This window comes from Mytilus galloprovincialis, chromosome 11, assembly GCF_965363235.1.
Source record: "Mytilus galloprovincialis chromosome 11, xbMytGall1.hap1.1, whole genome shotgun sequence".
Lineage (NCBI taxonomy): Eukaryota > Metazoa > Mollusca > Bivalvia > Mytilida > Mytilidae > Mytilus > Mytilus galloprovincialis.
The window spans coordinates 60,665,320-60,737,408 of NC_134848.1; the positions used below are offsets into that span (position 1 = coordinate 60,665,320).

Consider the following 72,089-nt stretch of genomic DNA (forward strand, 5'->3'; position numbering starts at 1 on the left):
ACTTAGGGCTATCAACATAATAGTAATGATGAGTAAAGTAGGCGAGACATTTCAGTGTGTGCACTCTTGTTTAAATGTGCTTATTTATCCGAGTCCTGGACTGCATTCCAGTGGCTTTCATTCGTTTACTTTTGTGTAAATTTTATACAGATCAGTATTTTTTCAAATGTTTTACCAATATTTTAGCTGCATGTAACATCTTGAACACTCAGAACAGCAAAACAAACTTTGGATTTCAGAAATAAATAGCCTTTAGTCATCGACGAATAGCCGATGATTTCAAGAGTTGTTTCCGTTAAAGGATGATTCCTTTTTTTTGTGCAATACTTGCTCTTTCAGAGGCTCGAGGGTAATTTCAGCAAAAATTTTATCATTTTTGTTTTCATTACAAATTTTATTTATTACACTATTAGTTATAACTTTATGAATTGGCTCAAAAATCAACCCAAAAAATCGAATGATTTTGGCCTCAGATTTATTTTTCAAATGTTTATATCACTGTAAAAGCTCCAAATTGTCTCCCTTTAGTGCAATAATGACATTTTGTTTTGGAATTAGAATTAAAATGTCTTTTTCAACTCATCGGTGACCTATAGATATTTTTCAAATATGCTTTACGTAAACTAAACAGTTGTAAAATTAAATCGATTTCTGTAATTTAGTTCTTTTTTTTATTTCGATATATATATCTCTCTATTTCTCCCATTAGTTCAACTTAAAAAAAGTACCTTAACAAAAATGGTTGCTTCTTTCGAGGGCAGATTGTGAGCTTAAGTGAACGATAACCCCATGTTTTTATTTGATTTTTCTATTTAGTATATGATAAAAGTTCATCTATAGAAAAACAAGCAAAATCCTACATGTATATTTAAAAAATAATGGATTAATACCCTCCAGTCCTCTTAACGACAAAAAAAAAAATAAATAGAACATTACGTTTAAGTATCACCTACAGTATTTTACAACCTCCATTGGTGATACATTATATGTATTTCTGCTGTTGTTTTATATAAGTTATTGTCCTGAATAAACATCTTTATGCGTTTTTGCGTTTTTGCGTTTCAGTTTTTATTGTGAAATTTCTTCAATCAGCCAAGACAAACTTTAAATTTCGCCTTAACGATGTTTTCGCGAGAAATCCATGTATTATTATCGAATTACTACATTTAATCATTGTCTAGTGCCCTAAAATGAGATTTTCCGAGACGCTGGGTTTGAAATGGGACACCCTATTTAATTTAAACAATATTTGCAATCTTTTCAAAAAGATGCAGATGGGAATTTTCGTTCCTTATGAAAGTGTTCGCAAGGAGTTAAATTATAAACTCCTTATAGGATTATCAAAAAGCAACTATTAAGGACCCCCTTGGAATAAAGATCTTCCAAGACAACGTGTTCGAGAGTTTGAGTTTAATACATGACTTTTTAAAACTTAATGGACGGAGCAGGATTATCTTACTCTTCCAGTTAACCATACATCATCACAGTTGCATTGGTTCTTGTTGCTCAGATCTTAAATTTCAATGATTTCGTCCGAGACCACAATTGTCGTCCCTTGATTTTCGTTATTAGTCCCTAGTGATAACAGTGGGTTACTTGCCAATAATTTTTATACCCCTTCCAAATTTATTTCTCCTTGTTTAATGCCTCACATTGTAAGTAGGGGGGGGGGGGTGAAATTACACTGTAAAAAAATTTGGGTCCAGAATTTTACAGGAAAGTAGTGATTTGGTCCAGCTGAAAAAGGTTAAAAATTAGCACTTCGGAAGCTGTCAAAAGATTTCAAGACACCCTAAACACAAAATTGTCCATATTTTGAGTTAGACCGATGAAGTTTTCTATAATTTTAATATAATTTGTCCCAAAATTAGTACAACACACTGTAAAAGTTTCATTGAGAAAGCGCAGGTGGGATTTTTTTAATTTTCATTTATGTTCTAAAAGAAATGCACTACGAATTAATTGTGTTCTCGGACCATTTGTTTTGTGGACTGTTGTGTGTCTTGTTGTTTTTCATTCAGCTGCGGCTTTGTTGGTTTGTTTCAACCCTTTTTAGCGTGATTATCCTTTGGTACACTTTGCCTCTCTCTTATATATGATATCGCAATAATTATATATATGTAAGCGTTCATATACATTTATATGGATACAATATTGAATTAAAATAGATATAATAATTAGATGAGTGAAAAAAAGAAAATGAAGTAATAATTGTACGTGTGAGGAGTTGGCATTCTTATAAAAAAGAAGATGTGGTATTATTGCAAATGAGACAACTATCCACAAAAGACCAAAATGACACAGACATTAACAGCATTAGGTCACCGTACGGCCTTCAACAATGAGGAAAGCCCATACAGCATAGTCAGCTATAAAAGGCCCCGATAAGACAATGTAAAACAATTCAAACGAGAAAACTAACGGCCTTATTTATGTCAAAAAAATAAATGAAAAAACAAATATGTAACACATAAACAAACGACAACCACTGAATATACAGGCTCCTGACTTGGTACAGGCACATACATAAATAATGTGGCGAGGTTAAAGTCTTTTACACTAGAAATATTTTAGATCTTGTTATATAGACTAATTCTTATTCATTCTGGTCGTAAGTTAGTCTGTCATCCTCAAACGTGTGAGCAATGGTGTACGTACACCAATTTGTAGAATACATGGGATATTTAAAGACTTAAACGAACGTTAAGTCTCAGAGGCATGACTTTTTATTAGTTGTTAGTGGCTTTGAAATAGCTGTCAGATAACTGCGAGTACTCTCAGATCTGTTCATTGTGACTTTTTGTGTCGGGATGTATAAGTGTCCGGCCACGTCCACTTGTATTTGTGTCTATCTGATGAGTTAAGCCTTTTTTCAACTGATTTTTATAGTTCGTTCTTATGCTGTACTGTTATACCACTGTCCCAGGTTAGGGGGAGGGTTGGAATCCCGCTAATATGTTTAACTCCGGCACATTATTTAAATCTGTGCCTGTCCCAAGTCAGGAGCCTGTAATTCAGTGGTTGTCGTTTGTTTATGTGTTACATATTTGTTTTTCGTTCATTTTTTTACTTAAATAAGGCCGTTAGTTTTCTCGTTTGAATTGTTTTACATTGTCTTATCGGGGCCTTTATAGCTGACTATGCGGTATGGGCTTTGCTCATTGTTGAAGGTCGTACGGTGACCTATAGTTGTTAATGTTTGTGTCATTTTGGTCTTTTGTGGATAGTTGTCTCATTGGCAATCATACCACATCTTCTTTTTTATATGCTCGAAACTTTAGAATAGTTTAGAAATTTATCAAATCAAATAATCCTTGAGTGATGGTTTCGTTATTGAAATTCTAAATTGATGTTTAACCGCGCTAAATATTATATATGATAATCATACGAATAAGTCAGGAACGGAGTTTCAATCTGTAATTCAATAGTTGTTGTTTGTTTCTGTATTTGTTTGTCGTATAGTGTTTTGTAAATCAATGGTTTTCTCGTTTGAATAGTTTTATCATTATGTTAAATGGTGTCGGCGTTTGCTACATGTGGAAGTGCACACATTTACGACATGTTATTGCTTTAACGCACAGTTTCTTCTTCCCGCTAATAATATATAGTCACCATTTGCACTTATATGCGAATGGCCGATTGACAGTCGCTCCAAAATATTTTGCAACATTTCAGTTAAAAAAAAACTTTTTTAAGTCTGGTAATATTTTTGTCATATTTCCAACAACTTTATTTTTCTTAAACATTACAAATATTACAAATATAACAAACAAACAAACTTCATTTTTGGAACACTATCACAAAGTTCACGTAATACATGTGTAGCTATTTATTTAGATAAACTGTATTAATCCATACATTTCGGAATTATTTAGCAACTATATCCAAATGACGAGGAAGTTCGAGGTTATTCAAGTAATAAGATTAAGGAAACTTTGGTTAACACAACAGCATTTTCAACAAAGTAGTTTATTTTTGTTTGACAAACTCGAAAAGAGGGGGAAAAGTAATAAAATGGTTACTTAAGCATTTACTTAATTTCTATCACGAAATAAATGCGTTTAATATTTTAGATACAGATACAATATAGTGCATTCGTAAATGTAAAACACTTTTTAATAGAAAATTTAAAAGAGATACATCAACAGTGTTTATTTTAGAATTGCTCAAGTCTGTAGGGCTTATTCCCGATTGTCCCACTTTTTTTTAAATTAAGAGCTCATATTGACCCACATGAAAAGTTCTGACTGGTCCACATTATTTTATGAGGCGAAATGTTCTTATCCCTTGTTAGATTATCTCTATGGTTTTGTTTCAGATATATAAGCCAAAATCTACATTTTATGCGATGCTCTTCTTTTAGACATTGCGGCCATCTTAATTATTGGGCGGGGTCATCGGATACTTTTTTGAAACTAAATACCCTAAGGATGATTTTGGCCATGTTTGCTTTAATTTTGCCAGTAGTTTCAGAAGAGAAGATTTTTGTAAAAATTAATGACGACGACGAATAATGAGAAAATGAGAAAAGCTCACTTAGTCCTATGGTCCAGGTGAGCTAAAAAGCAAAACGGACAAAAAGCAAAAGTGTCGGACAATAAGCAAAATTATCGGACAAAAAGCAAAACGGACAAAAAGCAACGGACAAAAAGCAAAAGTATCGGACAAAAAGCAAAATTATCGGACAAAAAGCAAAAGTATCGGACAAAAAGCAAAATAATCGGACAAAAAGCAAAAGCGGACAAAAAGCAAATCGCGGACAAAAAGCACCGTATCAACCGTGAACTCTCATATATACAAGTATTATAAAATATAACAGACTATCCTCCTAATGGGACTGTCACTCTAAGACAATGTGGCTGGTACAGCTTGTCCTCCGAATGGGACAGTCTGTCACTACAAGACTGTGCGGACTGGTACAACTTGTCCTCCGAGTGGGACAGTCTGTCAATACCAGACAGTGCGGGCTGGTACAGCCTGTCCTCCGAGTTGGACAGTCCGCCTTGTCACTCCGATCAACCTGTTCATTCACTTTGTACTGAATACAAAGTGTCCTCTGAATATTAAAGCTATTCTAGCACTTAATATAATCGACATACGCTCTGTTAACTTATGACAGCTCATCGACAGCCTCGAGTGCCGTTTCTCATTCTCGTATATACCCGTGGACGAATACATTATTCCCTGGGTAGGGATGTTCTTTAAATGTTACCGATACCGAACACAAGAATCCCTCTCAACCACTTCCCATACCCTTGGACTCAACCACTGACTTTCCCGCCAAACGTCTTAATCGACTGAACGCATCCTTATGTGTGAATAATGTATTGCTGCAACAAGATTCTTCTTGTTTGTAACCATAACGACCCAGAAACATTACAACAGTTTATCTCTATCTATTATAATATTCAAGATAATAATCAAGAACTGTAAAATTTCAATAAAATTTCTAATTCTGAGACAGCAACCCAACAACGGGTTGATTGATGCGTCGAAAAATGTCAGGGCAGATAGGCCTGATGGACATATGCATATCGTGTTTTTGGTTGAAATGCTTTGGTTTCAGAGATATAAGCCGACAACTGCATTTTACATGTTTGTTTTATGTTTATCCATGGCAGCCATCTTAGTTGATGGAAGGGGTCTTCGGATACATTTTTTAAACTAGATACCATAAGAATGAATAAGGCCAAGTTTGGTTTTATTTGGCCCAATAGTTTTTGAGGAAAAGATTTTTGTAAAAACTTACAAAAAATTACGAAAATATGTGAAAACTTCTCTTGAAAGGGCATTTACTCTTTTTTGATTCAAATGACTATTTTGGTCATGTTTGACTAATTTGTAGATCTTAAATTGCTGAACAAATTTGCTTTTTACAGTTTATCTCTATCTAATTAAATATTAAAGATAATAACCAAAAACTGTAAAATTTCCTTAGAATTACCAATTTAGGAGCAGCAACCCTGAATATTTCAGGGCAGATATATCTTGTTACCTAATGAACATGTTTACCCAATGTCTGATTTGCTCTAAATGCTTACGTTTCAGAACTATAGGCCAAAAAAAAAAAAAAATCATTTAACCTCTATGTTCTATTTTAGCCATGGTGGCCATCATGGTTGAATGGCGGTGTCATCGGATACAATTTTAAAACTTCATATCATTAAGATGATTTAGGCCAAGTTTGGTTTAATTTTGCCAAGTTGTCTCAGAGGAGAAGATTTTTCTAAAAGTTAACGACGACGACGATGCCCGACGACGGACGCCAAGTGGTGAGAAAAGCTCACTTGGCCCTTTGGGCCAAGTGAGCTTAAAATCAATTGAAAAAAGCTAAACTTATCAGATGGATACAAATAAAAATACATCTAACAAAAACGGACGTGGGAGGGTACTTGTACATGCTAACAACAAAATGAAAATAAGAAGAGATATAAGAATACTCGCAGTTACTGACAGCTTGTTCAAAGAAATTAACAGCTATTAAATAATTCCATGCATCTAAGAATAAACTATTCATCATTAAACATTAAACATCCAATGAATTTAGTGTTCAGACGTCTTAAACATAAAACATGATGGTCTTGTGTTGTATAGGTTATAGGCACCGACTTTGATTATCAATTACATGACGTGTCATAGTGTTCTTTGTGTCTGTCTGTATATTTTTAACCTTTACTGTTTGATCCATTTTTAGGGATATTCTTTCGGCGTGGCTCGGTACTTATGCATCCCACCATTGTGTTATCGTGCTACAGTAATTTTTCTGCTGGTCTGTTTCTTTTTTGCTCATGTTACTTGTATTTATGCCATTTTGTTTTTCTTGGTTGAAAATAGTATTTTGTTTTAAAAGAAAATAAGATTATAAAACAATGTTGACTGCTGTACCCCAAAAACCTTTGTACACACTATTATACTTGTTTGTTTTGTTCACACATTGTTTTCAATTAATATATTATTATGTGACTGGCATACAAGTGAGATGCTAAGCAAGCTATAGAACAAGGTTTAATCTACCATGTTTTACATAAGGACATATCCCTACCAGTCAGGAATATAATTGTATGACAGTTCCTAGCAATAAGTTTGATTCGCTTGAGATTTTAAATTACATATTGCCATTTGCTAAAAGACTTTTCGTATTCAATTTTTCCTGATGTTTTCGTTCTTTTACTTATTTTTCGTTATAAGCGATATGCATGTCTTTGTTGAAACCATATGCTTCATCTGAAATAAGCTTAAAAAGTTCCTTTTTCTACCTATATATAGCTAACTAGTAACTAAACATGTTGCTGGCTTGGCTATATAGAAATACAGAATAGATAGCATGACCAATATATTTTCACACAAAACTTGTACAGACTTTCAAGAACAGTTCAGATTCAGATTTATAATGATTTCGAAAACTTAAGACACTAATTTCATTTCAAACGAGGAAAAATGTATAGAAATGAAATCAGTTACGGATATCTATATTTTCAGTTCCTTATATCAACGGCAATTTTTTTTTCAGGTACCCATATCATCGCGTTTTTTTTTCGACGACCGATTTCTCTTTTAAAGGTTGAACTATGAAAAACCCATAGTATTTCTGATTCAAAGTTAGAAAATTAGTCTTTAAAGACACGAAATACCGAAGAATAGTACTTAGTTATTACATAATGGAAAAAAAAAAACATATTGACCAGAAACGTCGTCCGCCATCTTTGGATATACGTAACTGCAGTTACGGAGATCACATTTACACAAGTGTCTAAACTAAATACTGGAAAAACAATAGAGAGAATAACAGATATATATATATATATATATATATATATATATATATATATATATATATATATATATATATATATATATATATATATCTGTTATCTGTATCTGTTATCTGTTGTAGGGTTGTCACTGACTCAGACGTACTTATAATATAATTATTTTCTGTGACTGTATCTTACATTAATTTGTAGGATCCTTTACTATAGATAATTTAGCTGGTCTGTAACAATAACATCTTCATGCCTTATATATCATGTACTGCAGTACGCCGCTAGATTAAAACTGACGTGGAAAGGTAACACACGGCCAGCGAAAGCTCTTTTTTTAAGAGCCCAGGTGGTCGTGTGGTCTAGTGGGACGGCTGCAGTGCAGGCGATTTGGTGTCACGATATCACAGTAGCATGGGTTCGAATCCCGGCGAGGGAAGAACCAAAAATTTGCGAAAGCAAATTTACAGATCTAACATTGTTGGGTTGATGTTTAGACGAGTTGTATATATATATATATATATATATATATATATATATATATATATATATTTACATGATTTATAACGTCTTTATCACATATTAGTTACGAATACGTCGGGTTTTGCATATGCAATAACCTCAAAATTGCAAAAAAGAGTATATTGATATTGTACCCTGATTCTAAATGACGTGACGTCACTGCGTCCTTAACGACACGTTTGTGATAAAATTTTTAAAATTTTACCTTTTATCTTTCATTAAATTGTTATAATTGACCTTTTTTCTCTTTTCTGCAGAACTTAAATATGTGATAAAAAAATTATAACATGTCTTTTCCATATTGGCCCGGGTATCATCCCTCGACCCATATCGGCCTACGGTTAAAGCCTCGAGGCCGATATGGGAGTCTCAGGATGATACCCGGGCCAATATAAAAAAGGGTATGTTATAATCTATACATATTTCTCAAAGTTTTTGAACATAAAAATAATAATGTATACACACTTTGATCACATTGTTTGTTACTTCATGTGTTTACCCTTTCCATCTAGTTTATCCGTAATGTATATGTCAATAAAGTTAATTGATGGAACCTTCATTCCATCACTATTTATTGTGTTAATGTTTTGAAATGTAACATGTGTAATGTCCGATATCTTAAATGTTCAAATGTCTCTTACAGTCAGTTTTCAATTCAGCTTGCACGAAAGTTTTTGGTAAAGCCCCAGTCCCACTAGACTACGATCGCCCCACGCTCACCGCGATCTAAAATAAATTCAGATCGCGGTCAGGTCGCGGTTTGAGCGGCATGAACATGTAAATGTTCGTTCCTTTCACGATGCTACTACATCCTCATTACGCTTCTACAACGAAGCCTCTACGACTATGCCACGTTCTCATCGCGCTTATTCTGCGACCTCACTAATCCTATCAAGATCTTTGAACGCTCATCACGTTCTCATCACGACCATACCACCGATTGCAACACGATCTCACCACGCTTTCAACTGCGATTATACTACGTTCTTACCACGATTATACTACGTTCTCAGCAAGTTGAGCTAGTTGAATATCAAACTGATTTGGAACCAAAGACTACACTGATAAGTCATACCTATTCCACACATTACAACAAGTAATCGACATTTTTTTTTTTAAATTTGTAGAATAGACACTGTGATCAGCATTAAGGTTCATCATAACAAACGGACAAATATGGCTGTATTTACATGCAAAAATAACTCTGAGTACAGACTTACCTGTGAAGTTGGAAAAGTTTTAATGCTTGGCATCCACTAGATATAATAAAGTTACATGCATTTTGTGTTTCAGAAAGATAAAATCTCTTTTGGATTTTGATGGGCATTTTTTTCCTTCATGCAAAAGGTGTGCAAATTAACTAAGTTGTGGTACAACTATGAGATGCTTCCTCAGGTAAAAAACCGGGTTGTATTGTTTTGATTGTCCTTAATAGACATGGACAAAAGTTATCTTCACAACTATAGGTGAGTTAAAGAGTTTATCTGAGTCAGTGAGTGGACAGTATCAAAGTAATTCAGGTGTTTGTTTATTTTTACACCTTCTGCAGAAATGAAAAAAAAAAAAATGCCCATCAAAAACCAAGTAAGATTTTACCTTTCTTAAACACAAAATGCATTCAATTTTTATATATCTAGTGGATGCTAGGCCTTAAAACTTATTAAAAAGCACAGGTAAGTTTGTACACAGAGCATGTTTTGAGGTGAAAATACGGCCAAATTTGTCCATTTGTTATGATGAACCTTAAGGAGGCTCGAGGGTATAAAAATTTCAGAAAAAAACAATTAACATTAGTTTTTCATTACAAATTTTATTTTTTTTACCTTTAGTAGTTGTAAATTTATCATATGGTACACAAATTATTCAAAAAAATTAAATTCGTGTTGGCACCAGATGAAATGTTAATACCACTTAAAAAGCCCAAATTATCTCCTTTTGGTGAAAAAATGTCATTTTTTGGCATTAAAATTGAAATATCTTTTTTAACTGATCGGTGACCTATATTTTTATTATAATTTTCAAATGAGCTGTATTTAAACTAAACTTTTGTAAAATTTGAGCGATTTCTGTAATACAGTTCTTTATTTTATGTCGATATCACCTCTATTTCTCCTATTAGTTCAATAGAAATAGGGTATCTTTTCAAAAATGTATGCTTCTTTCAAGCATTTGTAAGCGTAAATGAACGGTGACCCCATTTTTTTATTTTATTTTTCTATTAGGAATTAGATAAAGTTCGTTTATACAAAAATTTAGCGAAATCCTATATTAAATAAAAAAATGATTTAGACCCGCGAGCCTCCTTAAATGGAGAAGAAACACATTAAGCAATTAATAACTTTATGGATTATTCAAATAAAAAAACAATTTATAGTTAGCATTTAAATTCCTGTATAACATGTATACGTTTGCACTTTTTAAGGAAACATGGAATATCCAGACAAAAGAGAGACAATCAGTATTTTAAATAGTTCGTTAAAAAAACGAATTAGAAAACAGTGTATGTCTAGTCAGTATATATATATCAATGAACAAAAAATATCAATTAAAAAGGATGATATATGATATATATTGATTATGGATTATTGAACAAAATCAGAAATTGTATTTGAGAATGGGATTGTCAGCTTAATTTATCTGTGGTAAGGTGACATCAACAATGTGTTTGATATTGAGAGCAAGAAAGCCTTTTGGAAAACAAAGAACAATTAATAATAGTGTTTTATAAAACTTTTGGAATGGAAGTTCAGTATATTAAAATTTATACTTCTAATTAATCCGAAAGAGGAAGGCTTTTACATGCCTACCATTTAAATAAACGCATATAAAAAAGAAGATGTGGTATAATTGCCAATGAAACACCACAACTCTAAACAAGAGGCCAAATGACACAGAAATTACTAAATATAGGTAAGCAAAAATGAGCAAAGCCCATACCTCATACTCAGCTAAGGAAGGCAAAGGAATGACAAATGTGAAACATTTCAAACGAGAAAACTAACAGCCTAATGTAGGTCCAAAACATGTACGATAAACACATATGTAGCACATCAACAAAAAAACATCCACTGAATTACAGGCTCTTAGCTTGGGACAGGCAGATGCATACATAATGTGGCGGGGATATACATATTAGAGGGATCCAAACCCTCTCCTAACCTGGGACAGTGGTGTAACAGTACAAAAGTCAATCTCTTTGATAACGTACATTATGTTTAATTAGGCAATTGCATATATGTAATAATGCAAAACACAAACTAATGCTTATTGATAGAGTATATGGTTTCTTATTACTGTTTTTAAAAAAAAAAGTGAAAAATTGGTTATTTATACTTTACTGAAACTCTCTTTTGGTTGATACTTTTCAGCATCCAAGGGCAATAACTCTTATTAGTTATCATCAGATCGATTCGGACATTTATTTGTCTTAACAATCTAATTATTAAGCCCAAGTTTATTTTGTCTACATCTAGCTTTCAAAGTTTGAGTGAAAATACACGAATAACCACAGGGTAAAATTTAGAACATGACCTAGACCTCTGATCTTGCCATTATCTATGATTGGGTGAACAATGACCCTAGATCAAGATAAAATAGGCTTTTATCACTTATGGTAAATTTTTGTATCAATTATTCCGAATACAAAAGGGAAAACAACTCTCTTATTTTTCTTAATATTGAAAAAAATGGAGATGCATCGTGGGTATTTGATGAGCAATTTTGAAAGATAGATTGGTTTATTTCTCATACGATTGGGATGACTTATAGATTATAGGAAAAATGGTATAAGGGTGAACATTTTATTGTAAAACGCGTTTTGCCGTTAGTAGAGCGAGCTTCAAACGCGTAATAACTGTTCAATATCACATGCAAACTATCTGGGCTGCATTTGGAGAAACTACGACCTATCCTTCTGGAGAACGTTATTCTTTATATTCCCTTTTTTACTTGGCAGTGTAAAGCTTAAAATAAGTAGGTTTATATCAGATGTAGATACTTCATATTTTTTAAATATGAAATGGATTAATAAAAGAGGGACGAAAGATACCAAAGGGACCGTCAAACTCATAAATCTAAAACAAACTGACAACGCCATTGCTAAAAATGAAAAAGACAAACAAACAACAGCACACACGAAACAACATAGAAAACTAAAGAATAAACAACACGAACCCCAAAAAACCAGGGGTGATCTCAGGTGCTCCGGAAGGGTAAGCAGATCCTGCTCCACATGTGGCACCCGTCGGGTTGCTTATGTGATAACAAATCCGGTAAATAGTTTAATTCGGTAGGTCACATTCATGAAAGGGAATAAATGTCATTCAAAAAAAAATAAAATTAAGATCAATTGAATACACAAAATACAATACAAATTTGATGTTTAACCAGGTAAATTAATCTCTAAAAAAAATAAATCAAATGAATAACGTTTGACACAAGAGATAAATATATCATCGTGTAATTAAATTTACAATAAGACTTCCTTGATATTCGATACTGTATGTTTAGTCACGTTTAAAAAGACATATTCATGTAACCTAGCATATATACAATGAAATACACATTCCAGTCATTGAACAAGGAAGTGACAAAATTCTAAGTTAATTATAAATTCATAAAATATATTACCAATTTACTGGATTTTTAGGAGAATATTTCAGATTTTTACAAGATTTAAGTACAACAACAGTAAAATGATGTATGTATTAGCTTTATTGGCAGTCATCAGCAGTGTATCGGCATTTTATCCACGCCAACCACCTCCAGAAGATTGGAGAACAAAAACGCACTTTGATATAACTTTAATTGGTACATTACAGGCTATTTCAACCTACGTCTTCAAAAACAATATGACAAATGCAAAATCAGAATCATCAGCGTTAGACGAATTCTTTACAAACGGTATGATTATGAAATAATACTAACATTTTATTTTTTTTTTGATAAATTTTAGATTCTAAATTAATATAGTTCATCGCCAGGTTCGTTTAAAAGATTTGAGTTTGCGGCAACTAAACTTACATGATGTTTAGTTTACAGTTTGAAATAGAAGAAATACCGACAAAACTAGATAATATAATTGATTGTATAATTACTAACACAATTTTATAATAATCTTATTGCAATTTTTTTGTTATTAAATACATCAAATATCATTATTACAAACCTTATCTTGATCTATATCCTATTTTAGGAATTTTGTTTTAAATTTACGTGTGACGTCATATTTTTTCGAGGATCTAGTCGGGTGACATACAATGTATGGTCCGGCTTATTGTTTTTATGTGCTGACCTAGGTTGTTTTACGTTTTCGTTTTTTTTCTGTGGTTAGTTACCACTTCGGTGTTGACATATATCAATTATATGGTCATTTTGATAAATTTACTGTTTCCAAAAGTATGAATTATTCTAATAATACGGATTTTCTTATCCTAGGCAGATTACCGTAGCTGTACTTTGCACCTTTTTTTTGTTAGAAATTTTAAGTTATCAATGCTCTTCATCTTTGTTTGTTTTTCTTTACTATTATGAGCTTAGCGTCGCTGATGAGTCTTATGTCGTAATGCTCTAATGTATTGTTAATGTATGTATTTCTCTGTCCTTTAGGTACTTCTATTTATTTGTATTGTATTACTGTCCTGTAATGTTGTCATTTTAGTGTTATATTTAACATTGCAATAAAAGCGACAGGTTTGCCTAGGCACAAAACAGGTTCAACTACCATTTTTTCTTTAAATGTCCTGTACCAAGTCAGGAAAATGACAATTGTTATCTTATAGTTGGTTTCTGTGTGTCTTGCATTGTCGTATGTTTTTGTTGTACTTTAACGTTTCTGTGGTTCCTCTTATATTTGATGTGTTTCCATAATTTTTAGTTTGTAACCCGGATTTGTTTTCTTGCAGTCGATTTATGACTTTCGAACAGCGGTAAAGCTGATGTTGCCTTTATTCTAATAACATTGTTAAACGTATATACACACCGCCTCGGTAATCTAGTGGGAGATTACTTGTCCCAAGTGCGGGAGGTATTTATTTTGATCTCTGAAACAGTAATACCAAGACCGAAAACGAGGTATTTAATGTTCCTTCATTTGACGCTATAGAAAGATGGGAAAAAGGGTACAGACTGGCCGGTTTGAAATCAGTCCATCGCGTCTGGATAAGGATGACATGTTTTCATTACAGTTTTAACTTGGACTTTAGAAACATTTTTTTTTCATTTCAAGCATTTATATTTGCATTCATGATAAAGGTTATTAAGAAACAAACTTCGGATTTTAATTTACGAGTGATTATTTGGTTTGATTGTCAATGCGACAACTCTCCAGCATATACCAAATGACACATAGAAATTAACAAGTAGAGTATACCGTTATCTAAAGGGGCACTAGCTGTCAAATTCAGGGTCACCGATTTTACTCAAATTCTCATATTTGACTTATAACAATGTAAACAGTTATTCAAATTATAAAAAGTCTAAAAGTAACAATATATCGGACATGGGTTCGATAATATGTAACTTCGTTTCGTGTGTATTTCAGTCTACACGCCATGTTACCAACTGTCGAGTTCTTCTCCCCCACCGAAGACCTGCCATTGTCATTAAAGTGATATATGTCTGTTTGATTTCATATCATGGATAAAAATTATATGTTAATAATCGTTTTTATCTGTATGATAATGATTGTTTTTGTGAATCGAATCAGTTAATCAAATTATTTAGCTTTATCGCACTTTCAATGTTGACATTCTTTACTTTTTAATACTTGAACACGCACAATAAAAGCGGTATCCATCTTTGTGGTCAACCTATTTTTGAAAATCCCAACTTTCAGCCACAAACACAGGCTCGAAAATATTTTTATTTTCAATAATAACATGTGCCTACCGTATTAGGGTTGATTGAATGATTTATACGTTGATGCGAATATTAGAACATTTGAATAGCAAATTTACCTTTTTTTAAATGATAAATCCGAAATGTTGATAGTTCGATTTAATCGTAAAAACCAAACCCAAAGCTGAAATATAAAAATGCCCTTAGTTTCTATATCTTAAATATATCTTATTGCAATGAAATTTTATCAACACTTTTAAAATTTTAGAAATAAGTTATTTATTAATAGAAAAATTCACATGCGTTTTCTGCATTACATTTTTACAGCGAATTGTACAACTGTTTAGTCAAATTAGATACAAAAGTTTTCGAGCTTTACCTAAATATATTGACAATGTTAAGAAGGTCTATTATTCCGTGAGACAATTTTTACCTTTTTCAACTGGATAAAAATACTACATAATACTTTATAACTTCAGGCTTCGTGACTAAAATTTATTGTACAGGTTGTATGTAATTTCATCTATACTTACTATCCCATATGCATACAATATAAAAACAAATAGCTTTATAAGATTTATGAAAAAAAATTATGTAAGTTTTAAAATGTTTGCAATGGGGTATTTATTTATTGACTGGATTGTATATGGATTAATTGTCGGATATTTCAATCGACATGTTTAATCAAAAATAATTCCTATCTTATTTCGTCAATACAGAGAATTGTAATAGTATTTTATGTTTAATTTAGTCACTAATTAATGAAAAAGAGTGACTTTGTAAACAATATCAATTGGGTTGGGTGAATTGTGACACACGGAACCTACATGTATATTGATATTTTTCTAATGATAAATTTTATCGTTTAGTATGTCATTAAAATCTACTTTTTGAGGCTGTTCAAAAATATGTTGGTTCTGACAGTTTAATTTATGATTAATTTAAGTCTCTAATAAATTGTATATAATCAGTCTTCTTCTCGACGTTCGACCATTGACTCCTACGTAAAGTTGGCAACACCAAGTGTAGTTACACTTTGCGACTGAATCATTATACCGGAAACATTGACTTGGCAAAACATACTATTTTGAACACTTTTAAATTGATTGCCTATCATATACGTAATCGATTGTTGAAAAATAGTTTATTTCCGATCAGAATTTTAAAAATGTTTTACTTTCTTGTTTACACTTCAGAAATAGTATAGTCACAGTATATCTACGTTTAGCGCAAGCGCATAAATACACAAATTCAAACTAGCTGGTCTGCGTTACGCCCAACTTAAATATACAATAAGGCATTCTCAATTTTTGACATCAAAACCCACAGTAGGCCAGGAATTAGTTAAAATAAAGTAATTTCTATTCTAAAACAAAATAAACAAATCAGTCCATTTCAATATTATTTTCGTGATAAACAATGATAAATATCCCTGAAACGAAAATTCTGCGAAATGTTATCGATCAACGAAGCAAGGTGACGTCACATATGTGTTACCGTAAACAAAAAAATCAGATGTAATCACCGGGCGTTTTATAGCTTTTTTGTTTCGACTCAGAGTTCAATAAAATAACATTTTTTTATTTTTTATTACTGAAAACATAATATTACTAGTATATTTTTTATCGGGATAAAACGGAACTGCCAAAACAGTATTGTGTGTATAGGGCTTTAACGGTTAACAAAATTACCGAATATGTCCTATTAATTTAATTTTGGATGTAACGCGTCTTCTGATTGGCTGACGTTATTTTGTTATGAGCCCATAGACATAATTTAGTCATGTGACCGTGACGTCATCAACGTTTTTTCATGGTTTTCTACAGTTTAAAATGGAATTTAGAATTAAATTATAAGAAATGACTGTAATATTTTTTCTGTCTATTCGAAATAACATAAAAAATGTGGTGCACACTGTTAAGTAACCCCCTACGCGCGTTATTCAGTGTGCACCAAATTTTTTATGTTATTTCTTCATAGACAAAAGAAATATTACAGTCATTCCTTAATTAGAATCGAAATAATTTATGGCAGCCGTAGATTTGATTTATTTATATTTCTTAATCAAAAACATTAAAATTACTCAATTAGTTAGGTATTACAAAGAAGACGTATGCAGAAGCAAGTTGCCAACATGTGTAATAATCATTCGTGTACAAAATCATTGTCATAGTTGTTAGGAAATATACGATATATGTTGCCACTGAGAAAGAAATAATATCACCACACATTTGAATATATTTCATTCCTAATCACCTATTATTTTTAATAATTTTTTTCCTGTTACATAATCCTTAAATTGTACAGAGAAATAACTTAATGCTTCCATCATTGTCATAGAATGTCATTTGTCGTTAATACACTAATGAGACATAAAACTAACACCTTTAATATATGTAGTTGTAATAGGATATCTATTTAAATTCGCACCACACCATAAGGTGTATAATTATTTGAATAAAGATTTAATTTTATCTGTACAAGTGGATTTACATTTTGTCTGGGTATAGCTACCTGTATATTTAAAAAATTCGATCTTAATATCAATACCTTTCGATCCTTTGTTATGGTTAATACACTTATATTCCGGTCGAAAAAAAAATCCCTTGTGCTTCTTAAAAGTCATTCGATTTGTATACCTGTTATACAACATGTACAAGGATATCACTAAGGAGTGTTAAATACAATGTACATGATTAATATATAAAATTGACTCGGTCATATTATATATATACAGTCCGCCAAAATTAAGCACCACCTATATATGATATCTTCAAATTTTTATAAAAGTATTGCTAAATCGTAGTGTTTGTTTTATAATGATAACAATAAGCATACACAGTATTGTGGATAAATTTGGTGCTATAATAAGTTCATTTAAACCTGTAAAAAGGTTTTTAATTAACCCAATCGTGGTCAGTGTGGAAAACAGGTTTGGGTACATCCAAACTTTCCACTTTAAGTTACCTGCAAAGGTAAAATTAACACTTTTTAGCAAGTTTATCTGTGATGCAAAGACGTACGTTATCTGAAGCTGAAAGATGGCAAGCTCTTGGCATGTCAACTGGAGATATGAGCACAAGAACCATTAGTAACAATTTTAACTTCAATCATACAGTCATCGTTCCACTTTTACGACGTCAGAGAGTCACAGGAAGTGTAAATGACAGACCTCGAAAACCGTCAATTCGTAGTGACAGATTGTTGATTAGCACCGCTAGGGCTCATCTATTTATACCTGCAACTCAGTTGCGACAGGAATGGCCACCAGGAGAATGAATGAGTGTTCGACGTGTTATACGTAGGTTCCATAACGGGAGCAAGTAGAGTTATACGACGTCCACATCTGTTATTAAGTCATCGACAAATTATTATGCAGTGGGCTTATGAACATCTTCTTTGGAACATCCGAAATTGGCGGAAAATTCACTGGTCTGGCGCAAGTCGATTTCTTTTACGACTCATAGACTGGCGTATGCGCGTGGGGCGAGAGCGCAATACACCCCATAACGAAAGGAACATTTTCCAACTCATGCATTTGGTTCAGGTCGTGTTACGGTGTTTTTCGTTGAATTTAAACTTGATATGCATATCTTACAAGGGAATATGAATGGTCAAATTTACAGAGACTAAGTGCTACGTGACACTTTTGTTCCACATTTCGATGGCCATCCACTTGCTGATCGTCCCCTGTAAATGGACGATAATGCAAGACCTCATAGAGCAGGAATTGTGACAGCTTACAAGCAGTAAGAGTCAATTGACAGTAACTTTTGGCCGGCCATGTCTCCGGATATGAAGCCAATTGAGCATTTGTGGGATGCTTAACCGCCGGAACCCAGCTTGTCAGAACCTCCAAGAGTTACGAGCAGCAATAGTTATGGAATGGCAGAGATTTCCACTAGCAATCTGAGACGCCTTGTCCACAGTATGAGACGCCGTGTTAGAGAAATTTACCGGAAGCCGGCCGGATACACATCATATTGATGCAACATTTTATGTAGACATTACCAGGTCCTTTGACTTTATGCTGTTTTAGTTGAGCGCATATTAAATGTTGTTAAACTATAAAATTTGGTTGTCAAAATGAAACTTTTTGGTTGCTCTATCACGTTGCAATTTTGACAGTATTTTAAACATAAATCAAGAGTGCAAAAAGTTTAGAAACTGTTTTAAAACCTGACCTAAATTTTGTTTACGATTCATAATTTAATAAACGTAAAGCACTTGTTTGATCACTTTTGATTTTTTTTTTAGATTAAAAGGTGTTGCAAGATATCATAGATGTTAAATATAGGGTGGTGCTTAAATTTTGGCGGACTCAATAGTAGTTCCTGTTTTATTTCACTGACTTGTAAACAACTAAACCAGACGATCTGTAGCATAAATGTATCGACCCTTGTTGTGACTGATATAGCTGCGCATGCTACATGCCATACGGCAAAGGCCAATACAAATATAAATTTTAATAGATTTCATGACACTACAGATTTTTAGGGATTGAAAATAAAACCTTTTTTTTTCTTCTAAAACAACCCATAAAAAGTATACATACAACATTTGTACAATGTGTTAACATTTCATGTTCATTGCATATATTCTTATTTTGTTTTGGTTGACTGTTTACCTCGAGATACCACACTATCTCCAAATAAATAGTTTAATTAATTGAATTTTAAAACATTTTTTGCAATAATGTCAGTATCTTTACAATATGTCTCATAAAATTGAGAATGGAAATGGGTAAAGGGACAACAACCCGACCATAGAGCAGACAACAGCCGAAGGCCACCAATGTGTCGTCAAAGCATCAAGAAAATCCCGTAACCGGAGTAAGTCCTCAGCTGGCCCCTGAATACAATTGAGTACTAGTTCAGTCACACTTAAATCCAAAACATATAAAAAAAACTAAAATTAAAAAAACATACAAAGATAACAAACGCCAGAGGCTTCTGACTTAGGACAGTCGCAATAATGCAGCTGGGTCAAACATATTATGTGAAATATCAAACCTCCCCTCTACTTCTAGCCAATGTATAAACAAATATTCACATAGTAATACACACAGTAAAACTCTTATTGGTAATCATCATATTCTTATTATCTATTTAGTGTTTATTGAAATTTCTCCTGCGACTTTATCGCGTTGTCTTTGTTGTATATTTGTTTGTATTTTAGATTACAACGGATGGACTGCAATGCTAACAACAATCAATACAGTTCGCGAAAGTGTGGCCGATACCCAGGAAAAGAAAAGAGGCATACCTTACGTACACTGTCATGCAGACCTGATCAAGTTAGGCAAGTTTTCAAAAAAATTCAAAATAGGATAATCATTAAACTAGCGGATAAATACATGTTCTTTATTTCAAATGAACATTCAGTCACATAGTCTGCTTATAACATATTCATACATTAACCAATAAACACTATTTTTATCGGTACTTTGAAAGCTAAACACTTAAGGTGGTACAATATGCCCAAGGGAGATTACTCTTTAAAAATCATATGAACATTTGAATCACATACTATTCGAATACAGAATTCAAGTAGATAAATGATTAACATTAGTATTTGTCAAACTGTTATATATACCTGAAATTAAATCTTTAAGTTGTGTGGTTCAAACTTTTCAACAGGTCTATTCAAATCAAAGTTTTATGAAAATTAGAAAAAAAAAAGTTATTGTGTTCAAGGTGATGTGTTACCAACTTTAATCGAAAATAATAAAACATGCAAATTTGATTATCATCTTAGACTTCGAAATCGATTCAAAACTAGAGGGTATCAGTGAAATATCTTCTTGATGCTTTTTATCTTCCTACTTGTCTACTTGAAGTGAATTTAATACATGTTGATCTGAGCGTGACTGTGAGTCTATGATAGACGAACAACAGCATTATGGGTCTTGAATTTTGAAGAGTTGTGTATACATTATCAAACAGATCAATTTGATTAACTGAATTTAGCTAATAATATTAGAGTTTATTAATCTCAGCATTAAGGACACTCACGTTGGAAAGATATTGACAATAGAAAGCGCCGTCATTGTTATCGTTTACATAGTATACATAAATCTCCAGTTGAAACTGTCTAAGAAATGCATGATATGTATAAATATACATTTTTCAGTTTGGTTCTCAGTTGAAATATTTTTATTTTATGTTTATTCTAACATGGCGATAACTTTTCAAAACTAGGCGTGGTTAATTACGTTATGCTTAACTTTTTCGTTTTAGCACATACCCATGTGATTGCTTGCAGGGACAGGTTATTATCACGAAAAGATGATATTAATGAATTACAGAAGCTTATTGGTGAATGTATCTATACAATACAGTCTTTCTACAGCAATACAAACTGGGTTGAAATGTTTGGTAAAATCCCATATCTAGATTTTGGTAAGTCAATACACATGATACATGTAAACCTGTATTTAAAAAAAGTGATTTTACATGAGACACCTTATGTTTTTGTTGTTGTTATTTTTTGTTGTTTCTTTTATTTTAATATCGTAACTGCATGCATTAAGTAAATCGAATGTAAATATTTGAAAAAAAGTTTTTAAGTCATTTACTAATTTTAAATCTGTTTGACATTTCTACATGATGCAAGAATGAGCCGATTTTAGATGACATTGATCTCCAATAGGATTAACAACGGTTTTATAATCATTGTTTTTTATATTACAGGAATTAAAGGAACACAGTTAATGCGTGTAGCCAGATCTGATGAGGACACATGTCTTGATATGAAGGACTCACTGTAAATCCTAAAAAATATAATGTGTACAAAGTTAATGTCCATAGTCAAATTTGCTTTCTGCAACATCTGTTTTCTAATGTCATGTCACTTTTGCGAAAATCATAATTTCAGGAGGGGGCGATGACTACATAACAAAGTATGCAAATTAAATAGAAAACCTCCATAAAGAAAAACACGTTGTTTTGTTAATTTAGATTTTTTAGAGTAAATTGTATTGCGTAAGTTAGCAAATTGAAAATAAAAATACTGAGGAAGATTAACTTATCTAGAAAGAAAAGATATAAAATATTGTGAAACGTACTATCACAATATAAAAACGAACGCCGATGAAAATTAAAAAAAAGGAAAGTCCCTTATCAAAAACAGGAAAAGAAAAACTCAAAAACATCAAAAAATGGATAACATCTGTTATAATCCTGACTTGTGAGGAATTTTCTTATTTGAAAATTGTAGATTAAACCCGGTTTTAAAGTTAGCTAAACTTCTCTCTATTATCACTGTAGCATACAATTTCATCATATTGACAACGATGTGTGAACATAAAACCCCGGACATGCAATGCAATAGGTAAAATGGTGAAAATGGGGAACAACAGTGAATAATCAGCATTGAATTTTTTTCAGTGTTTCCTGTAAAGATAATTTGTTTGTAACAAATATGTTGACAAGTGGTTTTCATCATGGCAGAGCTAATCGGAAGCCAGCAAGTATGTTTATAACTTATATATTGTCCTACTGTATATTCCTTATTATTAGTTGAATACCAATTCTCATTGATTTAATGGTTACAGGTCAAACGAAGTACACATTTTCTATATGTATGCAGACCGTAGTAAAACCACGCATTAAAAATCCACGGCAATTAGTATCCATGAATATTAATGGATCAACACTATGTTATTTGAGTTTTTTATGATATGGCATCTGGATTTATACATTATGTTTCTCTTACGTTATCTTACGTTATGAAGACGTGCCCTTACTCTTAGATCGATTATGAATGATAAGAATTCATGACATACAATGAATCTGACATACCAATAGCAAGAATTTCTGACGCGAAAATTTTGATTGGCATTTATCCGTTTCAGATCCGTTCAGCATCCGTTTTATCCGTTATCCGTCCAGAAGAAGTCCGTTTCACATACGTTCAACATCCGTTTAACATCCGTATACGTCCGCTGGAAGTCTGTTTCACAACCGTTCAACATCCGTTTTATCCGTTAAACGTCCAGTTGGTCTGTTAAACCTCGGTCACACCTTAACGGTTAGCTCGAAGAAATGACGAACGGATAACTTTTTTTCAAACCGTTCATATCGTTAGACGTGTGTTCTTATCCATTAGACGTCCGTCCATATCCGTTTCATTTCCGTTTAGCGTACGTTTTATCCGTCGACGTTCGTTCTGTCCGTTGAAAAAATTGAGCATGTTTAAAACTTTGAACGGACGTCCAACGGATTAAGTGTCCGTTGAACGTCCGATATGCGTCCGTTTTGTACGGTACTCGTCCGTTTTGTTTCCGTTTTGTATCCGTTATTAGTCCGTTATATATCCGTTGGAGGTCTGGTAGACAAACTCACCAACGGACTACTACCGAACTTTTAAGGGATAAAACGGATGCTGAACGAATGTTAAGCGGACATCTAGCGAACGTATAAAATGGGTGATGAACGGATATGAAACGGACAAATGCCAATTGAATTTCGCGTCATAAATGCAAATTATTGGTATGTCATATTTCTTATTATAAATAATAATCAATCTCAGAGTAAGGGCACGTCTTCACTATCAAGCAGCTCTTATTCGAACCAGACACTACCCTTTAGCGGCATTTTGAAGAACAAAACTAAATCAGTTTCACAGAAACTTTTTGAATATTAATTCCATTCACATATCACATATATTATTATTGTCGCCTTTATTTTTTCCGTATATCTTGTTCATCCGTTTTATCCAGTAGGCTTCCGCTATGTGTTCGTTTTATGCGGTACTCGTCCGTTGGATGTACTTTCGACATCCGTTCTGTCCTGTATGTTTCCGTTTCTCGTACGTTGCATATCCGGTGTGAGTCCGTTATGCATTCGTTACCTGTCCGTTTTTTTGGGTCAGTACATCAACGGACTCCCAAATGGATAACAAATTTATCAACGAACAACTTTAATTTTCATCCGTTAGCCGTCCGTTCATGCTATCCGGTAAGGTGTGACCGAGGCTTTAGCGATTTGTCTACCAGACCTCTAACGGTGTATAACGAACTAATAACGGATACAAAACGGAAACGAAACAGACAATTACCGTACAAGACGGACGCCTTCCGGACTTTCAACGGACTCTTCATCCGTTGGACGTTCGTTCACAGTTTTGAACATGCTAAAATTTTCCATCTGACAGAACAGACGTCGACGGATAAAACGTTCGCTTAACGGACATGAAACAGATATGGACAGGGATCTAACAAATAAAAATGGACGTCTAGTGGACATGAACGGATTAAAAAAAAGTTATCCGTTCGAGCTATCCGTTAAGGTGTGACCAAGGCTTAAGCAACACGAACCCTACAATAAAAATGGGGTGATCTCATGTGCTCCGGGAGGGCAAGCATGTGTGCTCAACATGTAGCACCCGTGGTGTTGGTCATCGTACATGTATTTGATTTGACCCTTCAAATAGTTTTAAAAGTTAATTTGAAACGTTATTTTTGGTGAATTTTAGAATGCCTGATTCAGCTGATTTACAAAGCTATTCCTTATGTTTAGCGGTTTCAGCAGTGATCCAGGTAATGGTAGGCTGCCCTCAAACATGTTATATCCCGCCAAATTATGTAATATGCATGTCCAAATTCAGAATCCTGTACTATAGATGTTTTAGTTTGATGCTCTATCATGTCTACATCATGTCTATTATTCTTTTACTTTTTTTTTTTACCTAACCCAGGCCATGAGATTGCCTTCACATTAATATTCAAGTCGAGACCTTTTATATCAAACTATACGGTGCATGTATGTGTTCTGTTCATTGTAGAAAGCAATACGACGACCTGTAATTGTTTACGTCTATATTATTTAGTCTCTGTTTTATTAACAATACTACTGCATCGTTTTATTCTTGTATACAATCACTTTTACAGGACCGAAAAATGCATTGAAGGGAAAGTGCAGCCATGGTGGCCTCAATGATGATAGTAGAAATTTTATAGCAAAGTGTGGAATTAACAAGGAGACAACAGTGGAAGCCTTATCTCCGCACTATCACCTACATCATCAAGCATATGAAGCAGCTGTTGAAGCGACAAAACAGTTCTTTATTGCTGAAGGTAATACTATATTCGTAAATTATTAGAACCAATATGGATTTTTTTAAGACAAATTGCAATATATCTATGTGTTTTTTTTATTACATAAGAATTCGCTGTTTTAAATCATTGTTGTTCATATTTGTCATTTTGATACCGTAAAATTGTATTACGTATTATCCGTATTGATCATGGCTGAAGACAGCATGGTGAATAATATTTATAAAACTCAACATCATGCACAACTGGCTAACGTTAGAGGTGTATATTGATATATAAAAAATAACATTCACCTGTAATTTGAACGTGCACAATCGGTACAAATGGAAAATGGTCTTTGATGAAAAATTTGGCTTTTTGAATTTCGTATCCGTTCTTATCTGGAATACTATAACTGTCAATTCTGTTTTCAGATACAGGAATTTTAAACATTCTTGGAGATGAGTTGTTCAAAACCCTATTTCAAATAAAACAACGTACACAAGTCTCGCTCTCGTTTGCTGTCGATTTTAGTGGATCAATGGGTGGCGAGATTGCAGCTGTCAAGGAACAGATTATTCAGCTTGTAACAAGTACCATCGGATCAAACAATGAACCAACAGATTATGTTTTGTCCTTGTTTAATGATCCAGGTAAAAGACAACTGTTTGCCTGTAGAAAAAGTCAATATATAAGATAATCTGCCTATCCGTCTGGAGAATATATGAGCTCATAATTTTTTTTTGATTTCTTTCGCTTAGTATGTATAATGTTGTATTTTGTATACTTTTGTTTGTTTGTCTGTTTTTCTTTCTTTTTCACCATGTTTTGTCAGTTCATGATCGACAAATGAATTTAAATATCCCTTTAATTTTGTTTATCGCTCTCTTCTTTGCCAAGATAGACAACTCTAAAAGAGTATTTTCTTGTGTAGCTCTAAGTAAAATTACAGTTTTGGTTTGACAAATTTAATTATTCATTATGTATAACATGCATAAAGGGCTTACACTATTTTGTTGTATATCATTTGAACCATTGAACAAACCCTTCCCTGACTGAAGTAACCATTTGTCAAAACGATTACGCTCGAAAATCATGTTGTATCTATCAATATTTCACGCATTTACAAGCAAAGATGACTCTTTATGTATGGATCTAAAAAAGATCATTGACGCTATATACTCCAGGCACATTTTAGATGAATACTGACTTGGTCCTTATGGTGTTGTCACTCAATTTTACGTCACGTTGCATTTTTTTTCTTTACATACGATTGCCATGTCAGGATCGTGTGACTTTATTAACAATACTGATACTTTAAATAACAAATAAAATGAAGGTTTTTAACCAAATGAAAAACTATCAAATAAATCGGTAAACAGTTGTCGTAACTCGTGACGAATATTTACACAAGAACATGCTAGTTTCATAAATGTATGATTTCGTTTGCCTTCAGCTAGTCTTAATGAAGGATTCGTTTACACAAGTGGACAAGACATGATAGATAAGATTGCCACTATAGTCGTCAGTGGTGGTGGAGATTGTCCCGAATTTGCAGCAGCTGGCATTTTAAAAGGTATTAGAAAATTACTTCAATTTGAATATTTTAAGAAACGTTAACATAACATAACATAACATGTACATCCAAAAGACACAATCATGAGTATTTCTAAATTATGTTTACAAACGATGCATGGGTTTGAAAATGTATTATGTAGATTATGATTTAAGGGGCGAGATAAACTACGTAAGGGCATACGATACAGTTACAGAGGAGGTAATGAAGTTGCTAACGTAAAATGCTATTTTCGCGACGTGAAACTGTGACATACCGGGAAAAGATGCATTTTTCGATAGATATTTATCATTCAAACTGATTTAATTTAAAACGAGTGCATGGACCACTATTTTGTAAAACGACATTATTTTAAGTTAATAAATATACAGCAAAAAAATACGTTTTTTTCTCAATTCATGACCATTTGATAAATATGAGTTATTTCTGAATAAAAAATGCATAAGGTTTTAGGAATTTTATAAAATACAGATATTACAAATTATTCACAAAAAGAAATTTGTGTTTATTTTTTCAAACAAAAATGTTATGGCTTTCTTTCGGAAGGGAAAATACGGCCACAAATCCAAATTTTGAGCAAATATACAAAATTTCGACGTCATTTAACTCAAACAGTAGCACAGGAAGGTATATTGTTTTTATTACATAATTGATTTAATCATGGACACGAAATAGAAAGAACAAGTTATATAAATAAAACAAAACATTTCAAGTTATGTTAATACGCCAGTTTATACTCCAGTACTTTTTAAAACATTGATTCTTTGGTTTTGTATGTTTTTTTTCTTTTTGTTGAAAATAGATCTGTTTTTTGTATATTACATGTATTAGCCATTGAACTGTCCAAACCAAGATCGACTGTTATTGTTTTTACGGACGCTGACGCTAAAGATGATGACAGACTCCAGGAAGTAACAGATGCAGCTCTGGCAAAAAACATTCCTATTACATCTGTATTGTCAAGTCAGTGTTCATCCAGAAAACGACGTGATATACTTGGTAAACTTAAATCCATATTGATTTGAAATATATAATTTCATGTAGGTTAATAATAAGCTTGAAAATTGTATTTAAAAAATATACTCATCAGATTATATTCTGAAAACAAATTGAAGTGTCAATACGTTTGTAAACAAGGTTAATGGCTTCCCACATCGTGGTGTGTGAAATAATTTTCCATAACTCACTATACAACCATATCATAGGATTACATACCAAAAAATGCTTAAACATCATGTACATAACAAAAAACCAAAATAACATAAACGCTATATCCAGCTTTAAAAATCTTTGTATTTTATTTTGTCGACAGATATGATTCATTATTCAACTTAAATATAAACTGATTTTTTTTTATAAATATGGTGAAGATTCTCTACTAAAACATAGATTACCTCAGCTGTATTTGGCTAAACCTTTCCGAATTTTCGGTTCTATGTCCTCTTCTTCTTCTTTTTTTTTTTTGCTGTTTTAAATGTTTGATTTGAGCGTTAATGACGAGTCTTTTTTAGACAAAGACCTGTCTGAAGTATACATTTGAAATCCTTGTAACTACAACGTATTGTGATTTTTTTTAAACTTTGTTTTTATATTTTAATTGTATGAAAACGCATTGACCTTAAATCCAATGATTATCTTAGATTATGAGATCTTGCATTTTTACAGTTCGAAAACGACGTGAAACGCAACTTTTCTACCAAAGTCTTTCTGAGTCAACTGGTGGGACAGTATATAGTACAGATAAAGATAATTTTGGTTCAGTTTTAACTGAAGTTGTCGAGGTATATTATTTTTTTTTTCCAAATTTTAAAGGCTGTTAATACAAACGGAAATATTTGAACCTCAAAAGTAGTAAACAACAAGACAAACGAAAAACAACAAATATGCAAAACAAAGCCACCAAAAAACACTAAATATCAAACGAAATATCTAGTAAGAGTTAACCCTGATTATTAAGGAGCTGGTACAGGATAAGCAGAGTAAGCAGATCTAGCTCACTAGTGCCACCACTATTTTTCTCATAAGATTAAGGAAATTTGAGAAAAAAAAATTGTATCAAATGTTTCTACTGAAGTAATGGCCAATATAACAGAGATGTTCTGGAACTTTTAGAAATTATTTAAGGAGATACTTGTATACTTAACATGATGAATGCTACTCATTTTGGGCAATCATTTTATTTGTTTGCGTTTAGAATTATCATACCATTAAACTTGTCTTTCAATTTAAGACTTTTACAGATAAATCAAAACCAATACATGGGTTGAATCTCTATTAATTGTGAACGTTAACACTTTTGACAACTGTGATGAATTCTTAATCGTTCTAGATTAATTGATCAAATTATTCTTCCTCACAGGTCGTTTTTCCTACATCGGAGGTACTTATAGAGACATATGAATGGCAAGACAATGAGGTGGGAAACAAACTTATAAATGTTGATGGTTCAATTCAGCTCCTGAAAATCAGCATTAAGGGAGGTTCAGACAAACGCGATATTGACTTCCTCTATCAAAATGGTATTATTTATTTTATGTATAAGTTATCTTTCAAACAAGGTCTGTTTCAATTAGATAATTATTTTGTCAGTTCTTCGTTGTTATTTTAACTTACGTTCTGGCCAACTGCATATTGCTAGTTCCATGCACATATGTTATATATATATATATATATATAACAGAAGATGTGGTATGATTGCCATTGAGACACCTCTCCATAAGAGACAAAATGACACATACATTAACAACAATAGGTTATCCATGCTACCGTACGGCTTTCGAAAATCACCAAAGCGCATATCTCATAGTCAACTATAGAAAGCCTCGAAATGAAAAACGTAAAACTATTATATCCTTACCTGGATCAGTGTAGTAACAGTAACATAAGCAAAAACTATAAAAAAAATCCCATCTGCATGGTTCTTCAATAACTAATCATTACAGGAGATAATAAAAGCACACATAAATAGAAACTATCACGGGCAGAGTTTTGTACTGTAAATACAGGAGACAAACATTAGTAAAACTGGTGATATCAATTGTGCATACCTGTGTCTGTAATTGTTTATAACATTTTTAAAAATATTTCTGAAATGAAAATGACGGAAAACAAGAATTAAGATCACACTTAAGTTGTTCAATAAATACAATATTAATGTATTAAATTCTGTTACACTAATATTAGAAATACAACCTTCGTTTTGTTATGTATTTCATTCAGGTACTGCCATTACATTCCCCTCAACAGGAGCTTCCAGAGTAATAACAAGTAATAATGAGGTTATAATGTCAATACAAGTAAGTAGTAGCGTGTTGTTTGATACGGTATAGTGTATTAGTGTATATCATACAGATATAGTTTATCGGTCTGTATCAGTCAATTGCTTGTTTGATATTGGTAGTGTACCAGAGTGTACCTTCACATGTATAATGAACTGGTTGTATCGATCTATTATATTGACGTTTTTTTTTGGTACGTTTTGAAATTACACTGTTCAACATTAAGTTGCATGGGTGTTCATATGATAATACACATTTTAATTCAGCTAATTTCCCTTAATAAATAAGCCTACTTCTGATGAAACATCTCCTTTTTTTTTCTTTCTTTGCTGTTGTTTTTTTAAACACATATATAATAGATAACAAATCTACAACTACTTTGTTTAAACCAAGTCAAAACGTGTATATGAATGCGACATTGGCATTTTTTAACGGTATTCTTTTCATTTTAGAACCTCACACCTGGAACTTATTTTCTACACAAAAACATAAACCACACATATGTCGTTAACATAACAGCACAAAGTTCTATCAAAGTGGTGGACGGAATGTATCAGCAATCAACCAGCGGGTCACTTGTCACACTAAAAGGGTCTCCAGTATCAGGTCTGTTTTGTCAATATTGTTTAATTAAATACCGAAATATGACCTTTAAATGTTTAATATATTCGTTTTTGTCTGTGTATGCTTTGTACATTAATTTTTAGATAAACAAAAACAAAAAAAACCCAGATCTTTAAAGGAGATAGTTTGACACTTGCGTGACAGGTACATGTATACAGTTATTATTGTTGCATTTTTGTTGATCACTCTTTTGTTTCTACGCGTATGTAGTATTTTGTGGGCTTGTTTTCGCACCTTTTTCCCATTTTTTTTTGTTTTGCAATTCTGTTCTAAAATTTCTCTTCGACTTTTGAATTTAAGAATGTCCCCTTGGTACTTTGGATTGAACAAATGCTTTTTTAACGAAATGTACAAGTACTATATGTCGATGTATTTCGATTCAGACAGCATTGGTTCTGATCTGTTTGCTATGATGTAGATTGTTTGGTGTACTGGTTTTCTATGAAAATATTGTTTTGTTTTCTTACAGAAAAACGTTGCTTCTCCGCAAAATGTTGGTTTTATCTTCATTTGACACTTGGTTTGGTCTTCCTTCTAAATCATAATAAAGTATACATCTATTGTTTTGCTATCAGAAACTTTACACAGAATCATTTTGGAAACAGCTTTATTCTGAGTCTGATCAGTACCGTACAATGACTACTATTAAGTGAAGATAACACTTACAACCCGCATTCGTCTAAAGCACTCACTTTTCTAAAAGTCAGTTTTGAATGTTTACAAAGGAGACTGCATAACATTTTGCATATGTGTTCCTTTCTTTCTCATCTTTTTTTAAATGATTACTTCTACGTTTGTGCATCTATGTTGAACTTCTATTCATATACACAAGTCGCCACAAAAAAAACCAAGAGTAATGCAAAGGGACATAAGTATTAAATGGGGTAACGGTGGCCAAATTTGCTATGTAGGACATAATCATTTCAACTCAATGGGTATGAGTTTGAACCCCATCTGTGGCAATGTATGTTTAATTTGAGTCTGTCACTGGGGATATACGGAGAAATGTTTAACACGAGGAAACAAAGTTTTGATAGTTTTAATTGTCTTTAATTCAAGGAAAGACATAAACTAGACAAATTTATATAAGGTCAACTTTCCCTGAGGGAGTTGACACCTCATTTACTATTTTCAAATTAAGTAACGGGCAATTTTAGAAAGGTTTGCTATAAATCGTGTCAGTACAGAACTTATCTGATGATACCTTCCAGGACTACTGGCCCACTAGCAGAGGTATTGACCCAGAGCTGTTAAAAATGCAAACAATACGTTATTATTGTACCTCGTCTGGAGCACTTTCCTGGCTTTCCCTTCATCAGGTACACTAAAAACCGAATATTTGAAAGAAGTGGATATATAGGAACCTAGACAGTTCAAGACCTATATTACCAAAAAAGATATGGAAAGCTTTCTATAAAATAAGAACAAAATTGATAAATTGAAAAGAAAATATAATATTTATGTGTTTTATCAAAATTTAGGGAATAATTACACCTACTTCGTTGTGGTGTTCAATATGGTAAATGGTACGTGTAACAACCTGTACATGGTTAACTCGTCTGGATATAATATGGTATCATACACACCTGATAGCAGATCTTCAGAATATGACATGCTTTGCTCAACAGATATAGTTATTCCTGACTACGTAAGTCACTAAGTTCAACATTACAATATCAAGTACTTGAATTAACTTGAAAGTAAAAAAAAAATAATAATCAGTGAACAGTAGAGGTTTGTACTATCATTTTAATGATGTACACCTCTGAGGTGCCAACTTAGCATCTTTCTGAACCTGATTTTTGGGTTTATACTACTCTTTTGCAACGGCCTTTTGAAAGTGCACAATTTTGAATAGTTTCCCATTTTTCCTCAATTTTTACCGTGAAAAAATCACAGTTTCACAATTAAACTTTCGTTCATACTTTTAATAAAGATAAAGAGGCCAATCCTGATAAAATTAACTTAAAAAACTATAGGTAGGTGTTAAGATAAGTTATGTTCTAATTCATAACTTCACGCGAACATAAATTCTTTCAAAACTAAATTCAACACCTTTGTAAGGGATCAGCTCGTATGACAGTGTGCAGCAAAGCTTTACTTTTATTAAAGACAAATGCAAAGTACTAAATGTTCATCTGTTACTGTTTGCCTAGGCCGCTGCAGGTAACGAACAAAAAAACCAATCTACAAAAGCAATTTTCATTATGTACTCAAAGACATATTATGAATCAATTTAAAGATTCTGTTTTTAAACACATTATTCAAAATAAACAAAAATAACATAAGAAAAATACATCAAGTCGGGTGGGAGGGTGGGAAACTTTACTGAACCAAAAGCGAACCTCGAATGACAATATCTTAAATTCGCACAACCGCCAAAAGTATAGCACGAAATATTTGAATTGACCTTATTCAAATATCATGGTCAGTTCTAACTCGACCAATGAAAAACATTTAACCTATTATATACTTTCAACACGTGTATAGTTATAAACAAAAACACGTGGTACTGTTTACATACCGATGTGCGTAACTTTAATAAATATATACAGTTTAATCATATTTTAAAGCTTTCTCGCGTTAAATTTACCATGCTGTTAATTTTGTAAAGGAGTAAGTTCGGTAAGGGCCATATTTGGCCCCAATTATAAAGTTCATAGTTACAAGACAATAAATGCTTTAGGTTGCCTTAAAGACATGTGAGAAAGTTAAACAGAACTGTTTTTGTCAAAGTTTAATTCTAACACGTTGATTTTTACATCCCAAAAAGGTCAAGATAAGGGATTTTTGTGAAATTTGACAAAATCAGCTGGATTTCAACCAAATAAAGGACCAGGAAACATAGAGCGCAGGCGTCGACAAGCTTAATATTCAAATAAGACATTTGAAATGTCTTCATACACATTATTTTAAAAGATCTTTGTTGTCGACGTATGCGCTCTATGTTTCCTGTCCAATAATCTATGGAAATTTACCCATTTTCATTGATTTTTTCGTGACAAATCAATATGAGTACAACTTGTGACGTCATAATGAAACGCAGAAACGTGAAATTTTCAATAAAATGACTTATATCCTATCTAGTCAATGTATTAGCTATAATTTATCGTGATATTGGTAAATAAATCTGAATTTGAAATTTACGCTAAAAAAGGGGGCCATTTTAGGACCTTATCGAACATACTCCTTTGTGTTTTTTTTTACTGTTTTCAGAACAAAATGCATATTATTTCAACTTGTCTGTTGGAAATGATTAAAAACATCCATATCTTATAAATTTAAACAGAAAAAAGTTATATGGGATGTACATGTTTCTGGTAAAATATTTTTTTCTCAAAGTTTTGTCAAAAAGACTCAAAAACGTCTGATTGTAAATACACAATTTTAAGTTTGAAAAAGATATTTATTAAATCATGCTATTTTTTCACCTGTATTACATATTTTTGAAATATTTCCAGAACGAGATTTCAACGAGACTGAAACGTCTCAAGAATGCATCCTTAATAACACATATTGTAGATTGCAATGCAACAAAACAAGCAAAATTCACAACCACCACAAATATGTCGACATTTGCAACTGCAATCATATGGTTAGATATATTTAAGTTTATACAACTCTTTTATATTAAATAGGCTTTCCAAATGAAGCTAAACGTCTCAAATATATTTGGGGATCCTGTAGTCAGAACAGCACGATCAGTATACAGACCTACTAGTGTGGAGTTAAACGTTATAGCATCTTCAGGTTATTTTCTTTTTAAATAAAAGAAAAACGATGGCTGGAAAATTAAAAAAAATAGAATAGGTGGAACCATTATGATATATAAAAGAAAATTATATTTTATCTTTAAAACGAAGATGAAATGAATCAAATATAATTCAGCTAATTATTGACAGGTGCTAAGTATATCACTCGCCGATGATTAATAAACGTACTCTATCATATGGATATGAGTGAAGCTTGCCTCACTATGAAAGTCAAAACAAAGACAGCTGCTTAAACTGCAACTTACTTATGAAATCGAAATGCACTGATACATTGATATAATAGAGGAAAATAAACAATTAAGAATATATAATAGGTATTACAATAAATTATTTGGAGGTGATTTGTTTCGTAGTTCCGTGCTTCCAATTGCTGTCTAGAAACCCCATGAAATATAGCCTGCATTATAACTTTGTAACAACGTTGGGAAGATTGTGCTAAGCACATGGGTCTACAACATAACGTTGTATTCACGTCATTCTGAGACTTTGTCACAACAGTAAACTAATTGTGTCACAACATTGTAACGACGTTGAATTTTTCGCCGGGTATGCATAGCATATCCATCATTTGTGAAGGGTGGAGTATATGTATAAACTTAGAATAATATATGAGTTAGTGTTGTTTTAACCTTTCTAATGAGACATTTAAAAAAAAGAACAGTTGCTTAATCATTATCTTTTTTCAAAAGTTGAGCATGATATAATTGTCAACATTGTTATTTGTCATTTACAAATACTTTTTATGGTACTTACTCTTGGTCAACTATTACAATTTATATTCTAGACGACGTTCCTATAGGTAATGAACGAGTTGTAACATATGAAGTTACAAATACTGGTGCCAATATTGATAGCTACATTGTGCAGATATCGGATGACCATTCATATGTTTTGGCGCCAGATTCAATGAACCATACGCTAGGTCCTGGAGAAAAGACTGATGGAAATTTTACCTTACTTCCAAACTCTACAATTGGACTGTTGTATGTAATGTTAATAAAGACAAAAATTATATGTATTATATTTTAAAACAAATACCTGCTCTATAGGTTGCATTTCTGTAAATATCTACAATGCAATTTCCCATAGGAACTCCCTTTACGGCTAAAACTGTACAATTGTTTTACAGCTAAAACTTTTACTATGAAGTTTAAAAAAATTATATCCTAGAATGAAAAGTTTATATTCAATAATATCTTTTTCGAAGGTCAAAATATAGGGCTGTGCGGCATATTTTCAACATTTATATGACCCGAACTTCTAAGAGTTTAAACTAACACTAAAATTCTTTACTATCCCAATCTTGACTTTAGGGTTCCCATAGATTTCAATTAGACCAAAATGCATACGCTTATTTACTGTTAACATTCCTCAGTTAGATCTCTACGATATGAATCATAGAAATCATATCTGAATCCAGTACGTACTTATAATTAGTTATCTAAAAATAGTATATATCTCCCCAAAGAAGGCGTGTTTTGAGAAACAGCTGTATTGACAAAGTGCAACATAAACTAGTGTTTTGTTATCTAATTGGTCATATATACTGGTGACTAGACTAAGCAACATACAATAACGTGTAATGAATAACCATGTCTATCAATTCAGGATATAAAGTCTGTACACGACACTTATAATCTCAGAATGCGTTTAGAAGGTTTATGTGGACCTTTGTCGTTTATTGTTTGTTGGAATGTCCTTTTCTACAGTTCTTCAATAAAGACGAATAATATAAATAAGACTCTTGCATATTTTAATACTTTAATAAACGCAAGGTTATGCTTATTGCGAATTGCAATTTTGAATAGAGGAATAACAATTGAAATCGCCATTCATTTCTGTGCTAATAAACATTAAGATCTATTTTAACGTGTGTCATCATGTGATTATATCGAGGAGATAGATACTACAATTATATTATTGAATATAAAATTCTTATATGAGACAGCTCTGACGTGGAATATTTCAAATTATGTCATTTTTTTCGTTTTAAGATATATTGGTTGTTTTCTTTAACTGCACCTAAAACTATGCCTGTTGCTTTGGCCGCCATATCTCATGCACAATTGATTTTTTTACACCTTTCTTGCACTTTGTTTCCAGTTTGGAGCTAAATTAACAATGGTCAACAGCAAAACTAAATATAAAAATTCAACCTGTAGTATGAGAAACAATATAAAAATTTGAAGAAAAAGATTTTATTTTTCTTTTGGCATGCAATTGTTTAAGAACTTTGTAAACTTCGACCTTCCCCAGTTTCTAAGATTTATACAAAACAGGGGGAATTTGCCGACTTTGAACAAATATTGCATTTAGATTGATATTATATGTCTCGATGTGTATACACCTTCTGAATTAACGAGCTTAAACGTATAAACACTCTGAATATGTATAGAGTATCTGTCGATATTAAGCAACCAATATATGATCAGGTTTGTCAGAATAGATGAGTTGAATATGCGGCTAACTTTTTCTGTTTGTGTAGTTTGAATAATATAGCAGATGTCGCGAAAATGTCTCGCTTTACGGTAATGCCAGAGAAAATACTTTTGAATTCTAACTTTATTAGACAATTCGTATAATACATCTAATGGAATATTTTTATTTTCTTTTAAAGTAAATATACTGTTGCAGTATTTGTAAATTCTTCAGCGGAAGTCAAGCAGACCATTTCAAGAACACTAATAGTAAGTTTTTTTTAAACTAAAGTCTATATTTTTACTCATAATACTAACACATTTTTGACTCTGAGAATTGCCGAAATAAACCTTAAAATATATGTAATGCAGACACGACAGTTTTGCGTTAGAAAAATGAAAATACAAAATGATCAACATATTTAAATGTGCAGTCGAACTTAGCTTTTTTTTTGTGTAAGCCAAGCTTTTTGATATAGATATATGTCTGAGTTTGACTTGTTTAAACACGATATTAGTTGTTTTTGAACCCAAGGTTCACACTTTTCTTTCTTTAGCTGCCAGGTTCTTCAAAAATGACAATCGCATGAAATTTAAAACAGACCCCGTAAGTGTTAGTTCGTCACAAATGTATGCCGAGTCAAAGTTATAACTTATAGATCATGGACCCATATATACATATAAGCATAACTAATTGAATAAATACATACGCATTAGGGTAAATCTAGTTTCAATGTTCACTGTACCGTGACATACATTTGATATCAATTTAGGTAACTGACATTCAAAGACCTAACTGCAATGTACTGATGACAAGTGGTGAATGTAATGTACCATCACTCAATACTGCAAATTGTTCTAAATATACTTGGAGTGCAAAGGCAGAAGTTACTTTTAAGGGAACACAGCTTGAAAGTCTATCGTCTACCATTGGCAACAATAGCATGTTACAATATGCTAATATATCTGGTCGTATGGAAGGTCCTGTTGCGGTCAACATAAGGTTTGGTTATTATATATGACATGTGTAATAAAACAATGCAATGATGGGAAGTACAAATCAATCAGATACATATATATTGTTACATATACATACTAAGTTTAAAACTGTATATTTTACAAAGTCGCATAAAATAGTTCACATATACGTCGACTGCAAAGTTGAAAAGTAACTGAGATAAATTTAGATATATCTATTCAAAATTTTTGTTTAACATATGTAAAGCAACACCGTATTTTGTAGATATTGAAACAAATAACTGGTTTCAATGTTTTATCATTCTAACAAAAAATTCACTTTACTTATATCGAAATTATTACTAGATGGCTAATAAAAACGGTTAAAGGGGTAAATCATGATATATTTACATGAATACATATAACTAAACAATTACAGATTTTGATTGCTCATACCAAATTAACTTTTAACCATTTTTCAAAGCTGATTTGTGTACCGGAAAGTGATACATCGACTCCATGTTCCTGCAACATTTGATTTTATTTGTCTTCATTTACAGAGGTGATTGTTGTAACCCGTCACTATCCATCAGTGCTGTTGATGTTGATGGCTATATTTCACAGTGTCATTTTGAGTTGTCTCATGGTTTACCGGTACAATCTGTAGAACCAATAATTGAGCAGGTCATTTACCCAATACTGAATCAGGTAAGTAATTTGTTATCAGGAAGGGTTTTTTGAATTTATTGAACATGTTGAAGAAACAAAAAGTTGAAGGAAAACTAATCGGTCACACGTTTGCTAAATCACTTGAAAATAAATGCAATATTTGTTTTTACTTAGATTTCCTTGTCAAAAACATATAACCATGTCATTCATTTACTTTGGAATTCAATATTTTGGTTAATACTTTATAAGACAAAAAAGAGGCTTAGTTGTATAAAAAAAGTTGCCAAAACGTCCGGGACACATTAAAGGACAAACTTAAGTTGAGGTTATATGAAATATTTAGCATGATTCTGGAAAGACTTAAGATGGGACAATATCAATTAATTGGCATAAACAATCGAAAAACCTGAGTAGTATTAGTGGAAATGAAAATATATTTTTTCTTTTTTTAGAATATCTTCAGCAAGACCTTTGCAGTAATTGTAGCTGTTAGTGTGTGCTTCGTTGTTCTGTGTATTGTTATATTTGCTGGAGTAATAACGTATAAATATTTCGGCCAAACGAAAAGAATGAAAGAAAAACATATCAATTCGAAGACGCATGCTCAGAACAGAACAATGAAAGAAGTTGAAAACAAACCAAAGACTAATGGCCAAAACAGACCATATTCGTTTGAAAATAGACTTGTTAGATGTAAAGATAGACAAAATGATTCATATATTGAATGGTATTAACGAAGATATATATTGTATCTTTTGTATTTCTGAATCATTTTATATTTTCAATGGAACTTCCCCCAGCTAGCACTTTGATAGTAATGCAATATATCGCAAGAGACAATGTATACACAAAGAGTTATCATACATAAAAATTTATAAGTTGATATTAAAGAAATTACTTATTTTCTAGATATTGAAATATTTACTATCATTTCTGTACCTTTTCTATAATGCAGGTGTTTGTGAAAGGATTTATAAGGTCATTAATTCATATATACCTGACAATTTGGTTTCCAATTCCGAGCATATTCATAACCATGATAACTCGAGTATTTGTATATCTGATACATTAACAGCCAATTTGTGCAGAAAGTTGTTTCACAAGAATCATTGTAAGGATTTACAATAACTAAGTTTTGCAATACGTGAAATTAATTTCTAGATGTTGTTACGTATGAGCAATTTAGGAAAGCCCTTTTCCAAGCAATTCCCTGTAACCAACAAAGAAATTCTAATAGGGTACACATGGTCTCAGGTTTTGATGAAACTTTTATATAATAGCCAGTACCATACCTAAAGGCAATAACAGGCAACAGTGTTTCGGAATATTCCGGTTGCCATGGAAACCACATAGGTTGATTTTAGCAATAAAAGGTCATATTTTAACTCTTGAAAAAGTGACAAAAAACCGATATTTTGCACTGTTTAGAACTTGGTTTATGTACAGCATAACCTTTTTTCTGAATAATATATAATATAAAATTCACATATGATTTACATTTACCGTTATCAATTATTCTGCTACCAGCTAGTGCAGATATGGTCAAATGGCTAATTTGGATTTCAGTGAAATACGCGTAAATACAGGATATTCAAGTGGATTTTTTTTCATAAATGCAGCGTCTCTTAGTTAATGTGAGGTATATTTAGAAAGAACATATGAAGAGCTTTTAAATTATAAAATAAAATGATTAATGAATGAAAAACACAATATTTTCAAATTCTGTAAAAAAAAAATTCTACAGGTCAATAATGATCCAAGTTATTTACATATTTACACAATACAAACATGGCATTATAATACAGCGAAATTAATCAGTTAAATTTTTCAGTCCAGAAAAATATTTTTGGTAAATGAAATTTAATAAGAATGGTTGCTATGGTAACCGAATTTCCAAAATTTTACAAGTTTTTTCTTTCTCAAATTTGGTATAATTTTTTCATTTCTTAAGATTTGTACTTGTAATTGAATACAGAGGGAAGAAAGAACTGATTGTGCATATTAGTTTTTAATTGATACAGATCCATAAAGTTTGCTATTTATAAAGCAATGTTGGTTAAATGCTGGTACGACTTAATTTTTTTAAAATCAAGTAAAACACCTTCTAAGTACATGCAAATTTCATTATATTAAACTCATATTGGTAAATCATGTGAAGGTTATTTAGGAGATAACTGTATTGTATTTTAACCTTTTCAGACATAAAATATAGATATTACCACTACAAAAGTCAAAAAGTCTGAAAAGACCAGTTTTTGTCTGAATTTGCATGAATTTTTACTCGACATTCTTAAATTGTCTGAATAATTTTTAAAAATTCTTGACATAGTATTAATTTGTCTAATAAGGTTCTTGATTTTACAAGTGACAGTATGGACATTGTCGTAAAATTTCTCGACACATCCTGTATCATCTGTTTAGAGTCTGGATTAGTCTCGATCAATTCTTGACTGTCTTAAATTTGTCTCGATCTGTCTTGACATATTATTGACATTTTTAATAATGTCTTGATCTGTCTTGACATATTCTTGACATTCTTAATAATGTCTGAATGTGTCTTGACATATTCTTGGCATTCTAAATAATGTCTGAATATGTCTCGACACATTCTTGACAGTCTTAAATATGTCTTGACACTATCTCAACAGTATAAATTTCGCCTTAGAATATGAACAGACTTATTCTGCACTGATTATGACATTCTATTGCTGTTATATACTTATTATGGCTAAACTAAACTTTGAAGAATCAATGATTTATTTGGTATAGTAAGATGCCCTTTTGGTGCACCTAAATTGGAATACTCTGAATAATCCCTTATGTAGTTTAATTTTTGTTTTTATTAAACGTTGAATTAATTGTTTTAACATGGAATATAAGTTGAAGTTACTGACAAACAGCATTTAGATTTTTGCCGTTCGCAACAAAACTGCCAGTCAAATTTGCTTTCTTTACTAAAACATGTAACATAGGTGTCGTGTAGGCTGTTTTAAAATGTGAACATGCGTCTCTTTTGGACCCAAAAATTCATCATCTGTGTGTGTGTGGCTACAAAAAGAGGGGGGGGGGAGGGGCTTTTGTGAAGGCTAAAGAATTTGTTTCCATCTTGATTTGAATTTTTTAGGACAACCAAAACACATTCTTTATTCCAATTTGAGTGTTGAATTTTATAATTTGTTAACAAACATAAATATTTGTGATAAGTCCTTCCGTAAAAAATATGTTTAAATCTATATTATGCATATCTTTTTGAGATCCATTTCATAAGACCAATGATTTCTATAGAAAATGAACCAATTATAAATACATTTTTTTTTATGCCTGGAGAAGATAATACTTTTCTTTTAATTTTTGGGGAATATTTATTGCTTTTTTTTTATAATAATTAACTTCATAATTTTGATGAAGAAAATCAATTCTAATTCAATTTTTTTTCTCATCAAAATGATGATTTTCATGTTCATATATGAACAAACTTTTACAATTGTAGTCACCAGGCATGGTCGGTCAACTGGTAAGTTGTATGGCTAATTACAGGTAAAGCAGTAATTTCTATTTGACAGTTGCGTGTACTCTGGGGTGTGGAATACCTTATTTTTATGAGGAACATCCTGTTCATGTGTAATACTTAATATATATTCCAACAGATGACATTACACAAATTTTTCTTCTGTTAAATGAATGATTTGTATATCATCATAATTTGCTTTTTATAAGAGCCACATTTGGGTACAATAATTATTTACCATATAAACATTGAATATTATGAATGTAGATTTAAATATGTCTACCGTATGATAGGTTTTAATCATTTAATTTATAAGATTTAGGAATCAAAATTTGTAATTATTCAAAAACCCAATTTTAAATTGTTTTATATCAACACACCCACATTTAAATTATTTTATACATTAGATTTCATAGCCATACATGCATTTGTAAAGCTATTTATATACCCATATTTTCAATTATTTTACATGCCCAACTTTTATTTTTGAAGTGTAACTTGAAACAACAGTATATTATATAAAGAGAAACAAAGATTAAAGTTATATTATGAATATTGGTCATGATTTGTAAAACTCAGAACTGTCAAGTAAATTTAAGACACAATTCAAAATGTTCAGAATATGTCAAACCATACTGAGAAAATATAAGAATGTCAAGAACATGTCTAGAAATTTCAAGACAGTATTCAAATGTCAAGAAATTTTTAGACCATATTCAGAATGTCGAAAAGATGGCAAGTAAATTTCATACAAATTTGATATAAATGAGAATTTTTCAAGAACAATTAAGACACAAGTCATACTTTTGGAGAATGTAGAGTAAAAGTTAATGCAAATTAAGACAAAAAATGGTCTTTTCAGACTTTTCGACTTTTGTAGTGTGCTGTTGCAGATTTAGTTTACCTAGCGACCTGTAGCAGAGCTAGGTAAATGGATAATTGCAACAGCAAAATCTAGATTTACGTCCACAAACCTTAAAATACAGTACAGTTATATCCATTATCATGCAAAAGTCAATCAAGATATTGTTTTTGTTTTTTATTTGGACATATGATTGCTTAAAATAAAAATTTCACGAAATGTTGTTGACTTCTTTGGCACATAAACTTCATAGTAACATCATGACGTCATATGAATACTTCCAGTGTAAATTTTTAACATATTATGTTTTGGGGCTTTGTTAACACTTCAAATTTGGATATACGTTATTAAAAAGTAGTTTAGTGTAGGCTTTTTTTTCTTTCTATTTTGCCTATTTATTGGAAAAATATAATGTCGTTGAATCCAATATGGCTGCTTCTCGCATCCTTTCAAGAAAAATAAAATAAATCCGTCATGAATTCTTTCTGTTTGATGCTAAAGAAAATCTTTTTTTTTTCTTTTTCACGTTCAATGCCCATCACATTTTTTTGTCAATCAAGTCTGTAGTACATGTATTTTCTAGTAAGACTGCTTGCATATCAGGACAATAATTTTTCCACAGCTTCTGTGCATATATAACTTTTGCCTGATCTTTAAATGGGCATTTCTTTAGCTTATATTCACAGCTGCCTTAAAGGAGTTGTTGATCAAGACTGATCTGGTTCTTGAACTCTTGAATGCAGTCATCCATAAAACAAATGAATGACTGGTTCTGTTGTTTTGGAGCCTGTTCTGTTCTTTAAAATAAATAAATAAAATAAAAGTTCAGTGAAATACAAATGCCAAACGAACTCAAAGTAGGCCAGGTGGTTTAAAAAGACAACAATACTACATGTATAAATTTCTCTGTCAACATTGAACAACCGGTTTATAGCAATATTCTGTTTAAACCCATAATCCTGTAACCAACAAGCAGGGAATTTAACATATATGAATTTTGAGCTAGTTTTCTCTGTTGTTGTGACAAAATAAAATAAGGCCACACCAATTTGATAAATAGTTTTTCGGAAATTTGCTCAAATGAGGCGAGCGAGCGAAACATTTTTGTTTTTAAAAAAATTCTTGAAAATGAGTTTTTGACAGGCGAGTGGTCTGCAAAAAGAGCGAAGGATATCTTGTTTTGTTTAAATTGTTACAAGCTAGGTTTATCAAACATGATAAGACTGAAAAACCCTGATGTTTTGATGCATAAGGCTTGTTATCCAATTTGATAACATTATTCTGACTCTTAAGCAAATAACCGTAGACTCTTTCACCTTGCAGCAGCAAATATTTGAAAAAAACCTTCTTAAATGTGACTAAGAAATGGCAATATCAATGACCTTCACAATTGCAAAACACATGACAATCATGAAATTGATACTTTCAGTTGGTAAATATTTGGTGAACAGCCTTTTCTGACAATTTTTAAGGTTTAATTAACTTCCACCAAGGGCTGTTCCAAAAAAAATGTATGGGGGAGGGGAGGGAAGGAAGACACTTTTTGTTTATCACCCCCCCCCCCCTCATGTATACATTTTAAATTGGATATTTCTTTTCAATGTCTAAGCAATCTTTCTTAAATACCCACCACCAATCAAATTTTAATACAGGTGCCTTCCTCCCCCGTACAATTAATTCTGGAAAGGCCCTAAACAAAACATGGGATTTTGTCATTGAAGAATGTTTGGTTGCCTATAATTGCTTACATCATTCTACTTTTAGAAAGTTCGATCTTATTTGAATCGTTCTTTTTTTTTGTAATTGGTTAGATTGACCGCGATCGATCTTTTTTCAGGTGCTTATTGTATTTAGATAGAAAAATAAAGATCAGACCATTTCTTTTTATGTGGTAGTGTAAACGAACTGGATTTAGAAAGATCGATCTTGCTTGTGCAAAGTAAACGTGAACTGGCCGTTTTAAGATCGATTCTAATAAAAATCGATTCAAATTCGTTGCCAGTGTAAACGAGGTTTAATTCATATTTCATAATATATGATAAAGTGACTGATTGATCGCTGACGGGTGTCACGTTAATTGTAAAATAGAACCTGTCAGATAAGTCAAATAAGCTTTACTGTATTGGTCACAGAGGCGATCATTCAAGAACTAGTCTAGAACTAATCAAGAACTTGATTAATCACTAATCAGTTAGTTTTACGACAAACAGTAACACTGACAGTTGCAAATAATGTTGCTAAACATCTGACTTGTATGGCAGTTATTTATAAATACGTTATATTGACAAACTTGCATGAGCAAAAAAACAGACTAAATAATACTAGCAGGTATATGTGATAATATGAATAGAAGAGTTGGTATGTTATCTAATGAGACAACTCTCTATGCAGGTCACAATGTATAACACAGTTAACAATTATAGGTTAAAAGTTGATCTTCAACACGGAGTCTTGGCTTACATCGAACAGAAAGCTATCAAGGGCCAGAAATATCTAGTGTACAACAATTAAGAACAGGAAAACCAACTTTGTTTTCAATATAAAAAAATGAGAACGAGATAACACCTGTGAATAACACCTAACAAATACAACCACTGAACAACAGGTTTCTGAGGTAGGACAGGAACAGAAAATACAGCGGGTTTAAAAGTTTTTACAGGCGCCATACTTCAGCCTAACCTGAGACAGAATTGTAAAATTACCACATATGTTCAATCAATTAAGAAAACAGGGAAGTATTTAAGATTTGTCACCAGCATCAAGTTTTGAATCTAGGCCATATAAATGATTAATACTTAATAACAAATTGAATAGCCGGTGATGAAATATAAATATGTGACAATGTGTAATACAAAATCGAAAAAAAAAAAAATACCACACACTTATAAACTTAGTGTAAATTTTATTATTACGATGTTTAAAGAGTATAACTGAATTGTTTCCTTTTTGAAAGTATTTATTATGAGGAAATTGTAGTATTATGATATTACAAATCTTCATATTGTTGCCAATAAGTTTTAACTCGACAAGGAAGATTTAAATCTAAACTACAATAGCAGTACAAAGATCGAAAAAATTCAACTGCCGTTATTTATAAGGTTAATTTGTCATATCTTTACACAGTTTACACTAGGCACTTCTATAAGTATCAAATAAATTGACCTATTTAAATTGAGTTTTCCGACCAGTTTGGAACATTATATTCAATAAGGTATGTACTCTTTAAATTTATTTCTGGTTCTCCGTACGTGATTTCTCACCACGTTTCAAATACATGTAGTAGTTTCAAATCTTAATTACTACAGTGTAAGAAGACCAAATGATTATTTAGAGTCTAATTTTTAGAAGATATTCGTATGAGAAATAGAATTCAAGAAGTCATAACAGGGATCGGAAAAAAATAAACTGTGACATAAGGCTGATTTTTTCTTAGCAATACAAAGATAGTTTTATCCTTATTTGAAACATGATTGATACAATTCTGCCAAATACGTCCAGTTAAAATGTACAAAAAATATTACCATACTCCACAAAGTAAAATTAAAAAGATGTCTATGAACACTACAAAAAAAATCAAACTTCATATCTAACAAAAAACTTTCAAAACAATATTCCTAGCTCGGCACAGAACAACACAAACAGATATGATAGACTATTTTGAAAACAATTCAGACCCTGAAACCAAAACTGTGTCAACGTTTAACACAAACATGCAATACAAACAACTTAAACATTAAAAAAATATTCGAAGAAATCCAACAACGACGCCAAGAAACATGATTACGTAGTTGATAGTTTATGGAGAAAGACGCTGAATAATATGTTTTTGTAATAGATGGAAAAAACTGTGTATGATGTAAACTATCTCGATGAAGTAGGTGTTTAGTCATATAGAAATATAAGAGCACACAAAATGAAAACAACACTATAAAGGCTATTCGGAAGCTCCTCACCCTAGTGTTCAAAAAACATAATAGCACGAAGACAATAAAGGGAACACTGTAAAGTAAATTAAAAGACACACAACTTTATTAAAATTAAAGGACACACACACTTAAAAACAAATAAACGCAGTATATTTTTTATTCAGGACTTTCAAAGCACTATCTGGTTATATAATGTATTTGAAAATACTGCTACGTTATCTATTATCACAGTGCTTAGTTTTGTACAATTACTCCATAACAAAATATGTTGTGTTGTGTTGTGTTGTGTATTGTATTATATGTCGTTATTTCTTGTTATATGCCAATTTGCTAAAAAAGCAAGTTCCTCCCTTTTTTTTTTATCTATTAGCTAATGTCTGCCTAATTTGCAATTGGTAAGCTATTGTTTCTTTTTCAGTTATCAAATTTCTCATTTTTAGAAATATCCCTAAATGCGATGAAATATCTTTTTTTTTAATTAGCACGCTTGTAAGTTTCCATTCGTTATTATAAAGTCTGGTTTTGTTACATTGTGCTCTGATGCGCGTTTCATTTATGTTTACGAGAAGTTATTATTTTTTCATATCTAAGCAGCTAAATCGTTTCATCTTGTGAAATGACATTTATCATTGGTCCCTCTATTTTATAGGTTATTCTTAAAATGAGAACATACATCATATTTGTGATGACGTTTGGTTTCCTTTATATGATCAAAAGTCATGTAGCGCAGAAGGAATGCCATAAACATTGTAAATGCACAATTGTGCCTTCAAAGAAACGCCAAGCTATCTGCACCGGACGAGATTTACATTATATTCCACAATTTCCAGACGCTATAACTTCTGTAATAATGAGCGGAACAAATTTGACGCATATCGGTGAAAATGGATTCCAGAATTTGACTGGCATTAGATTGAAAGACTTAAAATTACATAGCAATCTAATTTCATTCATTCATGAATATGCGTTTGTAAATCTAAAATATCTGGCTAGTTTGCGTATTGTCCAAGAAACACATTTAGAGGTTAATGTTATAAAAGTATCCGTTGGGAAAATGAAAACAACAAATCTCCGATCTTTGTATTTTCAACATAATAACTGGCTTTTTCTTCCAGTCGATATGTTTTCAAGTTTTTCAAACAGTCAAATCCGAAATGTTCGAATTGGAGGTAACAGTTTTTCCAAACTAAATTTTACGATATTTTCACCATTAAAAAAATTAGAAAAGCTGCTTTTGAATGCAAACGAGATTGAACATATTGATTTAAAAGGCATTCCGAAGGATCTAATGGACTTTCGTTTGAGTGAAAATCTTCTCCCAAAGGTTCCGGAATGGTGTAGGAAGGATACACGCGATGTCAGTTTAGTACCAAAATTGGAAATTTTAGATTTAAGCGATAATAATATTGGGGATATAGGAATAAAAGCTTTTCAATGTTTACCAAATTTGAAGAAGCTTTTACTCAATAGAATACCAATGAGGAGAATTCGGTCAAATATTTTCGAATCCCTCCCAGTTTTGTATTCTTTACAACTCTCCAAAATAGGGTTTCCTTTGCAAAAAATTGACGATTATGCGTTCAATAGTTCGTCTCTGTCACGCCTGTGTATGGATGTTGCAAATTTCCATTTCAATCGAGAGGAGTTTAATCCACAGACTATTTTTTCCTTGTCACCAAATCTAAGTTTTTTAAACTTAGACCGTAATTTTTTCCCTAAAAACGAGACAAAGATGCAACACATATTTTTACCTTTAGAAAGGCTGAAAACTTTAATAATATCCTCAACAAGTCTTCATATTCTTCCAAAAAATGTCTTCCCGTACTTAAAAACACTGGAGACATTGACCCTAAGTTCAAATAGATTGTCAGATTGGACTGACGGTAGTGAAATATTTCAGAATATGACGTCTCTTAGAAACCTTAATCTGAAAGATAATTTCCTCAAAATCATAGACAAAAAACTGCAGACGTGCTCAAATCGTTAAAAGTTCTGGATTTGAGCTATAATTCTTTTGTATGCACGTGTGATCAACTATGGTTTACAGAATGGATTAAATCAAAAAAAGTAAAGCTTCTAGGTTATCCAACGCAATATAAATGCAGGGCACCACCCGTGCTTGATGGAACGTTACTTCAAAAGTATGTGAACTCGTTTAAGGAGTGTCCTCCATGGAATCCTATTTATACAATGGTGATAATCTTGTTATTGTCAGCAACGGTATTAGCTGTGATATTTGCGATAATAATCAAATGTCAAACAAACATTAAAAACTATTTATACCTATGGAGAATCAATTACAACAGAAGAAAAGGTTATCTCCCCTTGCAGGATGCAGATGATTTCGAATATCATGCATTTGTTGTGTATTGTGATGCTGATCGCCAATGGGTTCACCAAAAATTTCTAAAGAAACTAGAACAAGATGAAGGAATGAAACTTTGCATTCATCATAGAGATTTTGAAATCGGGGAATCAATTACTGCAAATATCAATAACTATCTAGAGAAATCATGGAAAGTGGTTGTTATTTTATCAAATGATTTTGCAAAAAGTGAATGGTGTCAATGGGAGGTTGATGTCGTTCAAGAGCGGAGGCGCAGACAGGGAAGGGATGTATTTTTATTGATTATGCTTAAAAATATTGACTCTAAACATATGACCAATCAACTCAGAGCACTTCTAGACAGTGCATCAAGTCTGAAATATCCTGTTGGTGTTGGCGAAGAACTGTTCTGGACGGCAGCAGTGGAGACACTGAGAAAGCCATTGGGGCATCCACCGACAGCACTGTTATGATAACTTTAACAACAGTGTAACACTTCTTAATGTGAGCATTTAGGAAGTATTAACTATGATGGTTATTTGATTAACGATTACATTTAAATGCATTATGTATTTGTGTTTCTAGTAATGCATATTTCTACACGAAATCATAACCATGGAATTGTTAGATAAAAACATGTATAATTACAAATATATCTGGTTTGAAACCATATATCTTGAAAAAGAACTTTTAAGCAATTAGTATTGTTTTCCCTACGGTGTCCTATTGTTGCTAACTTCTATGTCAATTTGTCTTTGGTGGAGCGTTGTATTTGAAATATCCTACAATATACTCTGGTTTAAATAATTATTAAAGCATTCAAAGATTATTTTAGTTTGTTCTTTATTTGGTCTTAACTGTTTTAGATATGAGCGTCACTGATGAGTCTTTTGTATGTAGACGAAATGCGCGTCTGGGGTACTTAATTTAGTCCTGGTATCTATGATGAGTTTATTTATTGCTTGTTTCAAGTCACGATGATATGCACGTTCAAGCTACAAAATGCAAAGTTGATCGTTGATGATTTTTCTGACAGTTGATAATTTGTTTTATCTATTTGATGATTTCTGTTTTCCTATTGCAGCTATCTTCCAGTCCTCGCAGCACAGTTTATCTAATTTGAATTTATCTAAACCATTGCAATCCTTTTATCCCCGTCGTTATCACTTACACAACTTACACATTAATTATTCGTTTGTTTTTTAATTTCGTCTTTGATATGCATTTAAGATTTACCGTTGGACGTTAGGCATGCCAAAACCAATCAAATCATGTATTTGATAAAGAGTCCTGTCAGTATAGGTATGCATAAAAAATAAAATTGAGAATGGAAATAGTGAATGTGTCAAAGAGACAGCAACCCGACCAAAGAGCGGGAAAAACAGCACAATGCCACAAATGGATTTATAAAACAGCGAGAAAATCAATGATAAATCTAAGTACAGTAAACCATATGTGTCACGGGATACATGAGATAGTAAGTTTTTATAACGTCATGAGATTGCTGTCTCATATAGCTGAAAAAAGTCTGACCATTAAAAATGGTGGAAGATACAAATGTAATATTTAAGACGCCAACCGGAGGTAAACCGAACGTAAACTGACAATGCAATAGTCCCCCCTTTTAAAAAACCCGACAAAAATAAACCGACAAAAAGAAGAAAAAAGTCAACAATACACTCCAAAAAAAAAACTACAGAATGGCAAACATGAAATATACTAAAAACAGTGTCGAACTCATTAACTCGGGAAAGTAAGATGTTTCCGATTAACAAGTGGTACCAGTCGTGTTGATGGTGTTAGTACAACACATGATTCGTCCTTAAGTTGTAAGTTGTACACATTAATATTCAACAGAAACGGATTTGTCGTATAAGGGAATTACATGCAAAAATAAGTATATGCAATTTTAATTTCTCGACCGACATAATTCACATAAATACATAGTGTTGAAAGCTTCTGAACATTCTTACATTCATAACCTTGAAGTTTTGCCAACGAGATAAGTATGTACTTATGATTATTTCCGGTTAATATTTGTTTTATTAGTAATTGTACCTTTTTTGTAAACATATTTGTATTGCAATGTATGTCGATGCAACATAATGTCTATCCTTGCTTGTTGTGCACGCCATTCTATTCAATAATTATTGCCCATTATAGAGCAGAACATTTATAATTAATGTCTTTTTTTAATTGGAACACAATAGAATAAATTGTATGACTCTTTCTACGATTGCCTGAAACGTTAATAAAATGTACCTTGTAAATTCATCCAAACAAAACATCAGTCCTTGTCACGGAATAGAAGTTCCTTCATACTATAAGTTCCAATTGGAAAAAATATTCTGGAATATTATTTCCACAGGAATAAATATTACAGTATATGTTCCTAACGGAATAAAAAAGTATAGAATATTTATTCCACCAGGTACAGGTATTATGACATTGTTTATAACAAAGTTTCCACTGGAACAAATATACGTTGAAAGTTCAACATCCAATATCTTACATTTTTTCTATAATTTTCACAATAAATAGATTTTTCAAAGTACCCTTACTTTATATACGTACTTTTAAGGATGTTTTTAAAACAATCATTATTTCGTCTTCTCATTAACACAGTAAATCATAGTCCCTTTAACAATTCACTATAATTACTGTATTGCATAATAATAAAATGTATATGATGATTCACAGAAGTAATAAATATGAAAATATTATTCATAATCAATATATGAACTCATGTGTATAAATTCATTATATAGCTGCTTTGTTTATTTCAAAACTCAATCGAAACTTCAGCATATTAAGTGTTTGATATAATTAAACCTTGTAAGATCTCTGTAATCAAAGAGAATAGAAGAATACCAAGGAAATAATGTATGTTTGAAGAATGCAGGTTTTTCTTACATCAATTAAAATTTGACTCTAAAGACCAATGGCATTTGTTAAAAATATGCATACATTTACAATAAACAGAAGCTATCATGTTTATAAGGAAGCTGTCTTTAAATAAAACAGCAGGTAGAATAATTGCAGTCATCAAATGGATTAACATGTAAACGCTGTACAGTATTTGCTATAAAACTTAAGATTTTGTTTAATTCATATATAATTTTTCGTTGAATCAGACATGCAACTGTATGTTTTAGCTTCGATTGGTAGCTTCCTATTTCAAAATGCGGTAGCGGCAGTTGGAAATTATCAGACGAGAAAAGAATACTTTAAAGTAGAAAAGAATAAGAAAATTAGGACAGGGAATCTCACTGTCGTAGGTAGAATGTCTGAAAATCAATGTGCAGCGTTTTGTGTCACACACGGTGACCGATGTTGTGAGATTACTTACATAAACTCGACGAAGGAGTGTAAACTTGATCAGTCCGGATGCTGTCATACGGATTTTGTCAATGCATCAGGTTCAAACATCCTACACCCCAGACGTACATATGTAGGTAAGTCTATCCTTTTTTTACTCATGAATAAAAGCGATGGAAAAATGTAAATAATAGGGGATGTGTAGGATACCAAAAATATTTCCTTTCAATTGTGTGTTTAAGTATTAACATTGCTTTGAAAGAAAAAAAATGTATTTCCATTGCCAACTGTGAGAAAAATAAAAAAAAAATAAAAAAATATTAGTTCTTAAACTATGATAGGTTATACAGAATAGCAAGAAACAAAATGCATCAGATGACAAAATGTTAACTTTTCAACTGATAAAGTCGGCAGTCCAATCGTCTGAATAATTTTTATCAACCTCTTTTGATATCATTTAAGTTTAAAAAACTACTGACAAGAAAAGAATGTACAATCTTGTTGTTTGTCAAGAACGTTGTGAGTGCTTGCATTTGGTTTCATTTGTATGTATATTTATTGTTTTCTTTGTTTACATTAAAACCATTGTAATGAAAAGTGTTGTTGACTATTTCAGACTATAATAAGATATTGTCTGTAACGAATGGAGGATGTTTGGGTGATTGGGCAAACGAAGAATTTTGTAAGAAAGGTCATTATGCTATTGGTTACAGAATGAAAGTATGTATACTTCTATGATTATTGTCAAATTGTTACATTTCAAACGTTAAAATTAAAACTACTACAATCAGACACACACTACACGTGGTGACTATCTAACTTAATACTAAAAAAACGTAAACAAGTTATTGTCAAAATTTTAAAATAACTCTTTGATTAACTATATAACTGGTAAATGTAAATCAAATAAATAACAAATCGTCCATAAAAAAAAGAAAAAAAAAAAAACAAACATACCAAACTTCATGACAATTTTAAATGGGGACATCCCTTATCAAATGACAAAGTCTAAAGCTCAAACACATCAAACGAATGGTAAACTACTGACATATTCCTAACTTCTTGCATGTATTTATTTTTAATGAAAAAAAAAATGATTGAAGATACCTGTTTTCTTTTACTTAACTTAATATCTTACCTTTATGAAAGTCACATAAAACTCATGTGTGAGCAAAACACACTCATAAAACTCATGTGTGAGCAAAATACACTCATAAACTCATGTGTGAGCAAAACACAAAGGCATAATGGATAAACACATCAATATTAAAATGTTTTTATTATAGATTCTATGTTCAATGCCATTATGCCAATTCAAAAGTCATTTTTCACATTGATGCATGTGATTTTCCCGGATGTACAATTACACGAACCGTAACAAAGGATTAAAATTATAAGTTGATGGACGATTTGTTTCCCTCAGTTTTAGTTTGTTTCCCCGTTTTGTTTTGTCCATCGATTTACGAGTTTTGAACAGCGGTATACTACTGTTGCCTTTAGTGTGCACAAAAAATTTGCAAAGACAGCACAAAAAAATATTACTCTCATATTAGTACATAACAAGCACAGAGGTCAAGTGCACAGATTCGGAAATTACTATGAGTAAAAGAGGATATTTAACATAAAAGAATTTGACAGAAAACGAAAGGCACAACTTAGAAATTACTACAACATTATCAGAGCGTCTTAAAAGCATTTTAAGTTAACGCTACACCAAGTAACATAAAGTGACATTAACAGCAATTAATCACAAGTTTCCTAAGCTATAAATTTCAATTAGTAATTAGTATCAGAAGATCATAAAAATATTAATAAGAAGAAATGTGAAAACTCTCCATCAAATTCACAATGTACAAAAAGTAATAATTATAGGTCACAAATCGGTCCACAGCTTTGAGTCTTGTCTCGCACCAAACAGCAAGATATTAAGGATCCTTAAATGACCAGTGTAAAACAATTCAACCATACTACATGTTTGTAAATATACTCATCATAGGTACCGGGATTAAAATGTTATATTTGCACGAGACGCGCATTTCGTCTACACAAGACTCATAAGTGACGCTCGAATAAAAAAATGTTAAAGACCGGATAAATACGAAGTAACTGTTCATTAAATATATGCATTTCACTGACAGATCGAAGGACTGCATTTTGATAGGACAGAACTGAATGCCATAGAAATTATATGTGGAAGTACAAGTGGTGAACGTTGTGGCGATACGGCCATTTCTGGTCAGCAGCAATGGGGAACATGGACAGTGGAAGCACTTTGTCCAGCAAAGACATTTTTTACCGCATTTTCTCTTCAAGTAGATCAATATAATGTAAGTTGAATACATCCAAAGATGTAACAAATATTTACTCATTTAAAGCTATTGCAAATCTGAACAGATTCAGACTAAAAATGCTTTAAAAATAAACCACTTTTTTATTTGTTGAAATTTCTTTTGTCAGTGTAATTAATATTATAGGACATACGTAGCAAATAAGTATAAGTTTAATTTTTTTACTAATTGACAATATATAAGAATACTGCTTAAGATATATTTGTAGCTTCATGTAAAATACTCCTTTGAGACTTGTATTTTCAATTAAGGTTCATAGTATTTTTACGCTGATCAAACCTTCAGTAATTTACCTAATTGAACAAATCAAAACTATATGTCATGCTCTGATGTATACATTGTTTGAAAATTTATCCGAAACTATATAAACTTGGATAACGCTGCCACATATTATGCCTTTAAAGTCGCGTTTCATTACATAACTTCCACACCAAATTCATAAATTTATGGTTAGTGGAAAATACTCAATACGTGTTGGTTTTTTTTTGTGTTTTTTTTTGTAGACTTATCACGATAATACAGGTGCCAACTACGTTAGATTCAGATGCAGATATTTCAAAGATGAATATTTTGATTTTGAACTGAGCGTTTCTCCTGGGAATGGCACATTTGGCTTCTACGGTGAATGGAGTGACGCCTGTCCAGCGAACAGTGCCATATGTGGTGTTAAAACTAAAATACAGGCTTACCAAGTATATGGAGATGATACCGCACTTAATGATGTTCAATTCTTTTGTTGTGAATAAAGAACCGTATCCACTTAAGCAAAATGTACTACACTAAAACACTTTTAGTAATTTTGAATTAAGTCAAGATGGGAAATTCAGAATATAATAAGTGATTTAATTAACTTAAAACAAAAGTGCAATATTTTAATTTTATAGATTACAATGTTACTGTATGTAGCAAACTGTATTGTATATTTTATTTCAGTTGATATTTTTGTCTGTCTCATTGTTAGTGATATAAGACGCATACATCGAGTTTTCTTTCCTAAACCTACCATTGTCTGTTCCAATATGATAGGCAAATTAAAGCGTTCTATATTGCAGTAAACAATTTTTAAAAAGTTCGAATTTAACGTCATTGGCACCCATTTCTTTTATCACTCTCCATCAAGGAATGTAATGTATTGATCGTGATGGCATCATTAGGTCAGTTAATATTTTGACCACAACTTCTACCTGACATATTATTTAATTTCAATTTCAGTTTAAAAAGACGACGTATAATATAACGTGTATGATGAATAAGAATATAATCATCAGCTTCCGACTTTAATAAGTAATTTGTAAACTGACTTTTTGTTTTATTCGTAATACAGTTTTCCTTGCAAATTCTTTTGTCCAAGTAGTGTTTGGGATTTCCCTTTCACGTAAAAGAAGATGATTTTAGACCTTCTGCAAACATGTACCTATTTTGTGTCCGCAGTACATTGCACTATTCTCAGATCCAATTGTTGATTATAAATACAGCAAGAGAGCAAAGTTTGGTAATTTTGTAAAAAAAACATGTAGATGAATAATTTTTTGTTAGATTTTAACTGAGCTCAACTGCTAGAAGTTATATGGGTATAAAAATTCTTAACAATAACCCCTGTTATACAAATTGAAGATAAAACAATCTTAAATCATGTATATCAACAGTGGACAGAAGTTTGTGACTTGATCAAATCATTTTGAGAGTTGCTAAAAGTGACAATTTCATTACTAGTTTTCGTTAAATATTGATACGTGTAAATCTTAACTTTTGTGTCAAATTAACTTTATATTTATGTTGTTTGCTTTACCCGTATGAGTGTAAATTGCAATAAATAATAATATATCATTCCTATGTTTTGACTGACTCCACATTGAGATATCAAAGTGATAAAATATACTGTTGTAATTGATTTTTTTTCTGAACAACCATTTGTCGGTTATATGTGCTAAACCATCTTACATGTTTCATGCTTTTTCGAACTCTGCTTGTTTTCATATCAGTAATGACATTCTAATAAAATGATGATCTTCTCTCCATCAAAAATCCAGAACGTTTCTGATAAGCCTCAATTAATATATCCTATATAAATTGAAGAAATAATCGACACATGGGTCATCTGCTTTTTTTCAATATTTATACCTCGAATTATACATACACGATGATTCCAGTACCAGATTCTATTACAAACGAGTCGCTCTAAATTTTGCCTCACCTGTTAGTACTATAACATATTTGAAATCAAATGAAATATACATTTCCGTACTTATTCGGTATTTAAGAGCTTGTAAGTGATACTGAGATGATCGCATAATTTTATGTCAGATTTATTCCTGAAAACACTTGCATTCAATTATATGTTATTATGCTTCTGATTACTAGTACCTTGACTGATTTCTAAGCAAATTATCCTATGTACCCATGGTCATTTGACTAAAATTTCTAATGAAGCTAGTGGCAATATGTGTTGCATTTAATTTTAACTTTTGTTGACGAGGGCTATTCATATCTTGAAAAAAGTATACATGTCTTGATGTTTTTTTTATGTCTATACGTTTTTTTTATCGACATCTATCAATCATATTCGTTTCTACCTATGACAAAGTATTTGCGAAAAAAAATGGGAATAAGAGAAACAAAGTTGCATATAATAAATAGAAAACGAAAATGTACACATCAAAAACAAAATATAAAACTGGAATACTGAGTAACTAGAGGCCCACCTAAACTCTAGTTGATAACATATAAATATGTTCGGGAATGGTTATTGTAGCTTTATATTTACAAGCCAAGTTTACAAATCTTGAAAGCTGAACGATCAGGATTAAAATATTGCAACAGCTTCATCAGTCGCCTGTAATCAATAAAATTCTGTTTTATGTCCTGGTGTTCCAGAATTCAAAAAAATTATCAAATGAATGTTATTTCAAGTCCATTATGTTTTTGTCTACCCCTCTAAACATACATCACCGATTACTAGTATTAAGTAGTTTGAGTTAATATATAAATATAATTGAACCTTCATCACGAGTTTTTGCATACTGTGTAAAAAGATGATGACAACTATTCACAGACAGGTTGCATCAATGTGACTTTGATTGACATTAATTGTATCGCACTAAAGTAAGTTATATGTTTCAACATTATAAACACACATTATACTGAATAAATTGAAAGAAGCGGTAATGAATTACTGACTGAACGTAGCAAGATAGCACAACAAAGCTAAACTATACATCTTTGCATTGCATCTGCTGCCTTGTCTGATTTTAGTACTATAAAATTTCAAAAGAAAAAAGTATTTTTTTCAAAAGTATTAACATGTGTAGTTTGTTCCGTAGAATGATTTTATATTAAAAAAAGGCGTCACACTGTATACTCATGTTGTCTATGGAATATTTAGTGTAATATGAGTGTGTTTAGATGCTAATGTCTGTTAAACCTTTCGTGCAGGCTAATACATTCTGATAATTTTAACGTCAGATTGTCTGATAAATTGTTGGCGCATAAGTGTGTTTTGATGTCTTTGTCGATTAAACCTTTCGTAGAGGTTGATACACGTTCATCATTTTAACCCGGTGTTAACCGAAAAGAATAAACTGACGTGACCTTATACAAAATACAAATTAAAAGTCATTGCAAAGTCCACTAATATGTATAAAAAAGTAAAATAAAAAAAGATATTGATTTCCGAGGAAAATTCAAAACGGAAAGTCCCTAATCAAATTTCAAAATCAAAAGCTCAAAACATCAAACGAATGGATTACAACTGTCGTATTCCTGACTTGGTACAGACATTTTCTTATGCAGAAAATGGTGGATTAAACCTGCTTTTAAAGCCAGATAAACCTCTCACTTGTATGACAGTAGCATCAAATTCCATTATATTGACAACCAGACATAATAGGTAAACATGATATTTGTTCCACAGTTTACATAGATTTGTGTTTAATTTATAGAGTTATCACACTCTTGAATGCATTGTATATAATGAAAGATGGCATATTATTAAATCATTTTCTGTATATGATATATATAGCCATATACAAATAAGGAAAATGCTTAGAGAAACATAACTAAATTACAGTGATCAGGCTTGTTGTAGTTGTATTGAACACATTTAAATTATGTTGTATTTTCGATCAGTGTTTTTTTTAAAAAAACAGATAATTTTATGCACTTATAGAATGCAAAGATTGAGACGTTTCAAAATATGAAATAACTATTAATTTTACAATTTTCCATGAAATTAGGAAAATTCGATTATATCGATATCTGTACAATTTTTGTACTTATCTTTTTCATGTTTTTGAAATTGAAATAGTGAAATTGACTTTGTAGTTTTAATGATAGACATTGTGTGACAATTAATAAATGAGTGGAATATTGAATCATTTTTATGAGTGATGACTCTCAAAGAAAAGGCTTTTAATTATTAATTGAAAAGAAAATATTATGGGAGACAGTAATTAGCGATTTAAAAAAAAAAATTAACTATTTACAGCAGAAACCAATAGTATAGACATTTAAACGAGTTTTTAATATAATTAGTTCAATTTTGCCAATCAGAAGCACTTAATACTAAACACGTTAGCAATATGTACGCTTTGATAACCATGCAAAATTACAAAAAGAAGCACTCATTTCGTATAAGTACATTTGGATGTTGCAACTATGAAATTTATTTGCCAATGTATACTGTATAAATCAGGCGGTGGTGAAAACATGACAATCAAGCACCTGAAATTTACATTTGCTATAGGTCAACACGAATAACGCTACACAAAGATACCATGATTTTTCTTTTCCTATTATGGTATTTTAAAATACGGATCGGTTGAATTAAAAATTAATGGGAACTAACGCCGTTATTTACTATTATTTAAATTAAAATTTCATAACCCTTTTTTTTTTTTTATTAAACTTGTATCCGGTTTTTTTTAATGTTCACAAAATCAAACTCTAAACCCGGTATAGATAACAGTTAAACTACAGCAAATGTGTTTTAAATTAGGGATTGGATCTACAATCTATATGAGATCCGTGGTGTAGTAGTTAGTGCATCGGACGACTAACACAAAGGTTCCTGGTTCGATTCCCGTCCGGGATGAAAATTTCAGGGACTTAATTTTCGGCTCTCCCTTGACACCATTTGCGAGTATGGTCTTGAGGAAACGATGATAGTCCGTCGGAAGGGGACGACAAATGGCTGACCCGTGTTAAGAGAGAGTCATATCTCTTGCACGTTAAAGACACCCTTGTAGATTTCGAAAAAGAGCAGGCTAATGCCGCTACAAGGCAGCACTCGCACCGCAATGTGGAAAGGGATTAATAAAAAATGCAAAAAACTTGTTTCCCAATCCACTATAAATAAATATGTTTAAACTAAACTATATGTCAATTGATCGTACTGTGAAATTGAAGGAACGATACAACAAATTCGGTTGGAGAAATATGTTTAACCCCGCCTGCATGTTTGCGCCTGTCCCAAGTCAGCAGCCTCTGGCCTTAGTTAGTCTTGTATTATTTTAATTTTAGTTTCTTGTGTACAATTTGGAAATTAGTATGGCGTTCATTATCACTGAACAAGTATATATTTGTTTAGAGCCAGTTGAAAGACGCCTCCGGGTGCGGGAATTTCTCGCTACATTGAAGACCTTTTGGTGACCTTCTGCTGTTGTTTTTTCTTTGGTCGTGTTGTTGTCTCTTTGACACATTCCCCATTTCCATTCTCAATTTTATACAAAACTTGCCGGATGAAAAAAGACGAGACAACGACTTTTTATAAATTATTGCAAATATCTTAGCAACACAAAAATTAATCAACCCAATAAAAAACAAGACCCCAAGTCCCTATAAAAACCAATGTGCCCGGTTTACCATCCAACATCATATGCGATCTTTTTTTAGACTCTGATATCACGTACTGAATTAAAAACTACACAAATAAGTGAACTCTTTATTGGAAAATTATTGAAATTGCAGTCTATATATATATATGTTTTGAATGAATTTGTAGGTTATATTATATCTTGTGATTGTTGCATCGAAATGTATCGTATATGAGATACAATGTATAAGCGTTGGTTCAATTATGTTTTCTATTTTCTCGGAGGTATAGATATTAGCAGATCAATACGAAACAAATACAGTACTGTTCTATAAATTATAGAAGATGGCGAACAATTTGATTTGAATTTTTTGACAACACTTTATCCCTATCAACAAGAATTCCGGCGATTTGAAAGTATCTGAAAGACAATTCACAACTATATTCAATTTGTGATTTAGATAAACTAATAACGTGACTCTGTAACTTGAAAATCCCGTCAGTATGATATTGTTCTATTTTATGTCATTATGATATATTTCTATTATGAATTAAAAAATACGTTGAACTTCAAACGTCAAAATCATTCAATCGCGTAGTGGAATTAACTATTTGTGGATTCTTATCAATTCTATATAACTTTTGGACTACTGATTCTGACGTCAGACACTCAAATCAAAGAATGTGTTTGTAGATAGATGTATTTGTGCTCTGTTAAATTGTTCCTTTTAAAATTGTTACACGATGATGACTGCTGTACCCATATTTTGATTATTTTATCTATTGTGTCGGTTTAGTTCACGCATCATTGTAAATATAACTGAATTTGATGAGACTGTCATCAAAGTGACAGGGTTAGCGCTATAAAACCAGGTTTAATCCACCATTTTCTACATTTGAGAATGCCTGTACCAGGAATCAGTCAGGAATATGACAGATCTTGTCCATTCGTTTTTGATGTGTTTTGTTTTTTTCTGATGATGGACTTTCCGAATTGACTTTCCTCTAGGTTCAGTATTTTTGTGATTTTACTTTATAATTTATCGAAATTGTACTGTAGTCATGTGACTCAAGCTATTGATATTTGACATTTATTGAAAACATATCCATCTAGAATATCGGAGATAACCATATCTCAAAAATGTTTTACCTGCAGCATTTTGCGCCTATCCCAAGTCCTGAACCTCTGGCCTGTTTATTTTTTTATTTTTTTTTTTTTTTTTATATATATTTTTCAAATTGGTATGACGTCCATTGTCACTGAACTACAATATGCATTTCTGTAGGGGACGGGTGAAGCATACCAACTGGTGCGGGATTTTCTCGCTACATTGAAGACAAATAGTTGCGTTTGGCTGGTATTTGCTCTTTGGTCGGGTTGTTGTCCCTTTGACACATTCCCCATTTCCTTTCTCAATTTTATATCTATATTTTGATAAATTGATTATCACACTTTCAGTTTAAAAATAAAATTTGAAAACACATTTTACATTTGGTAGAACGCGCATTACTACTAGACTATATATGCCTATTTTGGACTCAATCTATTCATGCAGCAAAGTAGTCATCCAATTATGACTACTGTACACCACCAAATATCATCTTTTCTTTTCTTTCATTATGCGTTTGGTTGAAAAGAGGGACAGTCAAACTCATAAATCGAAAATAAACTGACAACGCCATGGCTAAAAAAGGATAAAAGACCAACAGACAAACAACAGTACACAAGGCACAACATAGACAATCAAAGACTTAGGAACACGAAATTCCCTACGGATCACTTATAGTGTAAAATATAATGCACCTCATAGTTTGATATAAACTTGAATATTCATGAAGTAAGAACAAATGTTACAGTGTATGAACAATACAAATTCGTTGTAAGTGATTATGAAACGAACTTTATTAATAAGGCATACACTGTTTTCTATTCATTTTTTTAATGATAAATTTACCACAATTTTTTTTAGTTAAATTCAGGTTTTAACGAATTATTTAAAATAAATATGTTCTATCTTTTGTCTGGCCACATTTCCTTGAAAAGGTCAAAACTGTACATGTTATACAGCAATTTAAATGACAATTATGTTGTTTTTACTTGTATTTGTATAACCCATAAAACTATCAATTTCCTGAAAGTATTTCTTCTCCATTTAATGCTGATCACAGTGGCTATTCTACAAATTTAAAAAAAAAGCGGATTACTTGTTATATTGTTATCTCGGGTTCCAAATAAGTTTGAAATTCAATTTGTTTATCTTGTTTTATATGTTGTTATGTTGGATAGTACCTAATAATTAATGCATAAAATTATTTGATCAATTGGTCCAAAATGGTCAATAAATACGCAGATCTATCATGACATAATGTACAACGCACTTCCGTTAATGCTGAACCGAATCGAATATTACGTTATAAGATATGAAACTGACTGTAGAAGATATTTGAGAATTTAAGATTAGGAACAATACATTTTAAAACATTAACACAATAAAGAGTCATGAAATGAAGGTACCGCAACTAAACTTTATCGACATATACATTAAGGATAAACTAGATGGACAATTGCTTTTGCTTGAACTTGAATCTCATCTTAATCCAATTTTTATAACCTTGAACATACACACATACAAATGAAAGGAGAGTGTGGACTAAAATGACAAATTGCAATTTGTTTATTTTCATAACTTACCATAGGTCGCTTGCAAACAAATCTTGCCTTTCGACTGCACATAATATCATTCCATTTACCATTGTCATACATGCCATACATGTGGCAACAGTTTTCGCCTTGATCTCTGTGGTTATTTGGTTCTCCGGTATTCCAATTAGAGTAGGTTAAAGGTACATAATCGTATGACCAGATCCAAATTCCTGTTTCACTATCTGTTGCTCCAATCCAGTAAAGATCAGTACCTGCAGTAGACATATGTGTAAGTATGTATGTGTGTGTGTGTGTGTATGTGTGTGTGTGAGAGAGAGAGAGAGAGAGAGAGAGAGAGAGAGAGAGAGAGAGAGTACAACAGATTGGTATGCCTAAACAGGTATTTAAACTTGTTTATCTTAATTTAACTTTTTTTTTAAATTTTAACCAACTTAACTCTTCTGGCATTTAAAATAATGGACACACGTATTGAATTTGAAGGTTGTGTGATGAAAGAGCATCTAGTAACTGTATATAACAACATCATAACATTATTGTTGATAGTCTGTTTTGCAACTGTAACACATCTAATTATTTCTATTTCTATGTTATTCCGTTATTTTGTTTCTAATGATATACATATTCCTTCATTCTTGATTATTCAATATTTATATTACTATTCATGTTGCTCAGGTTGAACTGTATCCAATTGTTTTCAGTAACATCTCTTATGTATGCAAGGAATGCATTTTGGGACCTGCAGTATCTCTGAAATTCAAAAGTATCGATTTTGAAAATAAATATGTGATATATGCATCAAGAGTTTAATACTAAGGGCATACCATACAATTTTGATCCCACGGTAATGTTTTGAATAAAATTTGTATGCACACTATTTTTACGTAGCCAATTCAAATAATATGTAATAAAGAATAATACTTTTTGTTCTACTTTTGAAAATAAATTTGTCGAACTTTTGGACATTTACATTTGTAAACAAGATACATTTATTCTTTGAATAGACTTACTTAACTTGTTTTTTTCAAGATACACAAATGTAATCAAAGCCGAGTTTTGATAATACATTCATTTAATCGTCTCTACATAAATTGACTCTTGGTTTGTGTTTCAAAAGTTTGCAAATGATTCATTTCTATAACATGAAGCTAAAAAAAAATGTTTGTCCGATTTTTGAAAAATCACTGTTTGTTTTAATAATCTCAATACTGAATCAAGTACATGTATTTTAAAATGAGGGCCCCTGTTAAAGGCTGTACATTAACCTATAAGTGTTTTCTTTTCGTACATTGTGAATTGGATGTTAAGTTGTCATTTTGACACTCATGCTATACCTTCATATTAAGAATTGTTAAAATCAGTCGAAGAATGTATTGTTTCAAGTATGGATAGTTTGGCGTCACAAAAAAAAAATACATTTTATGTTAGCACCGTAATTGCTTCCCCGTTACTACGTCGAGTGCCTCCAAGTCAGAACAATATTACTATATAGTAAAGCAACAACAATACTTCAAGAATATTTGAAGCGTATTATCATACTGTATATAAAGTTTGATTTACTATACTATCGATACATTTTTGGGATGACTAAGCAGAATATTCACCCTTTCAGTGAAACAAATTCTTAACACGCAATATTCTGTCAATATCACGTATAGGCCCTCTCATTTCCTGAAGTTATTTATATCAGTCATTTGATACACATTTACAAAACAAAGAGAAACACACGTTTTCAAACTAGTTAAGAAACATATACAATACAACAACTGACTGTTGTGTTAAACAAAAGACATGATAGACATACCTCTGCTTCAAACCAGGACCTCTGGTCATCGCTAAAATAATAGCAGTGACCTTTGAACTGTTCCCATTCTGACTTACAGGAGCTGTCCTTATCTAATGAAGAAGAAAAGGAATCGATAGTTACATGTGAAAATGTTAGAATTCAGTATTGTTTGCTTTCTACACCCAACAATTTAGGAACCTATGTTGTAAAAAATCCGTCTGGACATAATCGTAACATTTATAATAAAGGCACTTACTGGTTTATAGATATAAGTTCCACGAAAAATTATGATATGTTCTAAAATTAAAGAACCTAATTACCTTGGAGGTCTACTTCTAAATCTTTTACTGTTTGTTCTATGTATTCTAAATTAGTTCTCCACTGTTGTTGTTTTGACTCCGTAAGACATATATCAGCATTTGCGGAGGCTATTACCAAGATGATTGTGAGCAGCAACATCTCTAAAAAATTTAAAATACATGGTGGAAATTATTCTAACAATGAAATATTCTACAGTGTTACATAAACTGTGAAGAGCAAAACAGTCATAAAATATATGTAAAACAATTGGAAGACTTGAATACTGTATCTATATGGTCGGCAGCTCCTATACCAATGTCCTTTTCGATCATATAGCTCTTAAACTGTTTAGTTTTTGATACATTCTTGGCTTCCGAATATTTGACTTTGAGCATTCATGTTCAAAGTGAATCAATAAAGGCGCGTCGGACGCATGAAATTTATTACATGTTGTTTAAAAAAAAATTATCATTGTTCGATGCTTATTACATTTTCAAGAATGTCTTTTGGATTTATCCTTAACAGAAGGTGTGAATAAAGTTAAAAATGAAAGCGAGGAATGTGTCAAAGAGACAACAACTAGAACCAAGAAGCAAAAGCAGCTCTAGGCCACCGAAGGGTTTTCAAAAAATAGAGAAAATCCCACACCCAGAGGCAGACATAATTTAGCCTCTAATCAAAATGTGTACAAGTTCACACGCCATGTAAAGAGTCAATTCTCTCTGCTATTGAACATGAATGAGAAAACTGGACAGGTAGATCCACGTTAAAAACTATAACGTCTCCATATTCCATTTTGACAGATTTAGAAAATACATGTTATATATATTTAGATCCTTGGACATTAAATCAAGGGTGTGCCATTTCTTAATCTGTGTACGTGTTACCGAGGTCATACATTGTTCGGCCAGCAACTGCTATCTGTAGTTACGATATTTCAAGTAATAAATGTGCAATCGTTTCTGCACATATATATAAATGATGATGTTAGTTGTAAGTTCATGATCAATGAGACACAGTTACCAAAATGTAAAAAAATGTGCATACAAACTTATCTTAAAAAATGGCTTGCAAATTTTAAAAGTTTTAACACATGTACATCCAGGATGTACTACAAGGGATTAACAAAGGGACATGTACAGCTATAAAGAAGAAGTTTAAACCCATAAGAACTTCATTTACATGTAGCATATGTTATTTTATATACTACTGTATATAGTAACAAACAAATACATGTGCCTGCCCTGCAACTGTTAAGATCTTTCAAAAAGGAGATACAAGGTTGACTTCTGTAATACAGCTATTTAACGAAACAATAAACAAAAATAATGTTTGTGTTTTATTTGTGCTTGTTTTTATTTTCTCAATATTGTTTTTTTTCTTTTAATTATTGATGCCTGACCTACCTCGTATTCTTATCACACCATGCATCTTCATCTTTATGTTAAAGAATACTTTCACGTAGATTAATCACTGTCTATTCGTAATACAGTATTTTCCTGTTACAATGTAGTTTACATGTACGGAAGAACGACACATTAGTTTCCGAATAAAAAAACAACGTAATAAGATGCGTAAATATAGCATGTACCAGTTTTTGGCTAAATCTAAAATATTAATATAAATTTTGATAGAATATTTGTAAATAATTGAACAGGTTTTTTTTTATCAACATCGCCTACTATTCGTCCACACGTTTTTTCATCTCAAAGGCTCTCTAACAAAAATCTTTCTAGGTTTATGCAAAATGTTATTTTGCAAATGATTTTTTTCTTGGATTTTGCAGTTACCTCAGTGAAAAAATATATGAAGTTTATTTCACTTAGTAAGCAATATTCAATACATACCTTTAAAGAAATTAGTGTTACCATCCAAATTGTAAACGTTATCTTCACAGACAACTCTCGTTTTCTTTCATTATAATGATTTACACTACCAGTGCAACATACTTTGCTTTAACTTGTGTTTTAGCTGATTTGAAATAACCAGAACGTTCAGGATAGAAAAGAACAAAGAAAGCCTTATATTCATAAACTAAGAATTTAGAGAAATTGCGAAATCGGTTAAAGTTCTAGTTTACAATGTTCTAGTTTTTTTATTTGACATCAACATCTTTTATTTAAAACACGTTTAACATTATATTTGCAGGTTCCCATATTCATTTCTATGTATTCACTTTAGTATTTACATCAATTTAAGAATAATCAAATAGCTGTACATTCCCCCAAACAAATTAGACTAGAAAGTTAAGCTAAATGTAAAATGTGTATATAGCAGGTCTACACGATATTACTGGTTTCTGTTTAAAGTTGAATAGCTTTTGACATTTGAATTGTCGGTTTAATAAATAAATTCAAAACAAATAAATTTTCTGATATCTCTTTTTTTGTTAAAGAAAAAGCAGAGGAAGCCATACAGTATCCTATTTATTTCATTGCTAAATGCAGTACGGTGATAAATAATGGCTTCCATCCACCCATGTGAACTTTGTGGATAGTTGTTACATTACCAGTCGAACCACAGGTACTTACTTATATATTAAGCAGACGGCCAAAAATTACAAAAGGACAATTAAACTATTCGTAAATCTCAATTTTTAAGCAAGCTCTTATTTAAGCAGTTAGGCCCGGTTTTGGCTCAAGAAAATAAAATGTTTGATAACTGTTTCCAAATGGCACATACTATTTGGAAATGAATTGGGTCAAGCAATGTAAATGAAAAACATAAAGATTTTTATCTGATGACGTCCAAATTTAGTTATAATAAGAACAGTTTTTGCAAAAACACTGAAAAATGCAGAATTTATGCAATTTCCATCGTTATGTCCCTCGTTGAAACATCATAGGCAGGCAAGAAACAACACAGATACGCTTTATCATAACTATTGACATAATTTCACCAATTTTAAAGTTGTTTTTTGGGTGCGCACATACTTTTCCAAAAAAGCATACTTCAAATTTTATGACAAACATGGAAAATCAGGATTTGTTTTCAAAATATGCAAATTTAGTCATGGTTTGTTGCCATGGTTTGTTGGAATGGTGTTGTTAAATGTGATTGTTTTTCTCTGAAAATACCTTGTACAAATGTAGTTTAGTCTTGTTTGGACACATTTATTAATATGTGTGATAATTTTTTAAATTTAGGTTATATATGCCCCTACTCCTTTGTTTTCCCATGCGTATATTGACGCCTACAGAAAAAACGAATTAAATCAAGTTGGCATGCATTTAATACATTTAAGTAATTTAATGATTAAATGATGCACATGTTGTTACTTTTTAAATACAAATATAATTACTACTATGTGTTACAATGAGCAATTATATATATAAATTTTTAATTAAATATATATGTACATGCTGTTATAGTACGTACACTTATAACTCTTTCTTCTTTTTGTTTTAAATATTTAACTATTTTTTTCTTTGAAATGTTACCTAATTCTACATTGGCTAAAGGTATTTAGGATGGGAGGGGGTTGAGATCTCACGAAAATCATTTTTAACCCCGTAACATTTTCAGGAGCCTCATGCCTTTTTCAGTCTTGCATTTTGTTTTTAATTTTAGTTCATATATATGGTTTGGAGTTTAGTTTTACGTCCATTTTCACTGACAAGTACACAATTTTATTTAAGAACCAGCTTAGGACCACCTCGGGGTGCGAGATTTTCTTGCTGCGTTGAAGACCTACTGGTGGCATCCAGCTGTTATCAGCTCTGTGGTCGATTTGTTGTCTCTTTGACATATTTCCAATTTTCATTCTCAATTTTTTTGCATTTAAATTTTTCCATTCAAAACTTTGAGGACAAGTTGAAAATTTTTTTCAACAAATAATCTGTATTCTATCAAATCATTATCTTCGAATATAACCATCTTACATCAGTACAGTCGTGGATATCTTTATAATATTGATTAAGAGCCAGTCTGCCATAAAACCATGCAAAATCTCATATTTCGTCCAAATTGGTAGTTACAACTTGGCAACATTATATATATTTTCAAAATCTTTGGGTATTTAGGAGTTAAGATAAAAAAATTTTTTTTTGTTAATTCACACTATTTTCCATTTAACAGCCTTATTTGCATATTTGTGAATTATTAAAAAAAAATGCAAAAAAAATCACCAATATTTAGGTACTTTTTAAAGGTCTGGATAATTGATATATCTCTTAAATATAACATTATCTTGTTATATTTTGCAAAGAAAATCATTAAAAAACAAAAAAAAAATGCATTTTGAGATTTTTTTACCTTTTGGCAGGTTGCCAGAGAGGTTCATGCAACATATGTATTAGATAACTTGCATGTAGTACATGTACTAAGTAGGTGTTTTCTCTCAAGATCATATTTATTTTTTTTAACTTTTAGGATTTTTTTAAAGGTGCATATCAGTTCTAAGACAAGTGAAAAAATTTAGCTTGGCAAATAATGGGAAGTTAGTAAAAAATGCTCTCAAAATATCTATAAAATGCACTAATTTCGGACAATAACTTTAGTTAAAGTGTATAGATCTTTATGATTTTTTTTCAGAAGGTTTAATACCACAAAAGGAAGGTTGGGATCGATTTTGGGGATGATGGTCCCAACCGTTTAGGAATTAAGGGCCCAAGAGGGGCCCAAAACAAGTAATTTATATTTTAAGGATAATTACTTGTGTATAAGTATTTCAATCGCTCTGATATTGTACCACAATGTTTAAAACCACAAGTAGAAGGTTTGGATTCATTTAATGTGTTATGGGTTCAAAGTTAGGAATTAAGGGCCAAAAAGGGGCCAAAGACAAGCATTTTCTAGTTTCAAGACAATATCTTGTGTGTAATTGCATGGATCTCTCTAAAATTGTACCACAATGTTCCATATAACAAAGGGGAGGCTGGGATTAAGTTTTGGATTAATTGCCCAAAATATGTAGGAATTAGGGGCCAAAAAAAGGCCAAAAAGAAGCATGTTTCTAGTTTCCAAACAATAACTTGGGTTTAAGTGTATGGATCTCTCTGTAATTGTACTACAAGGTTCCATACTATAAAGGAAAGGATGGGAATGATGAGTTTAAGGGTTATTGCTTAAAGGGGTTTTTCAATAAGTGGGGGGGGGGGGGATCTGCTTACAATTTTAAGTGATTTCTTTTTTTTTCAAAATTTTTCAAATTTCAAATTTTGAAAAGTTTCAAGAAGAAATCTTCAAGTGCACAGTATTGTGCAATAGATTTGTTTGATCTTTGACCACATTTATTTTGTAACAAAAATTCAATCACAATCCAAATTCAGACAGCATCAAGCTTGAACATTGTGACCAAATTTAATTTGCTCCAATCGTTCAGGGTCCAACCACTGCGGTTGTATTAAGCTGCGCCCTGCAGAGCACCTGTTTTTCACATACTTTCAATTGATGACAGTCTTTTATAAAGCTTGTTATATGAAACAGAGTTGTGAACATACTTGTACATCAAAATATCTTCCTCTTTAAAACTTTTGATTGGAATGAAACCAATTATAGGGGCAATCACTCATTGAGTGTCTAGATTAGAAAGTTGTGTCTATCAGAGCGTATGTAAAAAAAATGTCGCCATTTTTTTTTCTACGAAAAAAGTTTATATGTGCATATATAATGTGCCATATAACAGTTTTTGATTGATATCTCAGATTAAATCCAGATAAAAGAGAGACAGTTGAGGTGACCCTACTTCTTCAATAACCGAAAGCTTTTCCAAGATTATCTTGAATGTCCCCTCTCCAAAGAGCATCTCTTTCCTGTTTGTTGATACTTTGAGATTTTCATTTTTAGTCCCCTAACGGCTAACGTCGAAGTGGACTTAGGTTTGCACTGCGTCTGTCCGTCTGTCTATCTGTCAGTTCGGCAAATCAGACTTTTTTTGTGCTTGTAGATTTTGATTTGATATTTAGTTTATTGATTTATTATGACAAGTTACAGGTCAAATTCAATTTTCACGCTTTAAGATTTTCTCTTTGTTCAGTTAAAGCCCTTTCTCTAGAATTAAATTTTTGATGAAATACTTATTCATTAGAAGATTTCTGTTCAAACGGAAATAACTCATTTTTTAGCTCAGCTTTTCTCATCACTTGGCGTCCGTCGTCTGTCGTCGTTAACTTTTACAAAAATCTTCTCCTCTGAAACTACTGGCCACAATCATCATTGAGGTATCTAGTTTAAAAAATGTGTCCGATGATTCGGCCAAACTACCAAGATGGCCGCCATGGCTAAAAATAGAACATAGGGGTAAAATGCAGTATTTGGCTTATAACTCAAAAACCAAAGCATTTAGAGAAAATCTGAAAGAGGGCGACATTGTTTATCAGGTCAAAATCTATCTGCCCTGGAATTTTCAGATGAATCGGATAACCGGTTGTTAGGTTGCTGCCCCTTAATTGGTAATTTTAAGGAAATTTTGCCGTTTTTTGTTATTATCTTGAATATTATTATAGATAGAGATAAACTGTAAACAGCAATAATGTACAGCAAAGTAAGACCTAAAAATAAGTCAACATGACCGAAATGGTCAATTAACCTCCTAAGGAGTTATTGCCCTTTATAGTCAATTTTAAACAATTTTCATAAAATTTGTAAATTTTTACTAGCATTTTCCACTGAAACTACTGGGCCAATTTCATTATAGATATATATAATTGTAAGCAGCAAGAATGTTTAGTAAAGTAAGATCTACAAACTCATCACCATCACCAAAACACAATTTTGTCATGAATCCATCTGTGTCCTTTGTTTTAATATTCACATCGACCAAGGCGACGGACACAGGCTCTCTAGGGCCTCTAG

At 31.8% G+C, this 72,089-nt stretch overlaps 3 protein-coding genes and 1 pseudogene across 3 annotated transcripts; 3 read left to right on the plus strand and 1 right to left on the minus strand.

The window, feature by feature from the left end:
* Positions 1-12,863: 12,863 nt before the first annotated feature.
* LOC143052521 (uncharacterized) lies at positions 12,864-39,361 on the plus strand. Its single transcript, XM_076225569.1, has 20 exons — positions 12,864-13,184; positions 20,298-20,420; positions 21,359-21,520; positions 21,812-21,884; positions 22,508-22,590; positions 25,012-25,197; positions 25,590-25,808; positions 26,612-26,731; positions 27,563-27,730; positions 28,397-28,512; positions 29,091-29,250; positions 29,951-30,027; positions 30,462-30,615; positions 32,115-32,281; positions 34,272-34,383; positions 35,191-35,389; positions 37,024-37,093; positions 37,597-37,826; positions 38,341-38,488; positions 38,902-39,361. The coding sequence occupies exons 1-20, from the start codon at positions 12,977-12,979 to the stop codon at positions 39,181-39,183; spliced, it is 3,057 nt and encodes a 1,018-aa protein (XP_076081684.1). The 5' UTR covers positions 12,864-12,976; the 3' UTR covers positions 39,184-39,361.
* Positions 39,362-47,400: 8,039 nt separating this feature from the next.
* LOC143052523 (toll-like receptor 2) lies at positions 47,401-49,900 on the plus strand (annotated as a pseudogene).
* Positions 49,901-52,233: 2,333 nt separating this feature from the next.
* On the plus strand, positions 52,234-56,540 carry LOC143051284 (vitelline membrane outer layer protein 1 homolog). Its single transcript, XM_076224237.1, has 4 exons — positions 52,234-52,526; positions 53,006-53,109; positions 54,528-54,716; positions 55,241-56,540. The coding sequence occupies exons 1-4, from the start codon at positions 52,355-52,357 to the stop codon at positions 55,481-55,483; spliced, it is 708 nt and encodes a 235-aa protein (XP_076080352.1). The 5' UTR covers positions 52,234-52,354; the 3' UTR covers positions 55,484-56,540.
* Positions 56,541-62,424: 5,884 nt separating this feature from the next.
* Positions 62,425-66,841, minus strand: LOC143052525 (perlucin-like protein). The gene is made up of 6 exons (XM_076225571.1): positions 66,701-66,841; positions 65,315-65,455; positions 65,013-65,104; positions 63,868-63,958; positions 63,239-63,462; positions 62,425-62,723 (listed from the first exon to the last, which is right to left on the minus strand). Exons 1-6 carry the CDS (start codon positions 66,729-66,731, stop codon positions 62,700-62,702), a joined length of 603 nt encoding a protein of 200 aa, XP_076081686.1. The 5' UTR covers positions 66,732-66,841; the 3' UTR covers positions 62,425-62,699.
* Positions 66,842-72,089: the final 5,248 nt, after the last annotated feature.

Coding starts and splice junctions, on each gene's coding strand:
- LOC143052521 (XM_076225569.1), top strand. CDS start 12,977: ATGATGTATGTATTAGCTTTATTGGCAGTCATCAGCAGTGTATCGGCA. Junction 25,809..26,611: donor GTCCTTGTTTAATGATCCAG/GTAAAAGACAAC, acceptor GTTTGCCTTCAG/CTAGTCTTAATGAAGGATTC. Junction 27,731..28,396: donor AAAACGACGTGATATACTTG/GTAAACTTAAAT, acceptor GCATTTTTACAG/TTCGAAAACGACGTGAAACG.
- LOC143051284 (XM_076224237.1), top strand. CDS start 52,355: ATGTCTGAAAATCAATGTGCAGCGTTTTGTGTCACACACGGTGACCGA. Junction 52,527..53,005: donor CCCCAGACGTACATATGTAG/GTAAGTCTATCC, acceptor TGACTATTTCAG/ACTATAATAAGATATTGTCT. Junction 53,110..54,527: donor CTATTGGTTACAGAATGAAA/GTATGTATACTT, acceptor TTTCACTGACAG/ATCGAAGGACTGCATTTTGA.
- LOC143052525 (XM_076225571.1), bottom strand. CDS start 66,731: ATGAAGATGCATGGTGTGATAAGAATACGAG. Junction 65,456..66,700: donor TGGTGTGATAAGAATACGAG/GTAGGTCAGGCA, acceptor TAAATTTTTTAG/AGATGTTGCTGCTCACAATC. Junction 63,463..63,867: donor CAACCTGAGCAACATGAATA/GTAATATAAATA, acceptor TGTCTACTGCAG/GTACTGATCTTTACTGGATT.